Here is a 72,089-nt window from a genome sequence, read left to right as displayed (position 1 = left end):
AACTTCTCTTCACAAAACAACATGCACACAGATGTTATGACAGTTTTATTCAGAATTGCCAAAACTTGGAAGTAACCAAAATGTCCTTCAGTAGGTGAATGAGTAAATAAATTTTGGTACATCCAGGTGATGAAATATCATTCAGAACTAAAAATAAATGAGGTATCAAGCCATGAAAAGACATGGAGGAAACTTAAAGACATACAACTAAGTAAAATAATGCAATATGAAAATGATATATACTGTATGATTTCAACTATATGACATTTTGAGAAAGGCAAAACTGTGGACCCAGTAAAAAGATCAGTGGTTGCCAGAGGTTGGGGGACAGGGGAGAGATAAATAAGCAAAACACAGAAGTTTTTAGGGCAGTAAAAATATTCTGTGTGATGCTATAATGATCAGTACATGTCATTATACATTTTTCCATATCCACTTAATTGATGTACAGCACCAAGAGTGAATTCTAATGTAAAATATGGGTTTTGGATGATGTGTCATAGTAGGTTCATCAATTAGGAAATCTCTGTACTTTACTCTTAAATTTGCTGTGAACTTAAAATTGCTCTAAAAATTAAAGTCTTAAGAAAGAAGGGATTAAAATATTATTTACTATTATAAAGTAAAATATCATCATACAAACATGAACACTTCACAGTCTAAATACTTTAGAAATGTAAGCCATTATTTTTATTGCTATTAATTGTTAAAACTCTCTTACTTATACTTATATACTTATTACTTACATACATATATATATATATATACATATATATATAAAATCATCACATTGTATACCTTAAAGCTACATATGCTTTATGTCAATAATATCTTAATAAATCTGGGGAGAAATGATAGGACTTAATAACCAATTGTATATGCTGATCATGGGACAATGAGGTATCTTATAATCACTTTCATTAAGTTTTGATGTACTGAGAGTTTTATCATGAATGGGAGACGCATTTGCTTTTCCATCCATTGAGAGAATTGTATTTTTCTCTTTAATTCTGTCACTGTGGTAGATGATGTTATTGATTTATAATTGATTAATTAATAGTTGATTGATTTAATAATAGTTTACTATTAAACCTCCTTTTCTGCTCTGTGCCTCTTCACTTGGCTGGGCCACCTAATCTGTGTACTTCATAATAAAATGGTAATTTTAAGTATAGCACTTTCTTAGGTTCTTTGAGGCATTCTAGCAAATTATCAACCCTGACAGGGGTTTTGGAAACCTCCAAATTTATAGCCAGTCGGTCAGAAGTGTGGGTTTGTGAGATCCGGGACCCTGTATGTATTGCTGGTGTCTGGAGTAAGGGCAGTATTGTTGGGGACCATGGTCTTTACACCCTTGTAGTCTGTGTTAGCTTTAAGTAGTTAGTGAACTGTAGTACATCCCTGTACATCATCCAGAAGATGATGCAGTATTATTTTTTCAGATATTTCTGAATTTAGTTTGCAGATAAATATTTGGTTTAAGAATTTTGCATTTGTATGCATGAACGAAAGTAGCATTATCTTACTTTTCCTGAAATATCTTTGTCAAGTTTTTATTGGCTTGTTACAATGAGTTCTGCCATGTTATCTATTTTTCTATTTTCTGAAAGAGTTTGAGAAGATAGAATTATTTCTTTTTTGAATGTTGGTAGAATCCATTAATGAAGACATCTGGAACTGGTTTCATTGTGGAAACATTTTTGATTAATGATTTAATTTTTTAATGTCTATCTATATACTATTTACCTTCTCTCTCCTTTCTGGAATCACTGTTGAATGATTATATTTTTCCAAAACTTTATCTACATTATCTAAAAGTGTAAACATTATCATAAAGTTATTCATATGAATCTTAATATCTCTTTAATATCTATAGGATCTGGAGAAATGTTCTCAGTATTATTTTATATTATTCTCTCTATATATAGAGAGAGAGATTGACTAAGAGAGAGTAACTTTACTGGGTCTTCTCTCTTTTGTCATAATTAGTCTAATCTGAGGGGTAATCAATTTAAGTAGGAGTTTTAAAAAACAATTTTGACTTTTTTGATCCTTTTTCTTGTATGTTTTCTATGGTATTAATTAGCCTGTTTCTCCCTCTCCCACTCTCCCTGCTTGTGTTCCCTCTCTTGCTATGTTTCTGTCAAATAAATAAATAAAATCTTTTTTTTAAGTATAATTCTTAATTTTCAAATAAAAGGACAATTTTCCAGTTATCTTTTCTCTATTTAATTCTAGCTTAATTACCGTTATTTCAGTTCTTAGTAATTACATGAAATTTGCCCAGAAAAAGGTTAGTTTTCATAACGGTTCCAACAATGCTAAAAGAAGACTGTATATTTTCCAGTTATTAGAAATGGCATTTTAATATGAATATATAATATATATATATTATATGTATCTATATATGTGCATTATTTGTGTGTGTGCATATATATATGTATATATATATATATATATATATAGAAAGAGAGAGAGAGAGAGAGAGAGAGATACAGATATCCAGTCTATGTTTTTGTTATTCAAGATTTCTATATCTTTAATGATCCATCTATTTTTTCCTATTTATTGAAAAACATATTTAAAATCTCCCAAAGATTAATGATTTGTCTGTTTCTCTTTGTTCCTGTCATGTTTGACATCACATATTTTCACAATTAATATTGATTATAGATGGGTCAATCAAAAAATGTTTGTCTTCAGGTGTATTTAGTTCTGATATTTATATAACCATATCAGTTTTCTTTGATTAGTATTTTCACAGCATATGTTCTTTTTCCTTTTTCTCTCACTCTTCCTATATCTATGTTTTACATGCGACTCTAGTTGATATCATACAATTTTTTAAATTCAGTCATGCAATCTTCATTTTTTTAAGTAGACACTGAATTTCTTTAAATGTGCTATAAATGCTGATCTACAATTCTATTTTATCCTTTTTCTGTTCTACACCTGGTATGTTTGTTTCTCTTCTATTTCAGTTGATCAATATTATTATTTCATACTTTTTCTTTTTTTAAAAAACATGTTGATAATATAATTCTCCTGTGTTTGGGCTTCCATTGTCTCTCAAGAAGTCAGTTAACAGACTTCAGAAGGTAACTGTTCTTTTTCTCTAGCTGTTTTTAATTTTGTTTTATTTTTCTTGATGTTTTCTAGTTTCACAACAATATGTGTCAGTATCCTATTGCTGATGTGTTGGTCCTTTTTAAATCTGGATTGGTTTATGTCAGAGATTAATCCCAGAAATTCTAATCTGTTATCACTGCCAGTGTTGCCTCACCTCATTCCTTATCTTGTCTCCTTGTGGAGTTTCATTATAGACAATGTTAAGCATTCTCATTCTGGCTACCATGTTTCCTATTTTATCAAGATGTTCCCCCCCGCCTCCCTCCCTTTTTTTTTGGTGTGGGGGGCATGGATATCTCTATCCTGCATCCTGGATACCATTTCCCATCTTCCCAGTCACTAATTATCTCTCTAGCTGTGCTTCATCTGGTACAGCTGCTCTTGTTGAGTTTTTAATTTTAATTGGTTTTCTTTTCATATCTGGTATTATATTTGACTCTTTTTCAATTCTGTTAATTTTTGTTCCTTTACCCTAAAGATAAAATAAAGATATTTTAAAGGTTATCTTTTTCTTCTTCAAAACATTAAATATAATTTTTAATGCTTGTTTACATTTGATATTTCCTACACCTGGGATCTTTTCAAGTCCATTTCTCTTGTTTCTCCTTTGGATGATTTGTTTCCTTGGTGCCTAGTTAGTTTTTACTTTTCATCATTACTCCACTGGTGAAATTATTTGGAGACCTAAAATACAGATAAGAGCCTTACTGTGGTGAATTTGCATTTGCTTCTGCTGGGCACCAGGGGGCACTTCCAACCTAGGAGCATCACAAACAAAGATGAAGCTTAGAGTTTTCTGGCCCTCTAGCTGATGTGAGCAAGGCTCAAATCTGTGTGAAGTCCAGCACAAAGTTATAACTTCTCCAGGACATTTAAAAAAAATATGTTTTTCTCATACCCTATTCAGTGCCAAGGTAACTTTTTTTTGCAGTCATCTTAAAAGGGGCGAGGAGCAGATCGGTTGTTTTGTTTTTCTTGTTTTTCCACAGTTATCAGAACAAAGTCCTCCAAGTTCCCTGCTTTGTGTGGTAAACTGTTATATTCATGACTGTCTACCTTACAAAAGTATGGAGCTTGATTTGTTCACCACCAAACCTGAGTAGTAGATAAAACCAAAACCCAAGTAGATCTAGATCAGCATATGCTCCAGGATCCTTTTTTATTTTTTTTCCAGTAAAAATCTTGTGTTCTTTGCCTGACCTATTATGGTTATGTAAATTTCTTTTCTCTGCACTATAAGGTGCTTTAGCAGCTTGAAAGAACTTGGTGCTTTTTAAAGAAAATCTATTTTAATATCTCAGCAGCTGCCAACTTCACATAGATTATTACTATAACATTTTGGTTTACAACATAGCTTTGCAAAGTTGCAGACACACAGATATGTTTACTAGTATTTGGTGATCAAAGCCAAACACGAGAGCTACAAGGCATTTTACCATGTTAGAAGAGCAAAGAATTTTAATTGCATATCAAAGATACATTTTTTAAAATGACAAAAAATTTTCTCAAATTTAGTACATTAACATTTTAAAGAAAGAGGTTAAAATTTGTATGTAAGTTATGATCCATTAAAAAGTTATCAGTTCTTTTTTTTTTTTTAAAGATTTTATTTATTTACTTGACAAAGATCACAAATAGGCAGAGAGGCAGAGAGAGAGGGAAGCAGGCTCGCCGCTGAGCAGAGAGCCTGATGTGGGGCTCAGTCCCAGGGCCCTGAGATCGTGACCTGAGCCGAAGGCAGAGGCTTAACCCACTGACCGACCCAGGTGCCCCAAAAGTTATCAGTTCTTAAGTGAGTATAATAATAACTGGACGGGGGGTGCCTGGGTGGCTCAGTGGGTTAAGCCGCTGCCTTCGGCTCAGGTCATGATCTCAGGGTTCTGGGATCAGGTCCCGTATCAGGCTCTCTGCTCAGCGGCGAGCCTGCTTCCCTCTCTCTCTCTCTCTCTACCTGCCTCTCTGCCTACTTGTGATCTCTCTCTGTCAAATAAATAAATAAAATCTTAAGAAAAATAAAAATAAAAAAACATAATAATACCTGGAGGGTTATAGCTAAGCCATAAGGAACACTGGATGATATTAATGCTAGTAAATTAAAAAAGAGTAACTCCTCTGAAACTCATCCTACACCCTTAATTCCCTTGATAAATTTGGAATCTTCAGTTATTTAGATCTGTGGTGTCTACTTGGGCTTTGTGAGGCATGTTAAATGATTCCATAATATAATATTTGAACATATTTAATTATTTCTACCCCTCCACTTTACCAACCTGATATGAGGATTTAGTCAAATTATATACCATCTCTATTTCCTCACTTAAAAATGAGTAGGATATAGTAATACAAGGAGATGTTCTAGAGGGATTCATTATTTAATGTTTCTAAAGTCCTACACAAATGCCAAACTCATTACAGTGTGCATGCTGGCAAGGGGCTAGGGTTTAGGAGATAATGCAAGAGCACACATAAATCAAAATTTCAACATGAACGACCTTCTTTTTGTACCAGAGAATGATTAATCACATCACTGACATCGTGTATGCAGGTTCTTGTTCAATAAGTAATAGTTGACATCCTTAAGTTATACCTTTGGCCCCATCCCCTTCCTTTTCACACAGCAGTGGTGGGGGTTTGGGAGAAGGACTACCAATTCTGTGTAGATGCCAAATGCCTTTCAAAGGATAGTCTAGAAAATGCCAGACTGTCTAACTTTAACCTACCAGGAAAAAAAGATGGAATTGTATGCCACAGTAAATTATTCCCAGACTTCAGCTGAATTACTTCTGAAGATGATACTTAGAGTACTTTCTATGGACATCAGTGTCAGTATATAAATTCAGAATGGGATGATTTTACCACCGACACCATTACTATCCTACTCCCAGCCACCCTTTTATCTTGCAAATATTATTCCCAATAGCATCATGTTCAGTCAGGATGATCTAGAAAAACAGAACTAATAGAACATATATGTGAATGCATATATAAACATACATATATGTGTATATCATATGTAAATTTATATATTCTATTGACTGTTTCTGTCCTTTCTCTCTCCCATCTATCTGTATCTAGATCCATAACCATATATATCTATAAGTTATTTTAAGGAACTGGCTCACACAGTTGTAGGGCTGGCAAATTCAAAAAGCTGTAGGACAGACTAGTGAGTTATAAACTCAGGCAGGAGTTGATGCTGCAGTGTCAAGGTAGAATTTCTTCTACTCTGGAAAATCTGAATCTTTGCTCTTAAGGCCATCAGCTGAATAGATGAGGCCCACCCATATTACTGAGGATCATCTCTTTTACTGAAAGTCAGTGAATTGTAGGTGCTAACCACATCTACAGAATACCTTCACAGTAACATCTAGGCTTGTATTTGGATAAATAACCGAGTACCATAGCCTCTTCAAGTTTACACATAACACTAACCACCACACTCCTGACTGGTTTTCTTGCTTCTTCCTGTGTTGTACTCCCACAATCTATTTTTAACACAGCAGCCAAAGTAATTCCTTAAGGCATAAGCGATGTTCTGTATTCTCCTTCTAACCTCCCACTAGCTCTTTAAATGACTCTCAGTTAAGTCCAAGGTTCTTACAAAGAGATCCAAGAACGTGAATGATTTGGACCTCTACAACATGTCTCCACCCCCTACTGTTCTCACTCTGGTTATACGTCCTCTCTTCTGCTCCCCAATTTAACCATCCTAGGGTCTTTGAACTGTTTATTCTAATAGTTTGAAATATTCTTCTCCCAAGGTATAAACATAACTAATTTCTTCCTCCTTCAATTATTTGTTTGTTGTTTGTTTTTGAAGTATAGTTGGCACATGAGGTTACATTAGTTTTAGGTACACAGCATAGTTTTTCAATAAGTTTATACATTATACTTGCTCACAAGTGTAGCTGCTGTTGGTCACCATGCAGCACTATCATAATACCATTGACTATATTTCCTATGCTGTTCCTTTTATTCCTATGACTTATTCTTTCCACCATTGGAATTCCCTCCTTCAAATATTTGCTCCAATGTCACCCTCTCAATGTAGTTTATCCTTACCAACTATTTAAAATTCTGCCTCATAACATCCCTTCTCTGGCATTCCATATCATTGTATTATGCTCTGTCTCTCTCTTTTTTTCCCCCCACAGCATGTATTACTCTGTAACATAATACATAATTTACTTTCTAAAATAATAGATATTATTTATTGGTTCTCCCTGCACACTAGAATGTAACCTCCACAAAGACAGTAATCTTTGTTTATGGGTCTCTGATGAACTCATGTGCCTAGATCAGTATCTGGCAAATAGTAGTTATTCAATAAACATTTGTGGAATAAATGAATGCATTGCTCTACTAATTACTGCTTGATTATTAATTGTAGTACATATAAAAATGCTTCATTTTACATTATCTTCTTTTTGTCCTTCACTCTATTCTATAATACCCTATTTTTAAGACGATAATTACTATTTTTTCTTTTGCTTTTTTAATCTTTCTACTTTTTAGGGGAAATGATGTAAAAACCTAACATTCATGTAACATGTTTACTAACTAGGTTATTAGGGAGTGAAATTAAAATATATGCAATTAATTGATGCGTATATGAATTACAGAATTAGGTTCCTTGGGTAATAGAGTTTGAGAGGAAAGCAGTATGGACTTCCAAGGTAACCATGCCTGAGAGACCTATGTTTAAAAAGCCATATTTTAGAGAATTTCAGTTTGTTTGAAGAATGATATTTAGCATAACTTCTACCACATAATAAATTTATCAGATTGACTTAAATAGTGATAACTTTATTTTCACTGATAATTTATTTTGACTAATGAGCATTATAATAGCTAAAGGTGAAATATATAGAAAGGTTTAGATTTCAAAGTTGAAGAAGACCTGACATTTTTTCTTCGTTTTTCTTTTTTTTTTCTTTTATTATTCATTTTTCCTATGTATTTTTCAGTCACAGGGAAGTTAAAAGGAAAAACAGAAGTAATAAACACACATGATCCATTTCATATCACATTTTTGTCTCAAAATTTTCTTTGTTCTTTAAGAAACACATTTGTCCTTTAAGAGACACACTTCCAGCTTCATGTTTTAAAACGGTAGCCCTTCCTCAATTCTACAAAGTTTCTAGAGTCACTTTAACCACCAGGAGAGTCTGCAGTATCCTTGGTCTTGCAAAATATTCTCTCTCTCTCTCTGATCAGGGTTATGTATAAATGTGTCTACTATGGAGAAAAGAAATAACATCTAGGAAATAATATTTCCTTTGTTCATTGGTATGAACTCCCTAATTTTGCCTCTCTCTCTCTTTCAAAGTATATGGGTTTTTTAAAAATATTACAATGTACATAAAATAAGTTGCTTATAGAACAAGCATAAAAATAAGAATTAGATTCCCAAAACCCATAGCTTTCTGTATCTTTTTTGCTTCCTTTTGACCCACTGTCCCAGATTCACTATACTAGGGCTATTGTTTCAGATGCTTAAATGTGCCAAGCTTTCTCCTAGCTCAGGGTCTCTGCACACAATATTTCTTCTGTCTGAGACAGTCTTCCTTATCTAGCTAAGATAATCTGACATCAACATATGTTTCAGTTTCTCAGGGAAGCCTTTTTAGACCTTTTCACCTAAGTGAAATTTCTTGTTTTTTTTTCTGATGATATTTTCCTCCTTCTAATGGTTATGCAACTACACAGTATAGTTATTTGGGTAACAAATCTGAGCTTGCTATTGGACATTAATCAAAATTGTTCCTATGACATAAAATAATCTTAAAAACTGAAATAGCCATAAAGTCTTAGGTACTTTTGGAGAAAGGCTTTCATGGAGAGAGCAGTACCTAGAATTTCATAATAAAATAGAAATGGTTTGGGCAGAAACAATCTGCCAAGGGAGTGCAAGTAGGTACTCATCATATTCTGAGATAGGTAGTCTCTTTTTCCCTCAGACTGACTTTGGAGCCACCTGAGCAGCTGCCGGATCCTATAATCATGTGGGTAATACCCTATGAACAAGTCTCCACTGACCAACAACAAGCTACTTGTTGTATAAGTGGCAGTTTCAAGGTGGAGAAACAGCATCCTATTTGGAATACTGTAGCACTAAGGCCAGTAGGTGCAAAGACTGATTAAAGAAGGTAAGATAAAATCAGTTCAGAGGGATGATTTACATCCTGTTTTCCTTGTAAGTGATGGGAGAATTGAATTATGATAAAAGCCCACTATGTTTAGGTTTTTACTGATTCACAAGTGGTGGCCAATGGTTTGACCATATGATCAGGCAGATGGGCAATGGAAAATTGCATTAATAAAATGATGCTTGTATGGGGTATAGCCCTATGAAAATTATTATAGGAATTTAAGGAGCACATTAAAGTAGGAGGTACTGGAGAAAGTACTGGAAAAGTGATACATGGGAAAACAGTGAAAAGAATGTTAAGGGCAAAGGGAGCAGCAAGCTCAAAATCCCTAAGACAGAGCATGGTCAAGGAAGGCCGGTTGGGCTATAACTGGTACATGATCAAGGAAAGCAATTGGCTCTGAGATCAAACAGTTTGAAAGAGGTCATATTAAACATGTCCTTTGTAATCCATATTAACACATTATGATTCATCTTATATAAACTAGAAGTCATTGGAGAGTTTTGAGCAGATAAGCAAAATGATTTACATTTTTAAAGGATGCAGCTACTGTGTGGAAAGACTGTTGGGGGTAGTGGCAGGCAGAGTAATGTTCATAAATATTTAATGTACCTTCTACATTTCTTAACCCTTGAAAAGTTGAGGAGTTTCCAAAACCATCCTCATTTGTGACATGATATGAAAGTTTGGAAGTTACCGAGAGCACCTCCAGGTTCAATAATTTGAGATTTGGGAAACAGAAGTTAACCCATAACATAAGAGCTTGTGCACTGCTTATTTCAATGACTAGAACAATTGCTGACAAATAGTAACTCCTCAATTAATATTTGTTGAATGAGTGAATGAATGAATGATCAATTCCACAAATCAAGCATAACAAAAGGTGCTGGAGATAGATTTAAGCCACATTCACCATGACCAGCAAGCTCATTTCCCAGTAAAAGAAAAGCAAATTAGCATTTTGTGATGAATGCTAAGCCAACGTATACACTGGATGCTCTGTAAAAACCAAACCTAGAGCATGAAGATCAGGGAACGCTTCATAGAGGAGATGATGCCTGTGTTGGGTAGTAGAGTGTTGGACTTGATCATGGAGGACAAAAAAACATTCCATGCATAAGAAATAGTACATACAAAAGCAAAGAAGCAAAGAAAATATGGCACATTTAAGAAACTGCAAGTAGTTTGGTATAGAACCAAGAAGAATAGAGAAAAGGTAATTCTGGGAGGGAGCCAGAAGGCAGCTCATGAAGAGCCTGGCATAAGCTAGAATTCTGGTTTTATCTTTAACATAATGGAAAACCATTGATACCTTTTAACGTAAAGAAGTGACATATTCAGTTTGACATTTTAGAAAGGTCATTGACAATAGGGTAAAGAATGAATTAGAAGGAAATGAACAAGACTAAGAAAGGTAAACTTTTGATGTATAGTCAAATGGAATAATCAAGGATCAAAGGGAAAAGTACTGAGAGCCTAAAACATAAAGGGGGACATAATGATGAAGGATAATGGATGGGATAGAGAGCTGTGTTAGATGGGAAATTAATAGGTCAGGGTGTCTGATTTGATGTAGAGTACAAAGAAGGAATACAGGATGATATCCAAGTGGCTGATGTTGACAATAGATAAATGGTGGTACCATTCACTGAAATAATGTCTTTATTGTCAGAGTTCACGTGAGAGTACAGCAGAGGTTTTAGTGGATAAAAGAGTCAAGGAAGAGTCACTATTGGGTATTCTAATTCTAAACTAGATCATCTAAGAGTACTGCCCCATGAGAAATCAATGCAACATTTGGGAATTCAGGAGAAATATGGTTGAAAATAATGAGAATACTCTTTGAGTATCTATAATGTGCCAAGTATTGTTACACCATGAAAAACTAAAACTACACCTTTCAGAGGTTACATTTTAGAAAGGTAGCTTAAGTGTGATCATTGTTCAAGCACTGTTTTTTATTCCTTTTTGGGGGGGGCAGCTAATTTAGTGTATTCATCATATTTTTCTTTCGCTTCTTTACATGTGTTGCCCATTATTCTTATTAATGTGAATGTCCATGGCATCATGATTTCAGAATTGTAAATTCCCTCACTTAAAAATCCTAGCCTTGAAATATTTCCTGTCCTTTGGGGTGGATGTGTGTGAGTTGTCAAATCTCTCTCTCTCTCTCTCTCACACACACACACACACACACACACACACTAAACTAACTTCAAAAGACCTGGTCGTTAACTGAGGCCACCTTAGCAGGGTAAACTGCTGCATGATAGATTTGGTAATGACAATCAGTGTCATGCCAACAGCTGAAACGAACGGGTTAACTGGCAAGGAATCCCACTTATCACCATGGTTTGACAGTTTGGCAAAATTTTAATTATGCCATTGTAGAAAGCTCCATATACTTTTTTTTTTTTAACCAAGAAAAGAAAAATTGAGGTTTCCACTCCTTTAGCAAGTTCTCCGTGATATCACTAAAGGCAGTGAGACGTTCTAAAGGAGAACATTCCTAAAATATTAGGATTCATTGGCACAAATGCTTTTGGCAGTATCAATCTCAAACTCTGCTTTTTTATCTGAAATTTCCATTGTACATTTCAAATTACTGCACAGTGCTTCATTGGCAAATAGAAGGCCATGATTCTCAAAAATAATAATAATAATATTGCAAATAATGAAATGGAAGGGCTACAAGGTCAAAAGATACTTTTCTGGAGATTCTTGCAATATACCAAGTGATGCCTTGGGAAAAACAAAACAAAACAAAACAAACAACAACAACAACAAAAACCCAAAGCTGTTTAAAAAGACAGCAGCTGCTATAATGTTGCTTCATTACAGACCCAGTGGAGCAGAAGCAATGCATCCATTTTGCCTTTTTCTTCATTGATGATATCAGTGGAGCATTAATGGAATTCTTATAGTCTACTGGTACAGTATAAATTTAGTCTGAGTAAATCTTATATTGACTATATCATAATACTCTTTTTAAAACTAGAGAAGAACCTCACTGCTTTATGTATTTAAAAAAAAGTTATATAGAGGATATAACTTCAGATCCACAATAAATAAGTAGTCAATATAGTTTTTTATGCCTTTTATCATTACGAGAATAGGTAGAATCTTAGTCTAAAGTAAAACTCTCATTAGAAAGCTTATTTCACTGAAATGACACACAGTTTTCTCCAGTTAACAAAGTCAAGGTGCTTTTATTGTTTTTCTTTATTGATTTCTTTTATTTAATTCTTCTTTAACAGAAAAAGCTTCATTTCTGTATGTCCTTTTATTTTGTTAACATTACAGGGTATGCTTTCAAAATGAAAATTATGCAAATTACTTAGCATTTATCTTGATTTTTAAAATCATGTCCAAACTATGATCCTAGGGTCGTCCACTTATATAAAAATTTGGGGGCCAGATAGGGACCCAGATGTTTCAAGTGGATTTGCAAATGGCAAAATGCTGCTTGTTGGATCTGCCTGCAAATCTATTTGCAAATGCAAATCCTCTTTCCAAACAGATCAGAGTTTTTTTTAGGTCCAACAAAAATCCTTGAGCAAAGCAAAATGCTGATGGAATGTACACGTGGCCCATCTATGGATTTCTGTCCACATGCTCTTGCATCTTCGTTGTGTACTTTCAGAGCATGGCAAGAGAAGACAGAACACAATGACACTTACTTTCAGGGGGTTCTGAAAGCATCCTGATGCAATTTAGGGTAAAGGCAAAAGCAGTGACTTATCCAAACATCTTTTTTTATCTCAACATGAAATGACTCAAAGCACTCCCTACTTATGCTGTGTTCCCTTAAAGTACTAGTTTTATCCTGCAAGACAGTTTCTATTTGTCCACAGATACTATGACTACTTCTCTGACATCCCTTCCCTTTCAGCACATGTCCTTCTACAAGATCCATGTCCCCAGGATCCAGACCATGAGTGCAGCTCTCCACTGACACTTGTCTGTTGAGGTCAGTAACTCATTCAGATTTTTACTCTTCCTTGCCCTGTGATAATAATAATAATGGTAGCAAACAATTTAGGGCACTGTCCATGTTGTATTAACCCATTTAATCTTCACCACTAGTCCATCACACGCACAGTGTTTAACTTCTCCATGTCCTGTGCTCCTCTAATCTAACAAATCAATTTACACTAAAATGTTAATGGTGGAAAGAAAACATGGCTGGCTTTTCACCTCTCAAATTTGTCATTCTCTCTCTTTACATTTTACCATTGCCATTATTCAAGGCTGGAGTGTCGCCATAGCCTCATAACCAATACCTCCCACACTCTAGACTAACCCTCCTGAAATTCATTTCTCTGCATTTTTGCTGAAATGACTGATCTGAACTACAAATCTAACCTTGTCATTATACTGCTTTAATGTTGCTCTGTCATCTACAGGATAAAGGCCATAATCCCTAGCATGAAATAGAAAGCCTGCTATACCCTCACCCATTCAGCTTCGTTTCTTTTCCTACTACTCTCTTCTTAGAATTCTATGACTTTTTCATTCACTCCCTGAGATACAATATTACTTCATGCCTTTTGAAAGCATATTAATATGAGTTACTGGAATTTGGCTGGAACACTTTTCATCCCTCTCTCATCCATCTGTCCCGGCTTCTCTGCTCACAGTGCACTCTCACACATACATACATACCTTGACACCAGGCAAGCTTTTGCTTATCTTTAAGAGCCTAGATATCATGGGTCACATCTTCCAGTCTTCCCCAATCTAGCCCTCAGGCACAGGTTGTAATAAGCGAGTCTCCTCTGTGTTCCTACAGTAATGTGTAAATGTTTATGTTATCCACTTAAAGTTTTTCTTCCTCATTATATTGTGAGGTCTTTGAGAGTGGAACACTGTTATTCTTTGTTTCCCCAGTGCTCTGTTTGCTTAAAAAAAAGAAAGTCTCTCAACACATTTATTATATTACATATATGTACTTGATAATAAATAGTCCTCACAGAACCTAGCTGTGACCTATAAAAAGGAATCTGTGAATGGAAAACTAAGGATCATAGCTAGTGGGAAGCAAAATATTTTGGGTCAACAAGGTCTTTCCCCACTGCCTTCAAAATATCTTAGATCATTTAATTAGCTTGCGAATAAGGCTGACCTGGAGTAAAGGTTGAAACTATACCTAGCCAGGCAAAATCACAGTGAAAAAAATCTGAAATCTGCCAATTAGAAAACTAGTATTGAGGTGGAGTTTAAAGGTACATATTTATATATAAGTGAGGAACTCTGAGGCTGTATTGAATATGAGGCCAAAATAACGGGTTTATTCAGTTGAAATAATATTCTAATTTATCTATAAAAGATCACTCAGCTAATATTTTATCATAAAGAAAAAGACCCAACTAATTGACTGAATTATTCATTTTTGAATTCCCTTGAAGAGTCACCAAGAAATCAATGCCTGAGTTTACTTATTTAGGGAGGCAGGTACTTTTATTCTCTTGTGATGCAGAGACCAGCACCAAAAAAAACAAAACAAAACAAAAAGATGTTGTCTAGGAACAATGAAGAACATGATAATTGTCAAGATGGCATTTGAACATTATTTTTTTTTAAATTTTATTGAGCCATAATTTGGAGAAAATTTACCAAGTGATTCAGCCCAGTACAGACTTTTCCATCTTCCTTATAAACTGAATTGCAAATATTACCATCTTTAGGGCCCCCTAAAGTAAGTGACAGTGTCCAAAGATTTTTAATGTTTTAATCTCATGTGTTTCATTAAACAGAGGATGTTTACTGAAAAAAAAAAAAACAAACCTGTATTATTTTCTAAAATGACCCACATATTGGATAAAACTTCCATATATGTCTTACTATCTTTAAGCCTATTTTACTTTATTTATTTTTTAAAGATTTTATTTACTTATTTATTTGAGAGTGTGAGCAAGAGAGAGTAAAGGAGGAGGGCAGAGGAAGAGAGAGAGAAAGAACCTCAAGCAGACTCTCCACTGAGCAGGCAGCCCCACTAGGACTCAGTCTCACAACTCTGAGATCATGACCTGAGCCGAAATGAGAGTGGACCCTTAACTGACTGAACCACCCAGGTGCCCCAAGCCTGTTTAAAAGGAGACACTTAAATTTGGAAATACAAAAACTTAAGAAGTTGTATGTTCTTAATTCAGATTTGGCCTTCTGCAGATACTTATTTCAACTTATATCAAACATATTAAATTCTAATTGAACTTTGATGAAAGTAATAATTATGATTTGTTGGAAAGTCACAATTATGGTCAAATATTATTATCCAAATAATTACTTTTATTCTTATAATCATTATGCCAGAGTTTGAAATCCATATAAATTTCAAGTTTTTTAGAGATTGAAACATTATCAAGACACAAGAATATGCTCCTTGTTCCATAAAACCTAATAAAATATCTTATTCCCTTAAAGATTCAAGAAATTAAGCAGACAGCATTTTGTCACATGACTTATTCTAACTATAATCATGTGGGAGTTTTTTAAGATTTTATTTACTTATTTAACAGAAGGAAAGAAAATGCACAAGCAGAGGGAGTGGCAGACAGAGGGAGAGGGAGAAGCAAGCACCCCGCTGAGCAGAGATGTGGGGCTAGATCCCAGGTCCCTGAGATCATGACCTGAGCCGAAGGCAGATGCTTGATAGACTGAGCCACCCAGGCACCCCATCATGTCTTTTATTATTTTTTTTAAAAGAGAATTCTAAGAATTGTTTGAGTCTGGGAACATTTGCTGTACTTATCTTCTTTGAAGTAATTACCAGAGACTAATTTTGAATGTCAAAGTTGGTGCATCATGTGGTTTTGAGTATTGGAACTAGTGTGGTGTGCCTGCCACAGTGTGTCCAGTCAGTTAAGCATCTGACTCTTGATTTTGGTTCAGGTCATGATTTCAGGGTTGTGAGATCAAGGCCTTTGTGGGGCTTACATACTGGGTGTGGAGTCTGCTTAAGATTCTGTCTCTCCCTCTCCATTTGCCCCTCCACCCACTTAAAAAATTAAAACTAGTGTAAGTAAAGATTCTGTCATAATATAATGCTTTTTTTTTTAAAGACATTGACCAAAAGTCTTAAGTTTCCTTCCTAAGTTAGTAACTCCTCCACATAAAATAGTAGTCAGTTAAATAGTAGGAGTATTACTGTTGTGATGTAGGATCATAAACAGCAGAATAACTTCAACTAACTTATTGACAGAGATATACTTTGGTTTTAATGTTTTTTTTTTAATTCATCCCCTTTGCTATTCAGTAGCACCTGCCCACAGAGTAAGTATTACTGAATATTTCTATATTTGTAAATGATTTCTGTTCCCCAGAAAACACCAGATCATCTCACAAATATATGAAAAAGCAAAGGACAACCACTTTGTGGTGCATAAATAGTTCTCAAATGCCTGTTTTAGTGCCTTCTCAATAGTTAGAAATTTGAACAGCTGGCAGAAATAATACTGAGCAAGTATGATCATACATCTATTGCACACATACAAAAATGCTTTGAAAATACATGGCACAGTAGAAGAGAACAAACTGGTGGTTGCCAGAGGGGAGGTGGATGGTGGAGGATGGGGGATGGAGAAAAAAAGATAAGGGGATAAGAAAATACATGGCATAACTGAAAAATTGATTTTTTTTTACAGAGCAATGCTGTACAACCAAATTCGTATGGTTAGTTTCAGAAACTCTTAACAAAATTAAGATACCTGATATTTTTATCTTGGCAAGAATAATGTAATATTTTCCAAAGACGCAACCATTAAATGAAAAATGAATAAAAAGCATGCAGCTTGCTAAACTGTAAACCTACTCGAGTGCAAAGAAGAAACTCTGTCAAAGGCCGCTTGAGCAATATTGCAGCTATTATAAGAAAATTTTAGGGCAAACATAATATTTTTAAATACAAGACCTAAAAATAATGACTATTTCCCAGTACAAAGAAGAAATATACATTTCCCATACCCCAAACCCCAGGGTACTATGTGTTCAAAAACAAAAGGTCAGGAACTAAGTACTTCAGTGACGCCTTTACCTTAAGGATCAGAATTGGAGTTATACTTGAGGTCTTAGGTGAAATGAGTTTGACGGATTAGGTTCGGTTACTAGCTGTCAGTGCACTACATAAAAAACACTGCACATACAGAGCTTAGTGAAACTAGCTGTTTTCTGCACAGGAAAATTCCTTGATGGAGTTAGCATGAAGACAAATGAACTGTTATCCCCCAAGAAAGGTGTCCCTTTAGGTTAGGCTTGAGGTTAGCAATACCAAACAGTAAGAGCACTTGACTTCCTATGGCTGACAGACTCATTACCTTTGTAAATATTGAGACTTAGCTTTGAATCCTGGGATTCTTTTTTGAGTTTCTAGAGAATGCTGGTAACTAATAAATTACCAAAATAATAAAGAAATTAAAATGGGAGAAGACTAAAGTATTATAAGCAAATTTTCTTCATTTCCTACCATCTAACAAAATTGTTTACACTTCCTCCATTATTACTAAATCCTTAACCCTTCCATTAATTCAAAACCTTCTAAATATATCTTTGTTATTCATCATAATAAGAATCCTGTAAAAATAAGATGTGCTTTTTTTATTAAGAGGTAAGAAAATGGGAACTCAAGCAGGATTAATTGTAATATGTCAGTGGCAGAATTCAAAACCATATTTGTTAGTGTCCCAAACTGCTGCTGCTTCCACAAGCTTTATTCATACAGAATTATTTCTCTGAAATCTATTTATTGCTTATGATCACTATTCACTCAGTCTCATATAACTTGTATATTTTCCTTATATCTCTTCTATTATTTTATTTCTGGTCATATTATTCAATACTTCATCTAAATGGTCAGACACTGATAGTGAAATAAGTGAGGCAGAGAGAGTCAAGTATCATATGGTTTCACTCATTTGTGGAGTGTAACAAATAACATGGAGGACATAGGGAGATGGAGAGGAGAAGGAAGTTGAGGGAAATTGGAAGGGGAGGTGAACTATGAGAGACTATGGACTCTGAAAAACAATCTGAGGGTTTTGAAGGGGCAGGGGTGGGAGGTTGGGGGAGCCAGGTGGTGGGTATTAAGGAGGGCATGTATTACATGGAGCTCTGGGTGTGGTGCAAAAACAATGAATTCTGTTATGCTGAAAAGAAATTTAAAAAAATAAATAAAAGGAAGCTTTGTCATTTAGAAAGCCCTTCCCCCCCCAAATTTAAGAAATCCCTATTTAAAATCCTTAAATATCTACTATATTCTCTATTATTTTCTTTCTATGTTGTTTATGTATTTCCATTTAATATATACTTTCACAAAATATATCATAGGAAAGAAGTTGTTTTATATAATGAAGTAAACTTTTTCAATTTGCATTTTAATAGCTACCAAGAAGTCCATCATATGTCCATATAATAATTTCTTCAGTCTAAAAATACTTTTTTCTAATTTTGCAAGCACCCACCAAAAATGTCAAAATTATCCACAATACCACTATGAAAAGTCATGCAAAGCAGCATTAGTCCCCTCTTCTGCTCAAGCCAAACTCTTCCCTGAAGTTAATTTTTTGTATGGATTTTTCCTCGTGATTTTCTAAGTTTATAATTATATGTCAATATATCTCACACAAATTTCACTCACCAGCTCTTAATTTCCTCAGTGCTACCCATCTCATGCATGCTTGACCCCATACTCTGTGGTAGTTATCAACCATACCCTATGGCCAATAGCCCTTACTTCTCTTTCATCTTTAAAATAAAACATCTAATTTTTACATCAGAAATTCCAATCTAAGAAAACAGATATGTCTACATATATGATTCAAAAATTAAACAGACACATATTTTTTAAAAAATCAATTCTGAGTCATCCATGGTTCCAATAAGAAATAACAAGGGAAATTAGAAAGTATCTTGAATTGGTTGAAAATCAAAACACAACAAATCAGAATTTATGGAAAGAAGCTAAAGCAATGCTTAGAGGGAAATTTATGGCTTTAAATGGTTTACTAGAAAAGAGGAAGATCTCAAAGTAATGATCTAACCTTTCAATCTAAGAACTTAGGAAAAAAGCAAAGGAAATAGAAAATAAATAATAGCAATCAGAACAACAATTAATGAAATGGGAAATATAATGACAAGAAAACAATGAAATTAAAGTTACATCTTTGAAATGAACAACAAACTTTTGCAAAACTTTAACTAGAATCATCAAGATAAAAAAGAAAAGAGACAGATTACCAATATCAGGAACAAAAGGTATGACTTTACAACAGATTCAACAAAAATTAAAAAGGACTTTAAGATAATATTATAAACAAGTCTATACCAACAACTTTAACAATATAGATGAAATAAAGTCCAAAAAAGCATAAATGATCAGTTGACACCAAAAAAATAGAAAATCTTAGTAGAGTTATATAAAATAAAAATAGTAATTATATATATTCCCAAGAAGAAGAGTCTCGGCCTGGATGTCTTAACTATTGAATGCCATCAAACATTTAAGAAATAAATTATACCAACCATACATCAACTTTTCAAAAAATAAAGAAGAAGGGAAAATGTGCCAAAACATTCTAGGGGGCTAATATTACCTTGATACTAAAGCAGGACAAAAACATTAGAAGCAATGAAAATGCCCAACAGCATCTCTTATAAACATAGATGCAAAAATATTTAACAAAATAATAACAAATTAAATTCAACAATATGCCATGACTCTCTGGAATTTATGCCAGTAATGCAAAGTTGGTTTATTATGGGAAACCCAATTAACGTAATATTATCATATAATTAAAATAAAGTAGAAAATCTATAAAATCATATCAAAAGATTCATGAAGAGATTTTAACAAAATCCAACACCAATTCCTAATAAAAATTTACAACAGACATAGGCAGAAATAAAATATGTTGCAAGACTAGCACAGGGAAAGGACAGGGGAAAGTAATTTTAATTATACTGCTTTAAATTTCTTACTTTCAATATAGAGTGTTAAAATGCTAATTCAGGCAAACTGTGATAAAGATACATATTGTAATTTCTTGACTAACAAAATATTAAAACAGAAGTATAGGTAAAAAAACAGTAGAGGAAATAAACTACTAAAAATAATCACACCAAAGAAAGAATGAAAAAAGAACTTAGGAGGCAAATAGAAAACAGTAAGATAAAGTCAATCATCTCAGTAATTGCCCTGTGTATACAAGGACTGAGTATCACAATTAGAAAGTGGAGATTGTCAGATTAGATTAAAAGTAATAAACAAACAAGACCCAACTACATACTGTTTATAAAAAAATATACTGTAGTTGTAAACACAGGTCAGTAACATGAAAGGTTGTATAAAAATACAATACAGAAATACTAGTAAGAGAGTTGCTATACTCATGTTAATATTAGATAAAGTTGTCCTCAAAGCAGGAGTACTAGCAGATAAAGGGGTTATAGAATAATCAAAAGAGGGTTGATCCAAAAAATTATAAATCCTAAAAGCCTAACATTGAAACTTCAAAATATGTAAAATAGACATCAACAGATTAAAGATGACAACAGTCAAACTTACAGTTACAGGTGAAGATTTTAACCCACATAATTATAGAATAAGTAGATACCCAAAAAAAGCAGTTAAATATGTAGAAGATTTGAACATAACATGCACTAATTTGACATTTATATAACACTATATTCAACACTTGAAGAGTATCTTTGCCAAGTGTCCATGGACACTTGAATCAAGATAGATCATATGTTAGACCATAAAATAATTCTCAATAAATACATAAGGATTGAAAACAAACAGTTTGTACTCTGACCAAAAAGGAGTAAATTAAAAATCAGTAACAAAAATGTATTTTAAAAAGCTTAATACTTAGCAAATCAACAAAAAAATTTTAATAGCCATGGGTTAAAAAAAATCAAGTAAAATTATATAGTATTGTGATAAAATATACATAATATAAAATTTACAATTTCAACCATTTTTAAGTCTACATGTCAGTAACATTAGTTATATATACAATTTCCTTTATGCCATAAGTTTTAAGTTTTGAAAAAATTTAGTTTATGTGTTTTATCTTTTGCCACCTGTGGTTTTGACGGCATATTTTAGAAGCCATTGATAAATCCAAGGTCATAAAGTTTATCCCCCATGTTTTCTTTTAGGAGTTTTATAGTTTTAGTCCTTAAAACTTAACTCTTAAATCCGTTTTGAATTAATATTTTTATGTGGTATAAGGCAAGTGTCTAATTCTTTTGTGTCTTTAATTCTTTTGCATGTGCATATCTAGCTTTCCTAGCATCATTAGTTAAAGAGACTCTTCTTTCCCCATTGAATCATCTTGGCATCCTTGTTGAAAAGTAATTGACCATGCAGCTAAGGCCTTATTTCTGGGCTTCCAATTTTATTCTTTGTCAGTATGTCTCTCCTTATGCCACTACCACACTGTTTTGATTACTGTAGCTTTGTAGCAGGTAAAAATTGGTAAGGGTAAGATTCCAGTTTTGTTCTTGTTCAAGATTGTTTTGATTATCTCAGTTCCCTTGAATTTTTGTATGCAATTTAGAATGGGTATTTCTTTCTTTTTTTTTTTTTTTTTTTATAATTTTATTTTTTATAAACATATATATATATATATATATTTTTCCCCCAGGGGTACAGGTCTGTGAATCTCCACGTTTACAAACTTCACAGCACTCACCATAGCACATACCCTACCCAATGTCCATAACCCCCCCCAACCCCCCTCTGCCCAGCAACCCTCAGTTTGTTTTGTGAGATTAAGAGTCACTTATGGTTTGTCTCCCTCCCAATCCCAACTTGTTTCATTTACTCTTCTCCTACCACATTAACCCCCCATGTTGCATCTCCTCTCCCTCATATCAGGGAGATCATATGATAGTTGTCTTTCTCCGATTGACTTATTTCGCTAAGCATGATACCCTCTAGTTCCATCCATGTTGTCGCAAATGGCAAGATTTCATTTCTTTTGATGGCTGCATAGTATTCCATTGTATATATATACCACATCTTCTTTATCCATTCGTCTGTTGATAGACATCTAGGTTCTTTCCATAGTTTGGCTATTGTAGACATTGCTGCTATAAACATTCGGGTGCACGTGCCCCTTCGGATCACTACGTTTGTATCTTTAGGGTAAATACCCAGCAGTGCAATTGCTGGGTCATAGGGTAGTTCTATTTTCAACATTTTGAGGAACCTCCATGCTGTTTTCCAGAGTGGTTGCACCAGCTTGCATTCCCACCAACAGTGTAGGAGGGTTCCCCTTTCTCCGAATCCTTGCCAGCATCTGTCGTTTCCTGACTTGTTAATTTTAGCCATTCTGACTGGTGTGAGGTGATATCTCATTGTGGTTTTGATTTGTATTTCCCTGATGCCGAGTGATGTGAAGCACTTTTTCATGTGTCTGTTGGCCATCTGGATGTCTTCTTTGCAGAAATGTCTGTTCACGTCTTCGGCCCATTTCTTGATTGGATTATTTGTTCTTTGGGTGTTGAGTTTGCTAAATTCTTTATAGGTTTTGGACACTAGCCCTTAATCTGATATGTCGTTTGCAAATATCTTCTCCCATTCTGTCAGTTGTCTTTTGGTTTTGTTAACTGTTTCCTTTGCTGTGCAAAAGCTTTTGATCTTGATGAAATCCCAATAGTTCATTTTTGCCCTTACTTCCCTAGCCTTTGGCAATGTTCCTAGGAAGATGTTGCTGCGGCTGAGGTCAAAGAGGTTGCTGCCTGTGTTCTCCTCAAGGATTTTGATGGATTCCTTTCTCACATTGAGGTCCTTCATCCATTTTGAGTCTATTTTCATGTGTGGTGTAAGAAAATGGTCCAATTTCATTTTTCTGCATGTGGCTGTCCAATTTTCCCAACACCATTTATTGAAGAGGCTGTCTTTTTTCCATTGGACATTCTTTCCTGCTTTGTCAAAGATTAGTTGACCATAGAGTTGAGGGTCTATTTCTGGGCTCTCCATTCTGTTCCATTGATCTATGTGTCCGTTTTTGTGCCAGTACCATGCTGTCCTGATGATGACAGCTTTGTAATAGAGCTTAAAGTCTGGAATTGTGATGCCACCAACTTTGGCTTTCTTTTTCAATATTCCTTTGGCTATTCGAGGTCTTTTCTGGTTCCATATAAATTTTAGGATTATTTGTTCCATTTCTTTGAAAAAAAATGGATGGTACTTTGATAGGAATTGCATTAAATGTGTAGATTGCTTTAGGTAGCATAGACATTTTCACAATATTTGTTCTTCCAATCCAGAAGTATGGAACATTTTTCCATTTCTTTGTGTCTTCCTCAATTTCTTTCATGAGTACTTTACAGTTTTCTGTGTATAGATTCTTAGTCTCTTTGGTTAGGTTTATTCTGAGTTATCTTATAGTTTTGGGTGCAATTGTAAATGGGATTGACTCCTTAATTTCTCTTTCTTCTGTCTTGTTGTTGGTGTAGAGAAATGCAACTGATTTCTGTGCATTGATTTTATATCCTGACACTTTACTGAATTCCTGTACAAGTTCTAGCAGTTTTGGAGTGAAGTCTTTTGGGTTTTCCTTGTATAGTATCATATCATCTGCGAAGAGTGATAGTTTGACTTCTTCTTTGCTGGTTTGGATGCCTTTAATTTCCTTTTGTTGTCTGATTCCTGAGGCTAAGACTTCTAGTACTATGTTGAATAGCAGTGGTGATAATGGACATCCCTGCCATGTTCCTGACCTTAGTGGGAAAGCTTTCAGATTTTCTCCATTGAGAATGATATTTGTGGTGGGTTTTTCATAGATGGCTTTGATAATATTGAGGTATGTGCCCTCTATCCCTACACTTTGAAGAGTTTTGATCAGGAAGGGATGCTGTACTTTGTCAAATGCTTTTTCAGCATCTATTGAGAGTCTCATATGGTTCTTGTTCTTTCTTTTATTAATGTGTTGTATCACATTGATTGATTTGCAGATGTTGAACCAAACTTGCAGCCCTGGAATAAATCCCACTTGGTCGTGGTGAATAATCCTTTTAATGTACTGTTGAATCCTATTGGCTAGTATTTTGGTGAGAATTTTTGCAACTGTGTTCATCAAGGATATTGGTCTGTAGTTCTCTTTTTTGATGGGATCCTTGTCTGGTTTTGGGATCAAGGTGATGCTGGCCTTATAAAATGAGTTTGGAAGTTTTCCTTCCATTTCTATTTTTTGGAACAGTTTCAGGAGAATAGGAATTAGTTCTTCTTTAAATGTTTGGTAGAATTCCCCTGGGAAGCCGTCTGGCCCTGGGCTTTTGTTTGTTTGGAGATTTTTGATGACTGTTTCAATCTCCTTACTGGCTATGGGTCTGTTCAGGTTTTCTATTTCTTTCTGCTTCAGTTGTGGTAGTTTATATGTCTCTAGGAATGCAACCATTTCTTCCAGATTGTCAAATTTATTTGCATAGAGTTGCTCATAGTATGTTCTTATAATTGTTTTTATTTCTTTGGTGTTAGTTGTGATCTCTCCTCTTTCATTCATGATTTTATTTATTTGGGTCCTTTCTCTTTTCTTTTTGATAAGTCTGGCCAGGGGTTTATCAATCTTATTAATTCTTTCAAAGAACCAGCTCCTAGTTTTGTTGATTTGCTCTATTGTTTTTTTGGTTTCTATTTCATTGATTTCTGCTCTGATCTTTATGATTTCTCTTCTCCCTCTGGGTTTAGGGTTTCTTTCTTGTTCTTTCTCCAGATCTTTTAGGTGCCATCTAAATATCTTAATCTAAAAATGCTGGCAGCATCCTGGAAATGTTATCCTTTTGTTCCCTCTGTTTCCAAGTGGTGATGGAATCCTATCAATGTGTTTTTTTTTTTCTTTTCCACACATCTCTCTCATTTTATCCATCTCCATAAGTCCTCATGACTTTTTACCTGGTGTGTCCTTATAGCTTTGTAATTGACATACTTTCATTAATCTCTTATAGTTAATTAAGTCTCCAAATGGATTCCAAAGTTATCTTCCTTTAAAAAGAATATGATCTTGTTACTCAAGTAGAAATTCAAAAATCTACTAATTCTGCATCAATAAGTTTAAGTTCAAGGTCAATCAAAAGACCTTCCTCCATCTAGCCATAGCTTCTCCTTCAGCTTCTCTTCTGGGTAATCTCCATGTTGCTTTCACACTGAACTTTTTACCATTTCCTCAATTCTCAACATAATGTCTTTTTCCCCAGGACATTTACAAATTTATATATACTATTTCCCCTTTGTGTATCCTACCCTACATTTCTGCTTCATGAATTTGCCCTTATATTTTAAGATAAGATCATCTCCTTTGAGAAGTTTCTGTTGGCATTTCCTGGGAGACTTTGCCATTTCCATTCCTATATTTCTCAGCACTTTCTTTATCTCTTATCACAGTATTTACGGCACATTACAATAATTTATGTGTTAGTTTCCTCTGCATTATAACTCTCTGCCTTGGGGATATTTTGTATTGCAATACAACTGGTAATAAAATAGGCACCCAGTAAATGTTGTTTGATTAAAACAATGGATACATTGATGGTTTTACCTCAGAAACTGGTACCCAAGGAGTAGGAGTGTTATCTAATATTAGTATCTGCATATTTTCAGATGGTATTGGATTTTTTCTTGGTGTTAAAATTGCAAGATGACAATACCATCAGAGATTTGGATTTAAAGCTCTAATTAACCAAAAGTAGGCATAGTAAAACAAAATAAAAAGTAAAAAAGAAAAAATAAAAGGAAGAAAGTATACAAGATTCTCTCAGCATGCAAGAGTAATGAAAAAGAAGGGTACTGAGGCAAGCAACAATTGAGCAATATTTTTTAAATCATGGAAGATAAGAATGTAGTTACCATGGACTTGGTCATAAAACTCTGAAATATTTAACAGTTTGAGACTTGGGTAAGTAACTTTTAGAATTATTTCACCTAGCAGTTAAACTAAGGAACCATCTAACCATCAGCCTTGTATCAGACTAAAAAATCATTTCAATATAGTTTGAGTAACGTCACATATTACTAAATCAGCACAGAGATGTTGGCAACTCATTTTTATATTTAAGAGATGCCACCTATTACTAATCTACACACACCAGAACCAAAGCAGAATTTCCTGATTTTATGTGAGAAAAGAATACTGCTTTGCACAGTACAGCATTTCTTATTGATCATACTGCCTCTAATGTCTTCTTTCACTAACTGTTCTATACACAATTCATTTCCACAAAAAGAAAACTCTTGTTTTGTCAATATTCTATCTCAAAACCTTTAAGTGCTTCCCCAAAACCTATTAAATTAGGCTTAAAGATATCTTTTTTTCAAAGCTTCTCAATGTCATCTTCTACCTCTTCCTTGCTTCACTCCAACCAAGAAAAAACATTTTATGGTCCATGAGTACTCCTTATGCTTTGATATCTCAAACTCCCTGATTTTCTCCTTCTCTCCGTAACTTGGTTCAGATTTCCCCCTTTCATCACCACTATCATATCAAATATAAAGCTTCTTTATTTCATTATTATCTTTCAAAATACTGAGTTTTTGTTCTGATTTCAGACAGATGTAGGTTTATATCCTCACTCTGCCACTGGAAAGTGGGTGAAGTCACAAATTCTCCAGATTTTAGACTACTTTTTTTTTTTTTAAATAAAATGGTAAATAACTATGCTTAATTATACCCTTCGACAACCTTACCTTAATAGGTCATGGATACTTTTACCCATGTGCCAAATGGCAATACTTCTTCTATGAACATGTGGAATTGGTAATCTGTGCCTGAGATTTTTTTAAAATATTTTACTTATTTATTTGACAGAGAGATATCACAAGTAGGTGGGGATGCAGGCAGTGGGGTGGGGGGAGCAGGCTCTCCACAGAGCAGAGAACCTGATGTGGGGCTCAATCCCAGGGCCCTGAGATCATGACCTGAGCCAAAGACAGAGACTTAACTCACAGAGCCACCCAGGCACCCTCCCTGTGATTGTTTTATACCATCCCATTTCCATGAGTAAATTTTAATTTATACAAAAGAAAAAAAAAAAAAACACTTGCAATGATTTTAATGTTATACATTACACAAAATTATGAAAAATTTTATAGACTTGAGACTTAGAGGTAGTGGTTAGTAAATACCTGACACATAATAATAGAATAATAGATGGTGGTTATTATTAGTTAGTTCTATTATTAACACAGCTACTGCTATTATTATTATTATTGTTATTATTATTTGATGTACTTATTTTGAGTTCTTACAGAATTTTCTACCTATAATTATGTATACTTTTTCAATTATTTGTATACATGAGTCAAACTTTCTGTTCATTTTGTAACTTTCTTGACATTAGGACTGTGTTTTAATCTGTCTTTTAAATAATCCTCCCCACTTCCTCACACACAAGAAATCCAAGAAATGTCTGTTGAATAGAACAATATAAATATCTAGTATATAATTAAAGTAGGGTATAAGGAAAACTGTGACTTCCTTTGTAATCAACATCATAGTTAGAAACATAAATAACTACAGAAGCTCATGGTTTACCTGATGTGTCTTGTTATGCAGGATACCGTGCAATAAAACATCATTTTTTACTCGGTCTATCAGAGTGGACTCAAGTTGATCAAATTATTCCAGATTAAAATAGCAAAACCTAAACCTCATTTATTTTCCTGATACATTTTTCTGGCTTCTCCCTCACCTCTTCATAATCAGAGGTGTATGCTCAGGTTACTTCCTCTGAAAGGTCTTCTGGGATCATCTGTGGACTATAGCATTTTCATATCATTTCACCACCTCTGACATACGGTTTATCTGTTTATTTTTTATTTCTTACCTAGAATGTAACTCCATGAGAGTAGATTTGGTTTTGTTTGTCTCTGTATCCCTTACATTTAGAAGAATGCCTGGATTGTGATAAACATTCAGAAAGTATCATTTGAAAAATTATGAATTAATGAATCAGTGAAAATAATGATTACATATAAGCTCTTTTGATAGGATACTAAAGAACTATTAGAGTGATTCAAGAAACTATAATTTTAATTACAAAAATAAGAAAAAGAATTCAAGATGGCAATTGCTAAGACATCTGTATAATTTTTCTAGCTAGTAATGCCAGCCAGTTCTTTGTGTGAATTCAATTTTTAACTTGTTTAAATTAATTATTTATTTAAATATTTATATGTATTTAAATATAAATATTTAAATATTTATTTAATATGAAATATAAAATTATATATAATTATATATAAATATAAAATTATATTTATTTAAATATGTTTAAATTTAAATATAAAATATAAAATTATAATTTTCTAAAAAGGTATAGTTATATTAAAAATAAAATTATATTTTAAAAATTATATTAAATAATTATATAATATATTATATATTATTTTTAATATAATTAATTTAATAAAGCCTGTGGGCATTTTTTTTCAGTTTATCAGGAACAAAATGAAATGATGTCATGACCTAAATTATTGCTAGTTACTTGCTCAAAATATTTGAATTTAGCATTATAGTATAAAGGCAGATAAGAAGAGAGAAGGGGAGTAAGTCAATAATTAGAAAGCTGACACTTTGGGGGCACCTGGGTGGCTCTGTGGGTTAAAGCCTCTGCCTTCAGCTCAGCTCATGATCCTATGAACACCGCATCATCATCATCATCATCATCATCATCATCATTGGGCTCTCTGCTCAGCAGGGAGCCTGCTTCCCCCTCTCTCTGCCTATTGTGATCTCTGTCTGTCAAATAAATAAATAAAATTTAAAAAAAAAAAAAAAGAAAGACAGAAAGCTGACACTTTGTTTGGCTCTCAAGACATTAGAGAAATACAATTAAAGACACAAAAAGATCCAATGGCCTATTCGTGTTTTTTTTGTGCTTAAATTCTACATGTTAGATTCCTACAAGATACCTATAAGTATACTTCCTGTTTACCTAGAAGATATCATGTACATTTGAACAATGCATCCAACAACCAAGCCTCATTATTTCTTAACTACCTCAAATTCAATTAACTCGTTTAACAAGTTAACTCAAGTTAATAAGTATGTACTGACTCCTGTGTTCAAAGCACATGTCAGACACTGAGAATATGCCAATAAACAAGAAGCTGTCTCTTTATCAAGTAAAATGCTGACTAATGGGAAGATATGCACAGTAACAGGAAAATACAATGCAACGCAAGTGTTGTGATAGAGCTAAGCAAAAAATAATACAGAAGCACATAGGAAACCACTTACCAATTCTTAATGAAACTTCATGGAAGGTTATGAGAAGGAGTAATGTTTAGGCAATTAATACAAGGAAAATACATAGTATATATGCCACCATTCTTTCAATATGATGGACATTGCTTATCCAATGAACCCTAGACTTGTCCTTACATACTTTATGCTCCTTAACCTAGTCTTCCAGGAATCCATAGTTAGTCTATCAGAATTATTGGTTATCAAATCAGTAGCTTAAATGAATATGTAGGACAAGAATAAGTAGTGATGGAGAACAGTGAGAGTAGGAGAAATAAAAGGGATGGAGAACTGTCCAAAGTCAGGACAGCGGTCACTATGAAAGAAAATGAATGGTCATAGGGGAAGCTGCAGGTAGCTTAAAGTTTAAGGTTTAAAGTTGCAGATAGCTCAGCATGAAGTTTAAGGAAAGAATGGTGAGAGACGAAGCTAGAGAACTAAAACGAGTTGATGAAAGGCATTGTAAGTGATAGTCGGGAGTTTGGATTTGATTATGAGGGCAATGAGGAGGGAACCAAACTTTGTGATCTTTCATTTCTCACTCATTCTAACCACACAAAAAAAAAATTTTTTTTTTTTTTTTTGCCTCATACATACACTTACCTTCCCTTTTCTCCCAGTTCATAACAACAATCATGACTGGGTCTTTATTTTGAAGTCATGAATCACTTCTTTTCCTAAAAACTGCATCTTAATAGTCTCATCTTTGAATAGATGAGAAACAATTTTGTTTTTCAATCCTATTTTTGATCTTTCTTTATATGCCTTGTACATATAGGGCATATAACTAATTATTTGTCTTCTGTCTTCTGGACTCATACATTTCTCAGTGACTTATCATAGATCAGAGTCATGCTTTCAACATTTAGCTTCAAGAAATATCCCCCACCTCTACTTGTACATCACCTCCATTTTCTATATTCTAGATTATTATAGGCCACAGAATTCCAAATATTACAACACATTTTCCTAACTTCTACAACAGTTTTCTCACCATTTCCAGCACCCCGTAACAGCTTCCACACTGCTTGCCACTTGACCCAAAACACTGCCACACAGTTCAAGTGTTTTTTTCCATGCTCCCTGATCCTTTTGCACCCTTAGGCTGTATTATATATACACATAATACACATATTATATGTATATATTATGCTAATACCCAACTTCTGCTAATATGCATTGGCTAGTTTCTATTGCTGCTTTGGAATTCCTTTCCCCTTAATAAGCACACCATTTTCTCAGCTGAATTATATTGGACCATAACCCTAGTTATTGGTTTTGTAACCAGAAGAGAAGCAGGTAAGGCTAAATTTGGAAGGGGTAGTCTTTTTTTCCTTGCAAAACAGAGTCCTCTGCACCTCCGTCAAGCAAGGGACATAGAGAAGAAAGCAGTGGCCTTTAGCATGAAGTACTGGGCTACTTCTAAAGCACAAAGTTCAGAGGATCTGGAGAGTCAAGTTTTGTGTTTCATTGACCTAGATATGCCCAGTTCCAATTTGCAGGTTCTCACTTTTTTCTCCACAAGAGTTAGCAGTCTATCCAGGGCTGAGAATTCAACCTTCTCAGAAGCTTTGTTAGTGTTAACAGTTAATTCTGGGTTTGTTCCTATCATTTTCTGTACTCCAGCTGCAGAAGATGAGTCCCTTTATATGCTACTAAAGAGGCCCTCTGACTATGATACTACTTTCTTGATGAATAATTACTCTCACCCTTCCCTGTTTTTTTTTTTTTCTTTTGAATGCCTGCCTTACTAGCCTTCCAAGAGGGCCTCTGATTCCATTGTCCTGATAGTTAGTGCTCCTCAATTTCTCAAAATCTTGAAATACTTCACCCACCACTGAATCCCTCTACACTTATCTCACTGCTGAAATTTTCAGCAATTGCACTGCTACAGCACGTGCTTTACCTATCTCCAGTGTTTCAGCTCCAAATCTCATTTTACAGTTGCCTTGTCTGAACCACTCTAGGCACCAATCATTTTTGATTGACTTCCTAGAAAGACAAACTCTGTGTTGGGGATTTGCATTCAGAGAATTTACTGAAGATGCAGAGAATTTATTGCAGGATGAACACTTCTGGAGCAGTAGCAGAATTTGGATCTTCCTTTAGAAGTATATTCTGTATTTGTTGTAAAAACTGCAAAATCCATGGCAAAGGACAAGCCTATAGAAAAGATAGGGGATTGGGAAGACTAATGCAATTTATCATAACCCAGTATCCAATGTTGATAAATATAGTTCTTAAAAGAACAAGGGTTTCAGTTGGGCTTGGTTATGGAAGAGAAGAGTATGGTATTTTGCTGGTTATGAACAATACATATCACACATTTGTGTGTTTCTCTACCCCATTTACTGAAAAGCTATATGGTTTCTACTTTTAAATGGAATCCAGAGCAGAAGACTCTCCAGCAGGTCCAAATTGCCTTGCTGCCTAAGACTTCTGATGTAGCAGATACCAATGATACTCAAAGTGTTACCAGTAAATAAAAATTTATAGGGAGCGTCTAGAAAGCCCCAAAAGGAGAATAATAATGCTAAGATTCTAGAGTAAATTCATGGTTTCCTTTGGTTACAAATGCCCTCCTTTTAGAAAGGTTTCTGGCCGCTAGTGTACCTTTTTGAAGATTAACCATGAAACACCGAGTGACTTGAACTGTCCTTAGGAATGAGATTAGAAGAACAAAAAAGTATGTAGTGGGGTCTCTTATTTTTAGGAGAGACTGACAGCATGTCTCTACTTGTGATAGAAAGTTGATTCATTTTTTAAAATGATTCACTTATGCTAAGGTGTGAAGTTGTATGAGATGTAAATGCAGGTGGAAAGGTGGGAGTAGATGCTGAGTAGCAGGAGGATCCCGGGCTGGCTAGTGCTGATCCTAGGCCTCTTTCCAGTAAGATTTGGGTCTCACTCTCCCCTCACCAGGAAAGCTGACATCCATGGGTTTCATTTCTCAAGATCCTATGTTAGCTGGCTTCTCCAATGAGCATCCTTGGCAAAATATTGGCTGGTGAAAGGAAAAGAAAAGCCAGGGTATTTCTCCTCCCTGTCTGCCTGAAGTGTTGTCTCTATCAACACTATCCCTCCTCAGCAGCTTCTGCTCCTACTAAGCAGTCCCACTGATGAGGTATTTAAAGGTGAAACTAGCGCTTGGGCTCCCTTTGACCTTGTAGTAGTGGCTTCCTTCTGTTTCTGATCTGTGGATTGTCTTACCATGTCACATTTGGCATCTCAGCTCAGTCCTCACCTGTGTAATCACTTCACTCCATTACATTTTTTGTGATGTAATAATTGAAGTGGTTTCTGCTTTCCTGGAGAGACTTGTCATGGATAAATAGCCATTGATAAAAGAGTTTGATACCTAGCAAGGACGTTCACAATGTAATAAGGAAGAATTCTTGAACTGAGGGTAAATGGAAGAAAAACTGATAAAACATTACATCTTACGATTTCATTTTCTTGAAATAAAATTATTCCTAACGTATTAGGTATGGCACAAGATTTAGGAAGGTATCATTAAATAGTTATAGCTACAATGATTAAAGCAGAAATGTAAGATGAACCTTACAAAGAGATGACACAAAGTAGCTTCCACCCAAGGCCATCATAATCCTGGTTATGGTTATAGATGATAGAATGGTGTTGAATTATTTTTGGCCAATCAAAACCATTACTAACACTTCATGTTATACCTGAATTAACATGACAAGTGGAATAAAACAATCTACATTTAAGTTAATAAAAAAGGCAGCTTACGGAACATTGGGACTTGTTTTCTTGGTCACGCCTGAAAAGTCTCAGGTTATGGTAGCAAAGTATATTCTAGTCCCTTCTTATAGTATTTCTAATTATTCTTGCTTGTCTCACAGTCATTTAATGTTTATTGTCCAGTGTCTCAAAGTCTTCAGCACAACCATTGTCCTGGCAGATGTTTCAATAAGTGATTCAATGAAAAAAAAAAAAGAAAAAAAGAAATTTTGTCAGTTGACACAAACTGAAAATCAGGTCTTCAGAAATGAAATCCCATCTTCAAGAACAATCAACAACAGAGGTGAAAGTCTGGACAATTCTTAATGATATCTTGCTGCTTTGACTGAATGAAGAAAAAAATAATGATTAGGAGTTTTAAAAGTTTCCACACTCCTAGGAAAAGACTGATATTCTTTAACCATGGTAATAAGAAGCTATCAGAACTATGTTTAACTTCAATCAATAAATAACTTACTTTATTAAACACACTTTAAAAGCTAGCCTACCAACAGTGTCTTTATTTTTGAAGTAGCCAATTAGGAATAAATTTTCCCCAATTAATATACCTCTGAGGACCAACCAAACAACAGTAGACACACCCAAGTAACCATACATTTACAGATGACAACCCATTCATGCTTTCGAACATCTGCCAATCCCTGAATTCCCTAAAACCCTATATAAAATTAGTAGTTTGCTGAACTAGAAAGATTTTGCATAATTCCAGCATAATATTCCCTTACAATAATGAGGAAAAAATTCAACTTTGCCTTTTTATATTGGATACTGTATGATGGTCTCATCATCCTTTGACATCCTTTAAATGTCCCTTTAATAAATGCAAGAATCTTTGGAGACTTTTTTCTTCAATACATTTCCCTAGACGACACAAAAAAATAACAATTTAAATTAGCTTTGCTATGTAGAACTAACACAGACATTTAGCTTTCAAATAAAGTAGTATGGTGCTAAATATTTTTTAAAGTTCACTAAAATTTTTAAATTATAAAATCATGTCAGTGTTTTGGGGGTAAGTATTCTGGAGTCACAATCAAGCAAGATTTGATTCTGGCAAATTTTTTAATAGTTTTTATGTTTTCAGCTGAGTGCTTTCACATAGCTATAAGATTTTAAAATTCAGCATATTTAAGTAAAACCAAACTAAACTAAAACAGTTCACCCATTTCTTCCATCCCTTATGTTCTCTATATTATGACTTTATTTTTTTTGTTTTGTTTATTGTTTTTAATTTTTGTGTTTTTGCTTTTATTTAGGTTTTGCATCTATGTGAAATTATGCAGTATTTGTCTTTCTCTAAGTAATTTCACTTAGAATGATACCCTCAAGTTCCATCCATGTTGTCACAAATAGCAAGATTTCATTCTTTTTTAGCCAAGTAATATTCCATTATGCATAAATGCCACAATTTCTTTATCCATACATTTATGAATGAAAAAAGATTTTATATGAATCTTAGCTGTTGCAAATAATGCTGCAATGAACATGGGGATACATGTAGCTTTTTGAGTTAGTATTTTTCTTTTTTTTTTTAAGATTTTATTTGTTTATTTGAGAGAGAGAGCACAAGCAGAGGGGAGGGAGAGGGAGAAACACACTCCCTTCTGAGCAGAGAGCCTAACATGGGGCTCATTCCAGGTCCCTGGGATCAGGACCTGAGCTGAAGGTAGAAGCTTAACCAACAAGCCACCCAGGCACCTCAGTATTTTTATTTTCTTCAAACACATACTCAGAAGTGGAATTCCTGGATCATAAGGTAGTTCTACTTTTAATTTTTTGAGAAGCCTCTGTGATAATTTCTATTGTGGTTGTACCAATATACTTTCCCATCAATAGGATACCAGTGTTTCCTTTTTTCTACATTTTTGGCAACATGTGTTATTTCTAGTCTTTTTGGTAAGAGCCATTCTCATAGGTGTAAGATGATATCTTATTGTGGTTTTGATTTGCATTTTCCCAATGATTAAAAATGTAAAGCATTCTGGGGTGCCTGGGTGGCACAGTCTGTTGGACGACTGACTCTGGGTTCCTGCTCTGGTCATGATCTTATGCTTGTGGAATCGAGCCCTGTGTCTGAGTTCTGCTGAGCACAGAACCTGCTTAAGACTTTCTCTTCCTCTGCCCCTCTCCCCAATAAAATAAATAAATAAATCTTTAAAAAAATTATATAGAGCATGTATCTGTTGGTCATCTGTATGTCTTCTTTGGAAAAAATGTCAATTCAGATTTTCTGCCCATTTTTTAGTGGTTTTTTTGTTTTGCTTTTGCTTTTGAGTTGTAGGTTTCCTTTTATAATTGTAGTCAATTGGATGAAAGCATTACATTCTTCATTTTTTGACATAACGTAGGCCAAATAACTTGTTGACTAATATTTAGAATGTTATTCTAATCTCTATTGGTATTATGTAAATAAAAAATAATAAAGTCCTATGAAACAGCAAGGTATATCATTACTATAATGAAGTACACCATAAAGGTAGCACATTTTCTTGATTTTAGATAAAGCTATATGTATGTAATATGTATATAATTTCATATTTTGTTTCTTTCTAGATCAGATACAAAGGAATTAAAGAGATAATAACTTTTTTGGCCAAAGATCTTCCATTAACTGGAAGAACATTTGTACTATCCCAAACTTCTACTGGTTTCAAGATTAGCAAAGCCTTTATGCCTCCCTGTTATTTTCTTCTTAAATTTGACTGGATTTTTTTTTCCATTTTTTTCAGTGTATGTGTAAAAAATGCCTAATTCTTTTATTTTTCATGAGAGTCATATGATAAAGTATACTTACCTCCCCACTGATTTCACAAAATGTCCAGATGGCTGAAATAGGGAGCAATAGCCAGAGACAGAGAGAAGCAAAGGCTGGGCCTGAGGAAGAGGAGGAAGCTGCTGAGGTCACAACTTACTACAGCTATTTCATTCCTAATGTAAGCAGAGAGATTTAGAGAAGTGAAAGGAGATAATAGAAGATGAGACCCTTAACAAATAGCAATTAGCAATAGCAATATTCCTAAGTATCAGTAGAATTAATTATATCCCATTTGTGTGCAATTATATCATAATAATATAAATAAAATAATTTTATTTTTGCTTTATTTTTATTTTTTTAATTTTTAAATTTTGTTTTATGTTTACGCTAAATTCATCTTATATACTTGTCTCTTAACATTGCACACAATTTCAGAATTTTACTTATTTATTATTTTTATTGATTTGTTTGAATTACCTCCTACTTCTGAAGATGGAATACCTTCAATTTACCAAATGTATGGAAAAAGATAAAAGACAGTTCATAAAACATAAAGGGTAAAGGTCAGAGAAATACCCCACCCATTTCAAAATATCCTGATTAAAGAGAAATATAGAAACTAAGTTCTATAATATTTAAATGTTCTTTTTCCAGAACAACAAAAAAAAAAAAAACAAAAACAAAAACAAGGGAAATTTTAGTACCAGTACAAAGTTTTTTTGGTCCCTGAGTGGAAATAAATAAATAAAAATCTAAAAATGAGGAGACAACATTCAATATAATAAATAGTGCCATGATAACACTTTTTATGACAATGCAGAGACATTCCACAGAGGGCTGTTGTCTTTTATCAGCCGTGTGTGAAAACTTAAATAGTAATGTTAAGGCATAGTTCTGTTAGAAAGGCAATTCTAATAGAACAGAGATTGTGATGATGTGGTCCAGACATACAGATTTGTGATGTTAAAATTGAGAGAATGCAAGTAATAGTTTAGAAATCTCTTAGGCTTTCCTTTTCATAACTCCTTTGTGTTGGTCATGCCTTAAACAATATTGATTTTTCTAATTACAAAATTAATACAGGGACTTCCAATTCAATATTGTTGATTAAATGCTATTTCTTAAACTTTATTATTTTCCAAAAGTGAAAGGCAATAAAAATCTTTACAGCCTCAAGGAGGAGACCCAGGGAAAAGACAACAGCAGATAAGAGAGGTCAACAAATTTTTAAAAATGAAAATAAATGGAGGAGAGCTAACTGGCCAAAAAGACCAGAGGAAGCTAAGACTATTGTGCCTATTGAAAGGAGAGTGAGGAGTTCTTTATAGATCTTGGATATCAGCCCTTTGTCTGTAGTGTCATTTGAGAATATCTTCTCCCATTCTGTGAGTTGCCTCTTTGTTTTGGGTCAACATGGACAGGACTGGAGGAGATTATGCTGAGTGAAATAAGTCACTCAGAGAGAGCCAATTATCATATGGTTTCACTTACTTGTGGAGCATAAGGAATGACAGGGAGGACATTGGGAGAAGGAGAGGAGAAGTGAGTTGGGGGAAATTGGAGGGGGAGACAAACCATGAGAGACTGTGGACTCTGAGAAACAAACTGAGGGTTTGGGGAGGAGTGGGAGTGGGAGGTTGGGTGAGCCTGGTGGTGAGTATTATGGAAGGCACGTTTTGCATGGAGCACTGGGTGTGGTGCATAAACAATGACTCTTGGAACACTGAGAAAAATAAAATTACAGTATTAAAAAAAGAAGAAGAAGAAGAAAGGAGAGTGAGGAGAAAGAAGCCAGTTTTCCCTGGAGGACACTGCAAAGCACCTATTGTAACAAAAGGCAGGAGCCACAGGGCCTGTAACCAGAGATGGCTAAGAGTTTCTGTAATAAGCCCTTGGGCATTTAGGTAAATCCTGACCACTCTCAGCAATCCAGACTTCTCAAACTTTAGCCTTCAACCCAGCCAGCCAGCCCACTGTCACAGAAGACTCCGAGCCAGAAAATTTCAGAGCCACACAAAGAAGTCTCAGAGGGTGAAGGTCTGATTTATAAACAAAGTGAGCAACTGATGGTTTAATCAGCCTTTAAGGTTCTCCATGCAAAATTCAGGCTCTTGCTATGACTATGGCAGAGCAGGGATTCTTTGAATAGTGGGTTGCAAATTTATAGGTTGTTGTAGTGATTGGGAGAGCACTATTGGGATTTAATGGGTAAGAGTCAGATTCCAGACATCTTCTCATGTATGAAACTCCCTCACAGTGGAGAATTAACCCACATCCCCAAAGACTTTCTGATATGGTAGTAGACAATCAAATAGGAAAAAGAAAATGTTTTTAAAGCTGTGTGTAACTAGGGCCTAACTACGTTTTTTACAAAACAACACTTTTTTTACATATAAACACAATGTATTTTGACATAACCTTAACAAAGACAGTATTTCGGGGATGCAATTATAAATTGAAGCTAGATGGAATATTGTTTGGTTTGGAGTTCAGTCAAGAATTTTTCATCATTTCATAAGATCACATCACCAAGACCAGTGCCACTCATGATATTGATGATATCAGTGCTACTCAGCAGCACAACTGTATCAGTTTGCATTCACAGCTGTCCCCTTTAGAGATTCTCCAAATAAGTGCAAGCATATAATTACCTCATTATGTCCACAGTAAGTGTAGAGTAGCCATGTCTGATGGTTTACACATTGAAATGCATATAATTTTATTATTAAATATTTTCTATTTCCTTTTTACTTTGTAGTTATGACATTATATTACTTTTGGTGAAGTTATATGCATTGATAGGGTAGGTCGTACTACTATGCTTCTCATTTCAGAATAGTAATTGGAGCTTTATAAATTATTTGCTTTAAAAAATAGTGGTCATTACTTCTAATAGGATTGAAAGCCACTTCCCTAGGATGAACTCATTAGTTGAAAATTCTTTCCCCAACCATAGTGTCCAATCAGGATTTCAGTATATTATACTTAACTGTGGACTGTCAGTCAAATGTTATCAGATATTTGAGAAAGCCTCTAGCATAGAAAAGAAAGACCAAAACAAATGAAACAAATAAGAGGAGAAAAAAAAAATTCTGGAGAAAAAATATAAAACAAGACAAAAAAAACAACAACAACAAGATAATACTAGAAAAGGTTTTGTGTGTATGCACATGTATATGTTGGTTTGTACATACAGCAGCAGTTAAACTGTGGTCTGGAGGTCTTAGGGAGTCCCACAGCCTTTTTAGGAGTTTTTCATTTTCATAATTATAGTAAAACATTATTTTCCTTATTCACTCTGATACTCTTTTTCAGTGGTTACATAATATATGATATCCTAACATGTTGAATATAGAATATAGAATATGGATATAGAATATGAATATAGAAGCAGTTATGAGTCCCAAGTACAATAAATGAAAAAAAGATTACTAATATGTTTCATCATGCAATTACATAACACTAAGGGTAAAAAGAAGATCCTAAACTTGGCAAGAAAAATATATAAGTATATATGTATATATATATAATATATACATAGAATAGAAAAATCAGAAGTAAAAATGGCAAAACTGAAACTAAAGGAAAATGTAGAAATTCTGTAACATTTTGAGTGAAGAATACTTCCTGCAGGAATTTTGTATTTAAACTATCAACTAAGTTTTTAAATAAAATAATGACAGTTTGAGGGCACCTGGGTGGCTCAGTCAGTTAAGCGTCTAGCTCTTTGTTTCAGCTCAGGTCGATCTCAGGGTGGTGAGATTAAGCCCCAAACTGGGCTCTGCACTTGTCATGGAGTCCGCTTGGGATTCTCTCTCTCCCTCCCCCTCTATCCCTCTTCCCTCCCACTCTGTCCCTCTCCCTGCTCCCAACTCACTCTCTCTCTCTAAAATGAATACATACATACATACATACATACATTCTGCAGGCAATATTACCAAATTTTCACCTCCCATACACATTTCCAAGAAAGATTCTAGAGGAGCAGGCAGAAAACCAAGAGGTTTAAAATAATACATTCAGAAAATAAGGGAAGCACCAGAGGAGTGTCACACTGAATTCTTAAGATCTGCAGCAGGCATGGATAGGGAGCACCTAGATAGAAAGAAGCTAGAGCATGGAGCACCAGAAAGTGTCTCAGAAAGAAATAATTGAACCTGTAGACTTCCACTCATTGGGCACAAAATTGTACTTGAGAGGATATTTAATAATGTGAGGAGAAAATTGCCATATATAGAAAACTAATCACATTTAACAATGAGGGAAGCATTCACCAAAAAAATGAAAGGTTGAAAAGAAAGAAAAAATAATCATAATACAGTAATCTCAACTTATTTGGGCAATAAATCAACAACAAAAAAAAAGGAGTTGTGCTCTTTCACATCTATTTCTGTCAAAGTCTTGTGAACTTTCTGAATAATAGAAATGCAGATGAGGCCTAAAGATAGTTGTAAGAACAGTTAACTGCCTAGAGACTTAGATTCAAACATGCACCAATCTATGTGTATGAATTTCAGACCATTTTAAGTGAAAGTAGAAAGGTGTAATTTCATATTTATGAAATTAAAATAAAATTTCACATGCTCTATTATAGTATAATGATGATACTTCATACTTTTAATCAGACAATCTGAAGCACTCTATAAACATTAGCAAATTAAGTCTCACAATACCCCATGCAGTAGTTAAGAATAATCATTCATTATATACTCAATAGTTAAATTGAGACATCAAGAGATGAAGTGATTTATCTCAAGATCAAACATTCCTTGAGTTCTAGAGAAAAGAGTCGCCTACAATTTCAATTTTCAATTTCATTTCATCTACAATCTTTTGCTATAACTCTCAGTCTTGCCAATTGTTTCACTGTAGAAAATATACTGTGTTCTCTATTTACTGTCATTATCTAAATTTCAGGATTACTTGGCCACCTTGTTGGCTCATAAAGTCTCCATATTTCCCCTTTGGAGGATGTAAGATAAACTCTCTCGTTATCAAATCTCCCTTTTGGGTAATTCCCAATGCATTTCTCATCAGAAGTTTTCCAATATAAGCATATTACCAGAATAACACTTTTGTTTAATAATTCCATGCTTTCAAAAATCCATTCAGTATTAATTAACCAAATATTTATTAAGTGGTTTTATATGACAAGCACTACAGATTTTATTCCTGCCATCACAGATTGTAGTGTCTACCAGGAAAGACAGAAAATTTTTAAAAAGCAATTATGGTTAAGTCAGCCAAAGACTACTAAGAGAAGAGGTGGGTAGAAACTAGGCTGTGGAAGTAGAGCTAACATCATGTTATGCCACGTCAAGGAATTTAGATTTTTCTAAAAAAAAAAAAAAAAAAGGGAATCTCTGCAAGAAATCATGTTTTGATGTGAAATCCCACTCTGGCTGCAGTGTGGGTAGAGTGGGGAGAAAAGAGCAAGACTGGATGCAGGAAGACCAAGTAGGAAACTCAGCTGTGGTCCAGAGTAAAATAATGGTAGACTTCCCTGGTTTGGAGGAAAAAGCAGTGACAGTGGGGAAAAAGACATGTATTTAACAGAAATGAAGAAATGAAATCAGAGTAATTTTGACTTAACGTGAGAATAAATGAAAAAGAGAGAGACACAGAGAGAAAGCACAGAAGATTCCTAGCTGTCACAGAGTAAGAGACTATAGAAGAAAACAGAAGCTTCTACATTTGACTGTAAAACAGAAGTTAGTTTTGTGGAGTTCAGAAAATAAGATGAAACTGAAGTGCCAGACAAAAAACATAGAAGATGGAAGGGAGGAATATTGGAGTTAAAACATTTGAGTATTTTACATTATTGGGGAATAGAGTATTGAGAAAGTTAAGTAACTGTAGACTTCAAACATCAAAAAATTTTGAAAAGAATCATTAAAATAATATAAATATAATGATTAGGTTTCAAGCCACAATTTATATGTAATCAAAATTGTTAGGTTTTTTTTACACTGTCATCAAGGAAAAAAGGCTATATATTCTTTGCAGGCATACATAGAACATTCACAAAAATTGACCATCTGCTATGTAAACTCAACAAAATACTCAATGCAATAAATTCAAAGAGATAGCATAGTAAACCCAAAGTTGAAGAAAGAAAATCATAAGGACTCAGATCAAAAATTCATAAAATGAAAAGTAAACATCTAAGTAAACAAAAACCAATGGAGTTGATCATCAAAAACTAAAAGGTATTTCTCTGAAGATACTAGTACAATACTGAAAAACCTCTAAGACTGACTTAGAAAACCAGAGTAATGTTAACAACAATTACACATCTCTATATTTTGTTTATTTTATTTTATTTTATTTTATTTTATTTTATTTTATTGAGAGAGTGAGAGTGTACAAGCAGGGGGAGCTGGAGAGAGAGAGGGAGAAGCAATTTACCCACTGAGCAGGGACTCAATCCCAGGACCCCAGGATCAGGATCTGAGCCCCAGGCAGACACTTAACCGACTGAGCCACCAAGGTGCCCCTCTTAATTTATTTTAGAAAAGATGATGGTCATTGTAATTTTCTGTGATATGACTTTGAAGTTTTTCTGCATTGTATCGGGCTGGTCTCGGGCCAGCTTAAGGAAAGAGTCTCTCTAGTGTTTATATTCTTGTCATAGGAAACAATATTAGCTCATCTTGATCCAGAATCCAGGGTCCAATGGATACAGAAAAAAATTAAATCTATCAGTTAGAAATACAGAAGTATATTCTATGACTCACTGAGTCACCACGGAAAAGTAAAAAAAACCCAAATTCTGTCTCTCTGACACAAAGGGTTAACAAACGTTAGCGGTATTCTTCATCATAAAGACATGCCAGAACATACCAGAGTGTTGCGATTACACTACTCTTTCTTGAGAAAGTTCAATTCCTTCTCTTCTCACAAAACAAAAAGCATAAAGGCAAGAGTATGATTGTTTATTTGTTCATATATACTTTGCTTTAGATTCCCTCCCCTTTTCCAGGGCTATAGGCAAAAACATTTAGTACTTCTATACTACATCTTTATCTCTTTTTTTTTTTTTAATCTTTCCAATTCCTATTCCTCCATTTCTAAGCATTTATAACATAGAGGTGAGGAGGAATAATGAAACCCAAAGGGCATGAGCAAGGTGATATTAGGGCAGGGGTCAGCAAGTTTTCCTGAAAAAGACAGTTTGTAAATATTTTAGATTTTGTGTGCTGTACAGTCTTCATTGGGACTACTCAACTCTGTCATTGTTGTACAAAAGCACACTCGGACAATAGGTAAACAAATGGGTGTGACTGTAATAAAAAAATTATTTACAGAACACATTATTTTCTGTAAATAAACAGATTATTTAGCCCATAACCCCTACTTTACAGGTCTGTTTTAGAGGAGGCAGAAAGTGCTGTGGTTTTCAGAAACAACAACAAAATATCTTCTTACTCTAAATATCTGAGACTGAATTTTTTTTTTTTTTCAAAACAAAGACAAAGGCTTTATTCGAAATTGGGGAGAATATTTAGATTGCTAATATCCCAGTAAGGTACTGTGACTAATAATCAAGCCTTTTCTGCAAGAAGACTTCATGTTTGAAAAGAGGGTGAATCTCAGAGAAATGCATCCCCAAAAGTTGGGGAAGAGACTCATAAATGATGGAATAGCATTCAAACATGGGAGACTCAGGAGAAAAGAGGCCAACTTAGTGCATTGTTTGGTCAAAACTCAGGACGCTGCTAAGTGATACAAGGTTGGACCAGGTCCCTAATCCAAATAAAATCTAAGGGCCAATTTATAATTGCAGACTCCTCCTTTTCAGCTTGCTTTGACTACTTTGACAAGTATCCCCTTCTTCAGATCTTTAACCCAACTGAGACATCCAGTGCATTGGACTTGAGTTTTCCCTGTGCTACCCTCTTCTTGTCCTCACTCCCCGACTCCCCTACTCTGCCTGTTTGAGTAACTTGCCCTAACATAAAGATCATTCTTCTACATATAATTTTCTTTCCCTTGCCCCTTTCTTCTTCCACGTATTTAACTGGCCAATCCACTATCTGAGTTAAATCTAACACCTAAACCAGTCTTTGCCTTTATCCAAGGTTCTAATTCTGACAAGTCCTACTTTAAATTTATTACTGCCTTAAATGAGTTCTCCATTCTCTCATAACCTTTCTATATTCTGTAGTCAGTTCACTCTTCGTTCTCTGAGATGCCCTTTTCTTTGCCTCCCAACGTCTGAGAGCGTATGGACCACGGACTTAGTGACTTAAAGCAACATTAAGTTATAATATCACTGTTTTGTAATTAAAAGTTCAGATGGGTTTGGCTGGATGCCCCGCTCAGAGTCTTGCCAGACTGATAACAGGATATTAGGCCAGGCTGCAACTCTCTCCCAAGGGCATCTTCCAAACTTGCTGGATGTTAACAGAATTCACTTCTGCAATTGTAGCATGGAGGTCCCCATTTTAGTGCCAGTTGTTGGCCAGGGACCACTCTCAGCTCCTAGAAGCCACCCACAGTTCCTTGCCAAGTGCCCCATAGGGCAGTTAACAAAATGGTTGTTTGCTTTCTTTGAGGCCAGCCAGGTATAAAACTCTGATTTTCTGTTCTGAGACTTTTTTTTTTTTTTTTTTTAACAGAGCTAACTTCATTAGGTCAGGTCCACTCAGGATAATCTCTCTCTTTTCATATAACAATAAACAATATAATCACAGGAGTGGTGTTTCTTCATAAGTCCCACCCATACTCAGAGGGGAGCATATGATATGAGTAACAGTCATAAGGAATCATCTTAGAATTCTGTCTACCACACTCCTCTTTCTCCCTCCAGGTCATAGTTTTAATTCTTCATTCATTAATTTAAAAAAATAAAATAAACCCTCAGAAGAAAACTTCATCCTTACATCTGGCAAGCTGACCAGCCTCTCTTTATCTAAGTCCTCTCTATATTTTTGCCTTCATGCCTATAGCTATGGAAGAATTGCCCGTTTTCCTATCTAAGGGACACTCCACCTTTTGTACACCAGACCTTATCCCAACCTACCTACTAAAAGTCTTCACTACTCTGATTATTTCTCTTTTCTCCTGTGTCATCTGTTTTATCTCCCCAATGAACTAAATCTTCCTATCCATGTACAAGTGATCTGTAATATAGCCCATCTATAAATAAAACCTCTCTTCTAAGTCACGTTCCCTTCCAACCATAACCCCATTTCTCCATTACCCTTTAAAACAGACTCTCTAATTTAAATTTATCTCAACTTGCTCATCTACCATTCTCCCTAGAACTTTCTTAAATTGGACTTTTCTTCCTACCACTCTCATCAAAGACATTCATAAAATCATTTTGCCAAATGTGCTGATCAGTTTTTAGTTTCCATTTTACATGAACTCTCACTGCATTTGTCATAGTTGATTACTTCTCCTTATTGAAACATTTCCATCTCTTGGGTTTCTGGATACCATTTATCCTATTTTTTCCATTGATGGTTTCTTCACTATCCTTTGTGACTCTTACCTTCTTATCCAAACCTCTAAATATTGTATTGGTTATATATTGTTATGATAATGCTCATAAAATACAACCCTAAAATTCAATGTCAGTCAACAATAAACACTTAGACACTTCATTTGTCTGTGAGCTTCATCTGATCTATAATGCGCTTAGCTAGGCTTACTCATGCACCTTGGGTTGACCCTGTATCTCCCATACTCCTGCTGGGACAAAAGGTATCTGGGCATATATTCTCATGGTAAGGGTAGAATGTAATAGCAGAGCGGAAATGTACAAGTACTTTCTCAAGCTTCTGCTTCTATCACAACCGTCATCATCCCATGGGCCAAAGAGAGTTTTACGCCCAGAGTAAGGATGTGATAGCCCAATTACATGGCAAAGAGAATGGGTAAAGGGAAGGAAATAGATATACGGCCTTTAATGCAATCAGTCAGCCACATCAGCTCTCATCTTCATACCTTTTTTCTTCTTTGTCTATGCTAAGCACTTAGATGATAATATCATATTCCATTACTTTAAATATCACCCCTCTTGTTGACTTCCAAATGCAGATTCTTATCTCCATCCCCGAGCTCTACCTTGAACTCCAGACTAATTTACCTAGTATTTACTTGGCATGTCAACTCCACTTGGATATCTAACAAATATCTCATACATAACATGCCCCAAACCAAACATTTGATTTTTTTACTTAAGCCTTCCCCTACTTCATAATTTTCTATCTCTATGCATGACATCATCTTTAACTTATATGCTCAAGCCAAAAACATTGAAGTCATTATTGGCTTCTCCCTTTTACACATTTACAAGCAATCTATCAACAAATCCTTCTGACTCCATTTTAAAATCTATTCTCCAGCTAATCATTTCTTACCAGCTTCCTTGTTGCCACCTAAACTGAGACACCTTCCTCTCTCATCTAAATGACCATCACTCCCACCCAGAGGTTTTCCTTCTGTTTTTCCCCTGCTACAGGCTTTTTCATTTATTATCCAGTATGATGTTTTTAAACATCATAAATAATGTGTATCATTTAACTAACTCTGCTGCATAAAAATATCAAATAGTTCCCTTTCATTCAGATCTAGACTATAGGACTACAGACTATAGGACATCAATGACACCTGGACGAAATGATATAAATCCCTATGTGAGCTTGCCTTGGTCTAACTCTCCAACATTATCTGAGCTTTCTTTGGTTTACCAATTCCATTTCACCTACAGTGACATCTTTACTGCTTTTCTAAACCAATAAAAATAATACCACCTTACAGTCTTTGTGGTTCTGCCAAGAATATTCTTCCCTGAGATACATGCAAGACCTCTTTCTTACCTTCAGTGAGGTAGAGAGACATCCTTTGGCCATACCATCTAAACTAGAAGCCACATTGTTTTTTATGCTTTTACTTGGCTCTGTATTTACCTGTACTACTACCACTACTTAATATCATACTATTTATTTGTGTTCAGTGTCTATATTCCACAACAAAATAAGGCCTCATGATAGCAGCCACTTCCTCAATTTTATTCAGTGCTACATCCCCTATGAATGGAAAAGTGCATGATACATGGGAGTACTCAGAAATATTTATTGAATGTTGAATGCAAATAATTTAGATAACATCGAACAAATAACCTTTTCATCTGCAGGGCATCTCTACAACCCCTCTTTACCCTCTTATTCATGCTGTTGATCCTGTTGGTTTCAACAGTAGTATGTAAGGAGTGAAGATTAATTATAATTAATAATCTAATTAAGAAAACTCATAACCATTTTACTAAAAATATGTTTTATACATTTCTTAACATATATGTATAAAAGTGTTTTCTCAGAAGAGAAATTGCTAGGTTTTAGAATATGTACATTCTCAGCTTTAGAAGAATGCCAGATTGCTTTCCAAGTGATCAACAAAGGAACAGATAAATAAAGTTTATTCATACACAGGAATATTATATAGGAGAAAGTAAATGCATTAAATTGCTATGCAGCTATGTAGATGAGTCTTAGGGAAGTTATGTTAGATGATAAAAGCAAGCCCCCAATGACTGTTGACTTAATTATGTTCTGTTTATATAATTAAGCAAAACTAAGTAATATATTTTAATGGTACATATATGTGCTAAAAGAATGATAAATGCAAAACTCAGGGTAGTGTTTAACTAGCTGGGGTAGAGCAGGGGAATGCATTCCAAATGGAACATAGATAACTTCAAAGATATCTGTCATGTTTTAGCTCTTAAGCTGTAGGATAGATTTATGAATACTCATTTTATTTTATATTTCATTATATATATATAGCTACACATTATTTTATATAAATATAGTATACTATTTTAATTATATAATTTTTAGTTGGACACAAATTGTTAATATACAAAAGGAAAAAAAAGTGAAACCACAAAAGGCAGGAACAAAAAGACCCCGCTCACTTAAGTATCCCTCACTTTTTAAGCCAAACTACCCCCCAAATTTTGATAATAGTAGATACAAAGCTGTCATTTGGGCAGAAAACAGTCACAAAAAATTTATTTATAATATTGAAAACATGGCCTACATATTGAATAATAAAAGCCCAGCAAAAATCATTAACAACAGTGATCACCTTATTTGCCCATTTGCTTTTCATTGAGAAAGCTATCAGAGCGATGCTATATTTTTAAAATATCATTTTGAAATACTTTCCACACGTGGCCAGTAACTGATATATATCCCCTGAAGACATCAGAATGCATGACACATTTTTATTCAATTCATTTATACTTAAGGGAAGAAACTCTATGGTTTCTTTAGCTCTTTTGCAGTTAAAAAATTCCATGATTCTAAAAAAAAAAAAAAATTCCATGATTCTAATAGTTCTAGGAACAGGGCAACCCAGGTTTTGGATTTGTGGGTGCTGACCAGCACCAAAAGTGCTGAAATGATAGGGAAAGCCTGATTGGGCTGTATTTCCTCTGCAGAGTGGGAAGAAAGATCCTTGAGACCCCGTGAATAAGACTGTTGTTGTTGTTGTTATTTCTCAGAATCAAGTAATTAGCTTAAGAAAGTTCTCAGACCAAGTGGAGAGGCACCTGTTTTTCATCTCAGATTCAGTCACTGCTACCACCAGCACTCACTAGCTTTCAGCACTCGGGCGTAGAAGCGACTCTGCTATCTAAGCCGTTTTTACATGTCCCTTGGCAGTGATTAGGGAACCACACATACAGTACAGTATAAATTAAACTAAGTGAAAAATTAACTTCCTGAAGAAAAACCACATGCTGTCCTCCTCCAAAATATGTGTTCGCCCTGACCTTTTGGAGGCATCAAGACGTCCCAGCCCTTTAACTTCATGAAAATCTTTTTAGATAGCTTACTCTGAGGGCAGATTTATGTCTGGAAAATTTGGAGTTGCTTACCAAAAGGATGAGAGTCATTTATTTTCCTGTTACTGGTCTGCCACATGAATGAGATAACATCAGCTAAAATATTCAGCAGAAGCTATTCCTGGTTTTTTCCCTTTCCCTCTTTGAGACCGGTTACCTATTTAACTCCATCCTGTCAATTAAACCAGAGAAAAAACGCAAAGAACTAATTAGGCAACTGTGTAATTTTAATTAGCTGTTTTGATAATTAAACTAATTAGTTCCCTTGTGTTTCCACAATATGTGGTGGACTGGTTTTGATATCACAGCTTCAGAGTTCCATTCCATTAGTTAATTAGTCACTTTTGCATTAGAAAGCTTTATTAATGGCCTTAATTTGCAGTTGAAATGAGAAATCTGCTGTCAATAATTTGGATAATTGCCTACTGTTTGATTATAAAGTACAAAAGTAGCAGCACACCATTACATATGCAAATCCCAAGGGTTATTTCCTGGATGCTTGGCTTTCTTGATCTACATTTCATCCTCTCTTCGCTTTCTGTTTTTTCTTGACCCTGTTAGGGGGAAGAGAATCCAGCTTATTAAGAAAATGAAGGCCTGTTTTTTTTTTTTTTCCCTTGTCCTGTACTGCATGTATGCTTGTGCCTGCAATTGTTAAAGTTATTGCTTGCTTTGTACCTAATTAGTGTCCTTGGAATTAAATGAACAGCTCTGTATACACCTCTAGCTCCTGCAGCCATGTTTGTGCATTGAATAATTGATTCTACTCTGCTAATCAGATAGGGACATAATGAGCCAGTTTAATTAAATGGGGATCTAACCTGGTGAACACTGGGAAAATATTTGCTCATTTACTTAGTAAAAGGCCACAGTTGCTTTTCATTGGATAGAAGGGAAGGTTATGGAAAGTAAAGTAGGCTCTCGAAGCAGAAACAGTTCAGTGGTTGTCTACCACTAGCAAAGGGGTTTAGTTAGTTTGGGCGTGGGGGTGAGTGTGGGAAGACTTTAATCAAAAGGCCAGAAGACGCTGAAATTGCTGACGGGTTTCCCCATCCTCTCCCAAAGGTGTCAGCATCACTGCTCTGCTATGCTCTAAGAGGCAGGTTTCCTGGTCGTACAAGGTCTTTAGTGATTTGCAGAAAGAATATCAACTCACTTCACTGCCCGTTGGTGCCTGTGTAACTCCAGAAAGGTAAGAGACAGTTGTAGTTTTCCTGCTCGGCAAGTGATGAGACTTACTTGTTTGTTCTCTAGTGATCAGGTGGACTTATGTGGAGTTCATAACCAAATGACTTGTGTAACCTTATTACTCTGCTGTGAAGAGACGGGGAAAGAGTTCACCGAGGCATGGGAGGAGTTATACAAACTTAAAGTGCTCTGTGTGAATTTTAACAAGGTAACTTAGGACTTCAGGGATGACAGCTGATCATTTTCAAACTTCACACTGGAGAAATACTTGTGCTTAAACACAGGTAAAATCTTTGGAAAGGCAAGATGGTTCTGGTCTTTAAATGTAAAAGATTACCCACATTTTCAGTGACAGCTTAAATGAAACGCACCACATTCAATATAATCTACAAAACCTAGCTCCCATTAACTATGGATGCATGTATCTCCTGTATTTCTAATTGCACATCAGACTAACTTTTCCTGCAGGAATCAAGTATTGCAAGGCCAATACAGAAACAACATGGTGCTCATCTGCTCGGGTGTACTAGGATGAAATAGCATATTGACCCTGAATCTATACTCTGAGTAAAAGCAATTGTCATTCTGCCACTGTAACACCTTGTTGCCAGTGGCGATGTAATTAAAGCTGTGAGGACTCATTTTCCATTCTTATCTCTTAAGTTCCTCTGAATCAGAGACTGTTTGTCTGTGGTAACTGAGAAAACCTACTACAAGGCTACATGTTTATGTATGAATTTCAGTCGCTTTTCCTTTTGAGGGGGCTGAAGTTATGTACATAATTACAATATTCACCCAAATAACGTGCATAGACAAATGTTGGTATGCACGTGCATGCACACATAGGCATGTAGATACTGTGTGTCCATTTATATACATGCACCCAGCCTCACACACACACACACACACACACACACGCATGCACACACACACACACACACAGAGTCTAAATTTTACTCACCCCCTTTTCTCCTCTATTAAAATTCCAAATGGCTAAGAGGATTTTCTCAATTTAGTCATACTTTTAATCTTCACTGAAATGAGTGATGACTTCTTATAATAAAAAGTTGACAGGCTTACATTGCGCACCAGTGGATTAGTTTCCCTTGGTGATGAGGTTTTCTTTTGTGCGCCGTGTGTCTGTTTGATGGAGGTTTAACAGAAAGCATTTTGGCAGAAATTGGATGCAGCAGGGATCATCTGGAGATGGCTGCTGTTCGATATTAACTGCACACAGTAACTTTTTTTTCCCTCTTCCTTTCCTTTTTTTATTTATTTTTTTTTTTATTCTTCAGCCAGGTGACAGAGAGAGCCAAAACATTTTTTCCTCTAGAAAATAAATACTTTTTTTTTCCTTTTTGGGAATATAGTGCGTACCCATTCTGCAAACGCCTCAAAATATTTAATATGGTTAGGCCATTGTTTTATGTAAGCATGAGAAAAGCTTTCTCTGCAAGGAGGTATCAACACACAAATATCTGAAAGGTGTATTTCTAATATCCAAATGCCTTTGATCTTCCAGAAATCAGCATATAAACAGGAGTTGGTTAAAGATCAGGATTTGATGTTTTACAGCAGATACACACTTGAAACTTACCTAAATTCAAAGAAAGAGTCTCCTGGGCCGTCATTTGCATTATTTCCTCCCCATTCTCACCCCCTTCTTGTAATTCCATTTTATTACGCATTGGAAGCATCAGAAGTCTCCTAATGGAGACCTGCCAGATGTCGAATGTAGTGGAACATGCTCCAAGCATATGTATATATTTATATTTGTGACTATATGCACACGGAGAAAATAAATAACTGAAAGGATCCATCTCATTCCACAGGAAAGCTCTGACCAGGTGGGTGGGAGCTACTAACATTCACTAGCCCCTAAGCACTATAGCCAGTGATTCGATGCACATCATTCTGTTTTTGCTGTGAATACACAAAACCTGAGAGCCCCCAGTGTGTGGTACAAATAACTATTTCTCTTTAATAAAGGAATGCATCTGTGTGTGTGGGTGGGTGGGTGGGTGTGTGTGCGCGCGCAAACATTTAATACAGTAATGCTGCCATTCCGTCCAAGAAAAAATATTTATTACAAACGAACAATCTTTATTTGAAAATTTTGAGACCTTAGTTATTGCTCAAATTTTCCAGTAATAAAGAAAACCTGCAAGTCTGTTCACAGTGTGAAGTTTTTAGATCCCAGCAAAATGCTTATGATAGAGATAGGACAAGCCTAATCTGTACTTACCTCTGCTTCAGACAGCAGCGGTGACAATCCTGCCTGCCTTGTCAAGTTTCAAGAACTTGCAATCCTTAATTTAAACACTTGAGAGATCTATGGAGCCTGTCAGTCTGGTTAATTAAGCTCTGTCTTCTTTTACCCCTCCTCCCCACCAAAACAAAATCGGGCTTTTTTTTTTAAAGGCCACTTAAGACTTTATCTTCTGATTAAGCAAACAGGTTCTAGCCTAAGTAGAATGATCTTAGAAGGCTTAAACAAAATAGTTTTTGCTATTAAAGGGAACATACTTTAAAAGCTTCACTTGGATGTGTCATATATGGGTCAGCTTTGGCATGCTCAGCTTTCCTCTTTCTGAACTAATTGAAGAAAACATTGGATAATCCAGAGTAAGATAGAAAACAAGAATTGTATGTTTGTGTGTGTTTCTGTATATGAATATGTCAGCACTTAATTTTAGCATGAATATCTGACGTAGGAATATATGATGCTTCTAAGTTGGTAGTATCAATTCTTTCTCAACCACAGAATTGGAGAATTTGGAATGAAGGCCTATATACCCTTGGGAAAAACTGAGTTAGAAGGTGAAAGATCTCAGGTATCCTAATGGAAGTCTGTAAATGTTTAAAATATACATGAAGGTTTATATTTACTAACATACCACAGAAAAGAAAACACACCAAGCAAAGGGCCTACCAATCGCCAAATCCCATTTATGTTTCTTAAATTAATGTTAATGAGTACTGTTTAATCAATTTCAATTTACTTTCCTTTGATGACCACACTCATTTTAAGTTCTATTCTATCTCTATTTCAACAATATACTCAAAGTTTTAATTTTGTTGTGGATAACATAACAGCAGACGTTTTCAGCATTTTTGTACTCACCAATATTTAAAGTTTCTAATTTTAGAATTGGAAGACACTGCTTTCTGTATCTTAGTATAGTCCTAGAGATAGAGTGACTTAACTCCCTATGTCAGATTTCTCTTCTCTCTCCCTCCTCTAGAACAGAAAGTGATTGTCCTGGTTGAGTTATTTCAGGCCTAAACACAGTCCATCAACTGTCTTAGACATCTCAGTTTCCCCACCTAAATCATATGGGACTATATGCGTGTCCTCTCCCATGGTTTCCTTTATCCCAAGTCTCTACTTTCTAAAAGTCTTATCTCTTTGGCTCTTTGCTTTATTGGTTTTATATTGATTCCAGTCTTTCCTCATTTTCTATTCACCATCACCATTTTTTTAAAAGATTTTATTTATTGATTTGACTGAGAGAGAGAGAGAGATCACAAGTAGGCAGAGAGGCAGGCAGAGGGAGAGGGGGAAGGAGGCTCCCTGCTGAGCAGAGAGCCCAATGCAGGACTCGATCCCAGGACCCTGGGATCATGACCTGAGCCAAAGGCAGAGGCTTTAACCCACTGAACCACCCAGGTTCCCCGGAATTGAAGTTCTTAAGGATGAAGAATTATAAAGAAAAGTAAGTCTTATATGCTAAACTTTCTAGCAAGGTAAACACATGTGCTTTGAGAGGGAACGCTGAGCATATGACTCCAGTGATTAAAAAATAACTAAGAAGAATACATTTCCTAATTTAAAATCTGAATTGTAACAACAGATTTCAAGAGAAGCAAAAATAAAGTTTATTGACTAGGATTTTTACAACAGATATCCACCTGAAGATGTTCTAATGTTTCCTTTCCACCCCCTCAGCCACTTCAAGATGGCTGAGAAGACTACTAGGATTTACTGAATAACAATAAAATGGTTAGAATTTTCACACAGGTATATTTATAATCGTTTGAAACATGCCCATGGGTAGTTGATGCAACTCAGGTCCTGTTACTACTCTTATACCTCCTTTGATGTGTGCAAACTTATTCTCATACTCACCTCACTTTTTAACCTGCTTTCACTGACAGCAAACATTTATAGCTACCTTTTCTTTAGTTGACAGACATTAATGTGAGGTATCAGTCAATCTTCAACTAGAAGGGATTCTACCAAATGCTACAAGAGCATAATTTGGTAATTTTTGAGGCTGAATACCCCACACCTGAGATTGGTCCAGACAAATCGGAGTCAAGATACAACCACAGTGAGTGACCTCCTTTCTGTGCATTTAAAAAATAAATAGACTTCATTATTCCTCATTTTAAGTTCAGAGAGTGAGCGAGAGACAAAGACAGAGACAGAGTAAGAAGTATATTAGTAGTACTTAAATTTGCAAGTTTACATTATGATCAGTTCAAGGGTATTTATCCTACGATCCAAGACAGCAACTAGAATTCCAGTTATCCCAATAACGAGTTTCATGAAGTGGGATAAAAGAGTAAATATTGCATGTTCATTGTCTTTTATTATTTAAATAGTGAAGTAAATCATTTTGCAAATACCCTATCTGCCATGTTTTGCTATAGTTAACATTCAGATTGCCTTGAATTTGTGAATCAGCCTTAACTTTAACAAATTTCCAGAAGCAATATTTTCACTACTTTTTCAAGCCAATTGTAAAACTTACTCATGAATTGAATTGCATTTGATAAGTAACCATCATTGATGTTAAATCTCTGGTCACACACCCAAGATTTTTTTTCATTTCACTAGTCATTTTTTTAATCCATTTTCTTTCACTATTCACTATTTGTTCTTGAGAGTTATAAATATTAAGTTATTTATTCTATAACCTTATACAACATTCATTATCTTCTCACCAATTTTTTAAATTATTCTTTTTTCTTCTAATAATGTGCCTTTCCAACTAACACTTTAAATAACTCATTCCTTTTTCACATATCAAATATAATACACCTCAAAGCTAAGCATAGGTAAAACAAACAAATGCCTGACTAATAAATCATTCTACAACCTATGGTAAAATAACCATGCATGAATACTCACCATATTTACTGTTGAATAGTTATGTTTTCTCTAAGTCATAGCTTCGTTCAAGTGAAAGAAAATTTGTAAGTTGAAATTTCTTAAGTAGAGAATTTTTTTTTTTTACTTAAAAAATTTAAAATGGTGGTATTGATAAGTATTTTTGCCTGCAATATTGGAAAAACCAAATAAGAAAGGCTTTAGTGACAATGATATTTATCTCACATTGCAAGAAATATAGAAGAATATGTTGAGGTTGGGGTGTGTGGATGTCTCAGTTAGTCAAACATCTGCCTTAGGCTCAGGTCCTCATCCAGGGAACCTGGGATGGAGCCCCACATTGGCCACCTGCTCAACAGGAAGTGGGCTCCCTGCTCGAGGAGAGCCTGCTTCTTCCTCTGCCTATAGCTCCCCATGCTTGTACTCGCTCTATCAAATAAATAAATAAAATCTTTAAAAAAAAAAAAAAAGGATAAGTTGAAGTGCAACTGCTCAATGATGCCATCAGTTACCCAGGATCTCCATGTCTTTGTGTTCTACTATCCTTAGCATTTTGATCTTTTATTCACATCTTACTGCCTAGCCTCATATTGAAAAGATGGTTGCTTCAGCTCCATTCAACAGGTCCAGATCAAGGCGGGAAGAAAGAAAGAGAGTATGAGACAATAAGATCTGTCCCTTCTATTAGGAAACAAACAAACAAACAAACATATCTCTGTTTATGCCTCATTGTCTTAAAATGTGTAGCATGGTTACCACTACTTGTAAGGTAGGCTGAGAAAAAATAGACTGACTGTCCTTACCTCTATATAGACAAAATAGATGGAAAGGGAAGTTGCCTTAGCTAATCAAAAGATCCTTCCACGATAGTATTTAAAGAAATGTTATAATTAAACTCTCAGACAGAAATACTGCAAAATTTAAGTGACTTCATAGACTTTATTATAGAATTTAGCCAATGTATCACATCTTTACTTATCACTCTGTAACTGATGATTTTGCAGTGACAAAGGAATGTTACATTGAACTTTTTCTGGTCTATATATACTACATTAAAGTACTTAGTTCAAAATTTTAAGTGTGCAGATACATGAGGCCAAAATGGGGAGGTAATGGGAAAAGGGGAATAGGAGGGAATACCATGGAAGAGCTACAAAAGTAACAGACAATACTAAAATTACCTGAGTTTTAAATGTATGCAAAGATAGAAGAACTTTTAATCTAAGGACTTCATAAAAATTAGTTAAAGGGCTCCTGGGTGGCTCAGTTGGTTGAGCATTGGATTCTTGATTTCGGCTCAAGTCATGATCTCAGGGTTGTGAGATCCAGCCCCTTTCGGGCTCCTCCATGCTCAGTGGGGAGCCTGCTTCTCTCCCTCTCTGTCTCCCTCTGCCCCTCCCCACCAATCCCCTCTGTCACATGCATGCACTGTCTCTTTCTAATAAATAAATAAATCTAAAAAAATTAGTTAACATAGTAGCTTTTAAAAAATAGATTGGTAATCAGTGATGCAACCCAACTTCATATAGGCTACATTTAAGGGTAAATGTTTTGAAGGTAGTAATTGCAACCTAAATTTTGATGAGGATAAACTCAAAACCTGTGCCTCACTAGACTTTTAGCATCATATCTGTTAAGATGATAGCCCAATAATCTCCATCATTCAAACTAGTTTATTAAGGGCAACTTTGTTATTGAATAATCTAGTAAATCACTTTATTTGTATTTAGTGCCTTTTAGGTCATTGTTACATAATTTTTCTTGATATTGAGATTTTTTTTTTCACTTGCACTTACTTGACATAAATCCAGAACCCAGGAGAACCAGTGAAATGAGCATTGGTATGAAAATAAAATTATGCAGACACAAAAGCAGCTCAGAAGAAACTTCTATGAATGGAATTTGGGAATTGTTGTTACTTGCAGGATCTAATCAATTCCAAAATCAGAATTTTGGATTCTGATTCTAGATTGCTTGGCTTAACTCTGGCATGATACCTAGACCATGATGAAAATTTCTGGATAATAGATAGGAAGAAATTACTATAGGCATGTGCAGTGAATGCTTATGTTCTCACTTAGTCATTATTTTTAGATAAATTCATTAGTGATGCTTACTAAATTTTACTCAATTTTATTACTTGAGCTTTCAAATAACCAATTACCAATCATATGCCCACTTCTAAAATGCTAAAAGATCTGTAGATGCAACCTCCTACGTTATTATATCAAACTAAATGTGAACCTAGTTGCATTGGATGACTTCTCATCAAACTGACACGTTTCATCAACAGGGTGCAGGTAAAGTAGAAAATTCACTGGAGTTTTCAGTATTTGTTAGGGTACCATATACCACATTAAACTCCAATGAAATAAAATTCTTTTTACATTTCTAACACATTTTGCCTCCTTTGCTGCATTTAACCAATCAGTAAAAGCAAAATATTCTTTAATATTTTTCCTGGGCAGATGACTTATGATAGTTATATATAAAAGTGCTCAGGTTTCCCTACATAAAAATTACATTTTGATTTTTATTGTTAACCATCCTCCTGCTCCACTCAAATTGGGAGACACTCTTTGCATACATCTTCAAAGAACTCCAAGAGGAGAAAAAAAAAAAAAAAGGCGTGAGTTTGGAAGAACCTATAAGGACAATGGATTTCAAAGTACACTACCAAAAATTTGGTATACTCAGAAGATAAACAAAAGATGTACTTTTGAAATAGGAAGAAAGAGAACAGAAATGAGGTGAATAGTTCCCAAGGTGAGAGCACCAAATGATTGGAAGCCACCTGGACAGTAATGAAAGTCATAGCAGATGCTACTATAGAACACCAGAAAAAGGTGCCAAAATTTCTTGAAGGGAAGAGGTAATACTAATAATGGACTAGTAATAACTCTTCCATTTAGAAGACCTATTAGAAGTAAGTGAACAGTGAGAACAGTAACGAGATACAGATTTATATATTTGGAAAGCCCTATATGTTAAACTTCTCTGTGGATATAATAATGCTGTATGTGCAATCCTATATTTTTCCTCCACTTTCACACATAAATATTTTCTGTTTCCTTGTGAATTAAAAAAAAAAAATCCAAACCCTGTTTCATTGACCTGACATTTAGACCAAGAAAAGTAATGTGAATAAAGAATCTTAAATTTTAGGTATATTGTTGGCTGTATACTATATAGAAAATTGGGAAATGTAACTATACAGAGAGTTACAGTAAAGGAAAAAAAGAAAAGGAGAAGAAAATTGGATATAAGTGTGAAAATAAAATGTTTTTCCCAATACCTGGTACATTAATAATGTAAACACTAAGATAAAGAGTACAGTGAGAATTGCTGGTGATTCCCTATATAAACTCTCCTTGGATTCCTCTGATGAGCTTGGAAAGGCAAGGTCTCTTAAGGAAGAGCTCCACAAATAAGTGTACAAAATTGTGACTTTCTAATTATCTAAAAAACACAATAAAAGAGTGAGCAATAAATCAAACTGATCTCAATAATAATTTTTAACAAGTCAACTAAGATGTAATTGACATACAATAAACTATCTAGTTAAAGTGTTTAATTTTGTAAGTTTTGACACTTGTGCATACCTGGAAAACCATCATCAGAATAAAAAAAAAATCTATCATTCCTCATGCCCCTTTATAACTACTCCCTCCCAATCTTTCTCATCCCCAGGCAACCATGTGTATGTTTTCTGCCATGATAGGATAGTTTTGATCTTGATTTTTTATAAATGAAATCATACAACAGATAACAGTTTTTGTTTGGCTTCTTTCACTCAATGTAACTGTTTTCAGATTTATCTAGATTGCATATGTTCATTTCTTTTTATTGCTGAATAAATTTCATTGAATGACTATATCACAAGTTGTTTGCCCATCTACCTCTTGATGGTACATTTCACTTGTTTCCCAGTTTGGTTCTGTATAGACAAAGGTACAAGTATTTCATTGGACATAGGTTTTGTATCTCTTGGGCAAATACCTAAGAGTGGATTTGACTGGATCATATGGGTGATATATTAAACTTTTAGCAAAGTGTCAAACTGATTTCCACAGTTGTTGTACCAATTTATATTCCTACCAGTACTGTACGGTTGCTTCATAACCTCAACAAAACTTAGTATGGTAAATCTTTTTAATGTTAGCCATTTTAATGTCTATAAATAATGATATCTCATAATGGTTTTAATTTCTTTTAAAAATTATTTATTTATGTATTTATTTATTTGACAGACAGAGATCACAAGTAGGCTGAGAGGCAGGCAGAGAGAGAGGGAGAAACAGGCTCCCTGCTGAGCAGAGAGCCCGATGCAGGGCTCGATCCCAGGACCCTGAGATCATGACCTGAACTGAAGGCAGAGGCTTAACACACTGAGCCACCCAGGCGCCTCTCCATTTTTCTAATAAGTAATGATATTGAGCATCATTTCTTATGCTTGTTTATCATCCATATATCTCCTTTGGTAAGGTTACCATCCTATCTTTTGTCTAAATTTTGGGGTTGTTCATATTCTTACTCTTGGCTTGTAAGAGTTCTGTCTATAGTCTAGCCACAAATTCTTTATCAGATAGACATTTTCCAAATACTTTCTGCTAGTCCTATCTTAACCTTATTCTTTTTCATTCTCTTAACAATGTCTTTCAAAGAGCAGATTTTTTTTTGTGATAAAGTCCAATTTATCATTATTTTTCCTCAGTGAGTTGTTTTTGTTGTCATACTTAAGAGATATTTGCCTAATCCAAAATCAAAAATTTTTCTCCTATTTGCCTCTAGAATTTTTACCATTTTAGGTCTACAATTAGTTTTGAGTTAGTTTTTGTATCTGGTACTAGGTATGGATTGCAGTTCATGTTTTTGCATATGAATACCCCTGTTTTAACACAATTTGTTTGTAAAGGTTATACTTTTTCTGTTAAATTCCCTTTCTATCTTTGTGAAAATGAGTTCTTATGTGTGTGTCTCCTAATAAATTCCCTATTCTGTTTCACTGATCTATTTGCCTATACTATATCACTATAACACTCTCTCCATTATGGTAACTTTATAAAAAAGCCTTGAAATCAAGTAGTATTAGTCTTCCAAATTTCATTTTCTTTTTCAAAATTGTTTTGGCTATTTTAAAACCTTTGCATTTCCATTTAAACTTTAAAATTGGCTTGTCAACTTCCATAAAAACATTTGGTGGGATTTTGATTTGGTGTTGAATCGACAGGTAAGTTCAGACCAAACTGACATAATAGCAATAATGTGTCTCCTGACCCATGACAGTAATAAATAATAATGACTGTTCTAGTTATTTAGGAGTTCGTTAATTTCTTCCAGCACTGTTTTATAGTTTTCAGTTTTTAGGTCTTGCACACGTTTTGTCAACTTTATTCCTAAGTATTTCATTTTTTATCCTATTAAAAATGATAATTTTGGGGGGACGCCTGGGTGGCTCTTCAGCTCAGGTCAGATCCTGTGGTCCTGGGATAGAGTCCCACATTAGGCTCCTTCCTCAGCTGGGAGCCTGTTTCTCCCTCTGCCTGCTGCTCCCTCCTGGTTGTGTCCTCTCTCTCTCTCTCTCTCTCTCTCTCACTCTCACTCTCTCTCTGGCAAATAAATAAGTAAAATCTTTAAAAGAAATGGTAATTCTAAATTTCATTTTTGATTGTTGCTGGTATGTATAAAATACTATTGACTTCTGTATGTCAATCTCGGTTCCTACAGCCTTGCTAAACTACCTTAATAGCTCTATTAAGATTTTGATAGATTTCATCAGATTTTTGTTTTTTATTTTTACTTTCTTAAAGATTTTATTTATTTGACAGAGCAAGAGACAGTGAGAGAAGGAATACAAGCAGGGAAAGCGGGAGAGGGAGAAGCAGGCTTCTCACTGAGCAGGGAGTATGAAGTGGGGCTCAATCCCAGGATGCTGGGATCATGACCTGAGTCAAAGGCAGATGTTTAACAATTGAGCCACCCAGGTTCTCCTTCATCAGATTTTTAAATGGAAGATATGTTGTCTATGAATAAAGAGTGTTATATATTACTTTCTAATCTGGATTCTTCATATTTTTGTGGGTTGACCTAAAATATAGGCTAAAACTTCCCTTGCGAAGTTGAAGAACAGTAGTAGGAGTGAACATCTAGTCATGTTGCTGTTCTTAGAGAAAATGTGTTCAGTCTTTCACCATTAAGTGGGATGTTAGCTGTGATTTTTTTTGTAATGGCCTTTATTGGGTTAAGGAAGTTCCTTCTATTCCCAATTTGTTGAGAGTTTTAATCAAAAATGAATGTTGCAGTTTGTCAAATGCTTTTTCTGTATTTATTGAGATGCAATCTGTTTTATTTTTTCAGTCTATTAACATGCTGAATGGGATTGATTCATATTGATTTTTTTTTCCCCAAATGCTAAATAGTTCTTAAAATAAAACCTATTTGGTCATGAGGTATTTATCTTCTTAAATAATGTTGAATTTGGTTTGCTAAAATTTTGTTTAACATATTCACATCTATACCCAAGAAGGATGTTGTTTTGTACATTTTTTTTTTTTTATTTTTTGGTCTGGTATGTTATTAGGATAATGTTGACTTCATAGGGATGAGTTCCCTCCTCTTCAATATTCTGGAAGATTTTCTGTAAAATTGATGTTTTGGGTAGAATTTACCAATGAAGACATCTGGAATTTTCTTTGTAGTAAAATTTTAAGATATAATTTCAAATATCTAATAGATGTATGGCTATTTTATTTATTTTCTTCTAGAGTGAGATTCAAAAGTATTGTTCAAGGAATTGTCCATTTTATCTGTGTTGTCCAATTTTCTGGTCAGAAAGATGTTTGGGACACCTGGGTGGCTCAGTGGGTTGGGCCTCTGCCTTCGGCTCAGGTCGTGGTCTCAGAGTCCTGGAATCAAGCCCCGCCATCAGGCTCTCTGCTCTTCAGGGAGCCTGCTTCCCCCACTCTCTGCCTGCCTCTCTGCCTACTTGTGATCTCTTTCTTTCTCTGTCAGATAGATAAATAAAATCTTAAAAAAAAAAAGAAAAGATGTTCAAAATATTATTATCCTTCCAATTTATGTATAATCTGCATTGATATCATCTCTCTCATCCCCAATATTAGTTTCTTTTTATTCATGATTAGTCTGGTTATAGGTTTATTAATTTAATTGAATTTTCTCAAAACACCAGCTTTGGTTTAATTTATTTTTTTCTCCTGTTTTTCTGTTTTCTATCTCATTGTCTTCCACATTTCCTTTGCTTACTTTGGGTTTCATTTGTTCTTTTTTCTAGTTCCTTATGACAGAAGTGAGATCTTTGAATTGAGATTTCTGCAATGTAGGCATTCCCTGCTGTGAATTTTCCTCTACTACTACCTTAAAGGAATCGTATAAATTTTGATTAAGTGGTGTTTTCATTCCATTTCAACTAAAATACTTTCTAATTTTCTCTTGATGTCTTTTCAGCGATTTTTTTAAAAGTAAGTTGTATATGGCTTTTTAGAAAATTCTCTTTTTAAGAGCTTTAAGTAGTCAGAAGGAACTTTTATATATTTATCCATGTAGTTACTATTTGGGTTCTCTTCCTTCATTTGTGTAGATCCATATCTCTATTATGCTTTATCTTCTTTCTCTTGAAACGACTTTGAAAATTCTCTTTCTGCTATTCTTATATCTACAAAATTCTTTATTTTGTCTTTATTTTTAAAATATGTGTTGTTGGGTCTAGAATTCTAGGTTGACAGGGTTTGGACCCTTGTTCGTTTGTTTTTGGTTTTGTTTTTCATACTTTAAAGGTGAACTTGACTATTTCAAACATGGTTTTCCACTCTTCTTTGCATTGTTTTTGGTGAGTAACTTCTGTCTTGAACTTTGCTTTTCATATATAAGATAGTCTTTTCCTCTGTATTCTTTTAAGATGTACTCTCTATTACTAGTTTTGAGGTATTTGATTTTGATTTTTTTGTGCTTACTTTGTAGTTTTTGTTCACTGAGGTTCTTGTATCTTTGACTTTACCATTTTACTCAAATTTGGAAAATTATTATTAATTATTCAGGTCTTTTTCTCTTTTCTTCTTAGACCTCAATTACATGCACAATAGGCTATTTGAAGTTGTCACTAAGCTCATTTATGATATATTTTAAATTATAGTTTCTCTTTTGTTTTATTATAGAAAGTTTCTATTGCTATGTCTTCTAGCTCTCTGGTTATTTTTTTTTTTCCCCTGCAATTTTCAATCTGCTGTTAACTCCATTTTGTTTATCATCTTAAGCAGGAGTTACTATTCCTTCAAATCCTTTCAGGAGTTTCTTTCCTTGGCCACCTCCATGTTGTTTCAAAATGAAATTTTTTTTTTTTTTTAATAGAGGGAGCACGCACAAGTGAGGAGAGGGGCAGTGGGAGAGGAAGAGAGAGAATCTCAAGCAGATTCTATGTTGAGTGTGTAGACTGACAAGAGGCTGGATCCCATGACCCTCAGATCATGACTTAAGCCAAAATTATGAGTCTTTTTTTTTTTTAAAGATTTTATTTATTGAATCGACAGAGAGAGATCACAAGTAGACAGAGAGGCAGGCAGAGAGAGAGAAAGAGAGAGAGAGAGTGGGAAGCAGGCCCCCTGCCAAGCAGAGAGCCTGATGCGGGACTCGATCCCAGGACCCTGAGATCATGACCTGAGCCGAAGGCAGCGGCTTAGCCCACTGAGCCACCCAGGCGCCCCAAAATTATGAGTCTTATGCTTAACGGGCTGAGCCACACAGGTGCCCCTTAAAATGAAATTTTAGAGTGCATCTATCATGTCCAAAATTATTCAGAGGGAATTTTCTATGTTAACAAGTGAGAAAAAGAGTTTCTAGAGTTTCTAACCTATTTACCAGCCTGTCCCCTAACATCTGTGAAACCCACATACTGTTTATCTAAAGAATAAAAGTTTTATATAAAGCTAGCAAACTCCTCTCTCTCAAATAAATAAATAAAATATTTTTTTCAAATAAATAAATAAAATTGGGGGGAGGGGAGGCTTAGTCGGTTAAACATCTACCTCAGGGTCCTGGGATCCAGTCCTGTGTCCAGCTCCTTGCTCCACAGGAAGTCTGCTTCTCCCTCTGCCCCTCCCCCATTCGTTCTCTCAATCTCTTCTCTCTCTTTCAAATAGGTAGAAAAAAATCTTCTAAAAAATAAATAAAAATAAACCTAGCAAACTCCTAAATACACATAAATACCCTGTGTTGTATCCATCTACTTTGACAAATATACCCACATGAAAATCTGAAAGCCCAAGTTTCAAATGTAGAGTTTTCAGGGTTCTCAGAATTCATTACAGACACAGGATGGCTGAGTGAGGATTAATTTCATTCTCAAACACAAGCTTTCAATATTATTTTTGCTTTAAAACATCTGAGAAATTTCATTCTTCCTCTCCTGTCTCTGGGGCCATGTGTATTTCCTCACTTTTAGGAGGTACTTAGGTTGAAACAACAATCATATAGAAAAATGAATTAATTCCTACAATTTTGGACACCCATGTGGAGATTCAATTATGTCAAAACTTTTCCCATCTGTACCTTAGCTGATAGGTACTAGGCACTGAGGGAAATTCTGCTTCTAGCCAGTGTCTTGATTCTTCATAGGTATTGTGGGAGCGCTTCCCTTCCAGCTCTAAAATTCTAAGAATCTGTGACATAGTGCCAATGGGTCAAACGTTTTCCAATAGAGGTTTTACTGTCTATAGATACAATCTTAGCTTCCATGGTAAAAATTGGTCATTTTTCTAAATTGTTTATCAATTCAACTGTCATACTTAGATGGCACTTAAGACTAAGTCTTAAATATAAATAATTTGTGTTTTAGAGAGTAGTAAATTTTGGGAATTTTTACCTCTAATGAGTATAATTTAATGAGTATAATTTAAAAGTTTTATCTAGTTGACACATGGTCCTTTAGAGGTCCCCAACTGCCACCGAATGCACTGAATGCAAGAGTGACAGTGACGCTCCATAAAGAAAGCAAAATGGAAACTTCCAGGTTGAAGGGAGGCAAATTATATTATTTGTTCTGTTTTATTCCAAACCTAACTTCTCACCGTAACAGGTTTTAGAGATTTGTCTTGGTGACTTATATTAAGAACAGTTACCTTGTCATTGTTGTTGTTTTCCCTGAATGTCAAAGCATCATTTTCCTGTTCCTTAAACAAGTGTGCATTAGTCACATTAGATTACCTGCTCAGGGTAGCAAGTACAATCTGTTTTTCTCCTTTTCCTTAATTAGTGAGAAGTCTTGCTTCATAAACATTAGGTTCCCTCTCCCTCTAGTCCTCAAAATGTTGTCTAATGGTAAAGCATTTTAATCTTTTCTATTTAAGTAATTTGTGGATTTTAAGTTTAGCTTTCTGGCCTTTTTATTTACATTGCTGAACTCAGTTCGTATTGCTAGGCAGATTTTCTAATGTTTCATTTTTCCATCTTTCTTAAAAATAACAACAGTGCTCTATAAAACAGCTAATGTTCTCACTGGGCAAATGGAAAGAATCCCACATCACCCCAAAACACATTCTTCCCAGTAGAAAGTATATAAATAAACTCTAAGCAATGTTACACCTTTTCCCTATGAGTGATTTCCTTTAAATGTATTCTACCTCTTTCATATAGCCACCTGCCATTTTTGCTTTATTGCAGCCAGAATGTTTAAAGGCATTGCTTTTAAATACCTTGAAAGTTTTCCATTGATAAGAAAATGTAGTAAAAGCACTTTTAAGTGAACAGTAACACACACATCACAAATCAGGCATTTTGATACCATCTAGGTTCACACCATGTGGTATAAGGAACTCCAGTGATTGTGGTTTAGCTGGGATTCTAGGCTGTGTAGAAGGGATAGGGAAGATTCAAGTTTGTCATAGTTATTGACTAGGTTATGGGTTGTGTTGAATATGTATGTGTGTATGTGGAATGTGTGAGTGTTTCTGGGTGTGTTTGTGTGTGTGTGTGTGTGTGTGTAGTGAGGAGTGAGGATGATTTAAATACAAACTAAATATAGCTCTGTCACAGCAAAAGACTGAAGAAGTAAACTGAGAAAAAATTGTAAATGTTTGTTAATTAAAAAATATTTCTCCTTTTATAGGGATGACATTTATTAGCTACTTATTTACAGTATTTTATGAAATGAATTATTTTATCTTTCAAAGAGAGAATATTTTATGGTCTCCATTCTGTTTTACCTGATCTAAAAGGCTGCAGAAATAGACACCAGCAAGATCCGAATGTAGGCACAGACAAGCAGCAAAGATTACTGTCTGAAGATCGAACAGGAGAGAACTGGATTTGAAATCAAAGACTTGCCATTGATCAAGTCTTTATTAGTCTAGGACAGGGTTTACACACATCTTCTCATTTTTCCTGTGGGTCTGAGTATAGCATGAGCTAAAATGAAATGATGCCAGATTTGGAGGGCAGAGGAGGGGACAAGCCATATCTCTGCAGAGAGTTAACTCTGCTTCTGGCCTCTTCTGCTCTGCTCTTTTCTCCAAATGGAAGAAAGGAGACTCTAGCCATTCTTGCCATGAGTTTGAAGACTTTGGGGTAAAGTTTCATTTTATTTTGAAAGCCCCAAACAGTACAGATGTACTTTATAGAAATACCTTCCAACAGAAAAAGAGGTCAGGAAATACTTGTGGATTTAGTGGCATTGATTGCGTTGACTTCCAACATAAAGGCAAGTTGTTTTTTTGTTTTGTTTTGATTTTCCTCTCCTTTTTTTCTGTTCTTTTTTTCTTCACAGTAGAATCTTAGTAGATAGAGGTTTGGGTACATGTGGAGAAGAAAATAAAAATTCATTAAAAATTATGCAATATCTGGTAAAGGACAGTAGGACAAAATGTGTATTATACAAGGAGTTAAATAAGCACAACTTGGAATGATATGTCATGGCTCCCAAATTATAAACATATTCCTTCTGATTTTCCTAAAATGTTTTCTGGATGATTATTCAATTTCTGACAATTATACATCTCTATAATCAAGATTATGTTGATCAAGAGGATGATGCAAAGGAGGTGGGTTATTTATTAAAGAATGTAATTTGGAGGAAATTCAAAATCCCCAAAACTAAACAGGTGATATACACATCAAGTGCTTTGCTCTTGCTTATACACAGTGGGCTAACAGGAAAAATAATGTCATAAGTAGTCAGAGCACACTAATATGGAAAGATTGAGATATATTTTATCTATGGAGAAAGGACATTAATCTTTATCTAAAAAATGTTGTGTTGGCAAGTTTATATTTTTCCCTAGAATATTTAGAGGAAAAGAGAAGTATCAACCACATTCTTTAAACACAGCCATAGGCCAGCTCTGCAAATGAGCAGCTCCAATGTGAAAACACTTTCAAAGTTCTAAATGAGTTGTCCCTGCGGTAATAAAGAGGGGACATTTTACAGTATGACAGTATGTAAGACAGCATTGTCAGCTGTAGTTTATTTAAAGCACAAGGCCTGTAACAGGAAAATAATGACTTTAATAAAATTTACTATTGACTTTGTAGGCTAAAATCTTTCTGTCATCAGGAATACAGAAAAACAACCTGTCTGAAAACCCTTCAGTTAAATATATTCCTTTAATATTTCAAAGCAACTTGATTTTTTTTTAATATATATGCTACTTCAAAAGACACTGTACTAGGGTGGAAATTAGTATTTTTAATAGAAAGTTGGTATTGCTTACATAAGGAAAAAATCAGTAATGACCTATGACACCGTCAACTGAAAGCAACATTTGAGGAAACTGCAAAAGCAGTTAATACAATTCCTTGAAATGCTATATAAAGCTGTGTCACAAATGAATGATTTATAAATTACCCAATGTCCTTCTCATCTGAAGGATATCTTTTAATCATGCGGCATACTCTATCAGTAAGAACGCCAAAGAACTTGCTGGGTGTACATGAAAATCTACAGCATGTTAACGAGGTTGGGGTCATTTCTGAGAATTGGGGAAAGTGGGAAAAACATATGGCCTGATTTTACTCTCCAGCCAATTTGATTAAATGCAGTATAGATTGCTTGTAGTGTGTAAGAGGGGTCATGCCCATTATATGAAAAGCTGAAGAAATTCCATTCCTTTAATGTTTTACATAGTTAAAATAAACTGTGGTAAAAAGTTTCCCAACAGTGTATGACAGCTCAATTTAGAGGTGAAGCCTTTTAATAAAACCTCATGAAATGAATACTTTGGTTTATGCACTCTGTTTGTGTTTCCCACTGGAGTGCTTAGCATTATGAAGCTGTGGTTACTTGCTTTACTACTGCAGAATAACATCATGAAAGGAGAGACCAAAGCTTTGTATCAGAAAATATCCAGAGTGAGTAGAAATGCTGATGGAGAAACCTTAATTTAGAGCTAAACTGCTTTCCTATTTGCCTTTAACATGCTATTGTGAAGTATATTGGCTTGAATTACAGGATATTATTTAAACAAAGGAAAAAAATCCACAGGGGTTTTTACACATTAACCTATAGCTTATTTAAAGGGAAATTATGAACCTCGGAATTATATACTAGTAATTTTTTTCTGAGCTTTAATAAGAACTTTAAACCAAAACATGCTTTTCTGAATTAAGTATATATGTCGGTGTTATTTGGAAGAGGGAAAAGGCAATGGGAAGAATAAAAGGCAGTTCATTTGTATAAAGATGCTGGCACCAACACTCCATGTGGAGACCGAATTCGACTTCAATACCATCTAGGATCTCAAAAATAATTCTTAGGGGACCTAGTCTGGTGCCTTAAGCCAATTAAATGTTCGCCATATTTGCTTTAGCAGACATAACTCTTTTCAAGAATAGTTTTATTTCTTTCATCATCTTTCTTTCTAGCCTGGCTCTCTGATTCACTCTAGAACTGTCCCTAATGTGAAGGAGGAGGTCAGGAAGCTGGTCTGTTGTTTCCCTGACCATTCCGACCCTTACCTCTTCCAGAATTCCTGAACATTTGGCCTGACTGCAGCTACTATAAGATTTCATTAGATATTTTGTGACATATGTGAATGTAAGAGACATTTTGAACATGGCATACATACAAATACATACAAATATATGTAAAGTATGTGGATGCTTATGCAATTTTGAATTCTCAGTCCTCCCGGGGAAATACAGTCACCTAACAGAATGCATCAGTTGATTCTGATAATATACATTGCAACTGGTAAGGTACCATGTTCTGAGATACATGACTTCTGTTCTCTGCTTGCTTAGTAACTTCCCAATTATACCATGTGGGAGGTGGTATTCATGATTTGCTTTTCTGACGGTCTTTAATGACTTGAGAATATAAGTTGGTAATCACATTACTAAATGAGGAAAACAGCAATGTTTTCCTTAGCTGCTCTGGAAATGGCACATAGACTGATTCTTCACTATGCCAACTTACCCACGGTAATTGGCATACTTCAGTGGCATATGAGGTGGGTGTTTGGGTCCTAAATAGAATTGACACTATGATTTAAGAAAGCTGTCTGATGGAAATACAAGTGTGAATGTGTTGCTTTTCAAGGGTTTTTAGGTCTTAGATCTCTAGAATGCAAAAAGAGTATATTGAAAGCTTATAAGAAATGTCCTCTGTTAGTCTCATAAGATTTATTTCTTGGTTCCCAGATTTCCACTTAGAGTTAAATAACATAATGATTCTGCTCCCCAATTAATCTCTAATTTGATCTACTCTTCTCTATTTAAGTATAATTCTAGACTGGACCACTTGAGGCAACAACAAAAGAATTTCATAAATCAATTACATTAATAAAGTCCAAGAGAAGGCTTTGATTTGTTCGTTCTTCCAACAGATATTTATTGTATTCTATTTCCCAGGCATAGGTTGGAGCGGTGACCAAAATAAGGCCTTGGCCCCAGAGGAGCTTATTTTCTATTGAAGAGACAGGCAATAAACAGATAAATAAGTTAATACATGTTTCCAGGTGGTAAAAATGCTATGAAAAGAAAGTAAAGCAGGATAAGGAAAATGGGGCCTCAAGGATTAGGGGAAGGAGAGTAAAGGTTGAAATAAAAAAAAGCTGAGAAAGTTAGGGACTGGTGCTTATACCCTTTACATGGGTCAATAGGATGGGAGGGAAGGGGGTGGGCACAAAGCTGCCCTCTGATCCCATAGATACTTCACTGGGTCAAAAACAGGCTAAGAGGTCCATCTGCAGATCATTTCAATAACCCCATCTTGTAATAAAATCCCAAGCCAACCACAAAATTTGTCTATGTAAAAACAGGTTTCTTTTAAAATTAACTTTCAGGCCAAACCAGTTCATTTGTTCCCAGGGTAATCATTAATCATATGAAGTGCTGGGGTTATGAAGGGCATTGGCATAGCAAAAGAATGAAGTTTTTAAATATATATTATAGTTGTAGAGATAAACAGCCCTGGCACAATGCTCAAATGTTATTGTAATAGATTTTGTTAAAAAGAATACATTGCTAACCATATTACCATTCTGTAAGATTTACATATACAAGCAACTTGAAACCCAGCTGCTTTGTAGTGAATTAAAGGCAGGAGAGAGGACTGGCAGAAGGAAGACCCATGTTTAAGTCACAGCTCTGATTGGGGAAATGTATTTTGTTTCCTCATTTCCACCCTCCAAATGACTACCTTGTGGAAGAAGTCTTTAGAGACTCTGGGCCAAAGGGAAAACAAGCATAGATTTGCACTTTATATGTGTGTCACATGTTTACTCTGAGAATATTTAGAATTTGAGGTGATGAATATGGTTTAGGAGCTTGAACTGTTTGGAGGGGGGAAATGTGTTCAATATAGCTCAAAAAGTATTTTTAAAAAATACTAGATAGGCTCTGGATAGACTAAGGAATTTGCTATTCTCAGAAAACATTTGAGCAATGACTATGAATCAATCACTACTCGGTGTTGAGACAAAAGCAAAGCTTGGCTGTGGCACCTCCCAGCCAGTATTGGGATAGCAAAATCATGAAGGAAAAGAATTTACTGGATAACATTTGTAATTATCAGAAAAAAAAACGGTTATTTCTACAATAGAAACATAGGTTATTTCTATCTCACACATTTTCTTATCACTTATTATAATGCAGATTTACCTGTTCTGGACTATCTACTTTGACAGAGCTCATATTTTTAATGCAGCTTAATATGCTCTGATATTTGTTTCATAAATAAACAAAGTAAACAGTCAAGAAATATATAGCTCAAACCTAAACTGCTTTTATAACAACATTAACAATAGCTGATATCTATTGGTAATTGTTAAGTAGATTTTTAAAAATGTGCATTGCCTGTTAAAAATATAGCAACATAAAGTGCCATTATCTGCATTTTCCAAATGAAGTGATGAGAGAATCAAAAGGTTAAGTATTTTGTACTAGTTCACACAACTAGTAAAAAAAAAAAAGTCACTGAATTTTGAACTTGAACTATGAGTTCTTTAACTTGAAATCATATTGTTTAAATCAATGACTGTGCTATGGCTGGTCATATAAATTGTTAAGTTAGTATTAACATTTCCAACTTGGAATTTCTTACATTCATTGGTAGCGAAGTTGGATTTTTTAAATGAACAAATACTCCGTTAATCCATTTTTTTTTAAATTTTCATTTCACATCTTTATTGAGTCATAATTTTATTAGTATAGCAATTTAGGGGTCAGTTAATCCGTTTAAAAATGGTAATCATATTTTAGTCTAAATGTAAATACCCCAACTAGAAGGTATACCTACATGATTTATTACAAAGCTATTTTTCTTTAAAAAAAAAAACACAAAAAAAACAGATGGTGGTGCAGTACCTGTCACTAGGGGACATTTTGGAAATTCTCAAGGGTGATCTTGTCACTAGGATATTATGGAGGGATAGTA

At 34.8% G+C, this 72,089-nt stretch overlaps 1 long non-coding RNA gene across 2 annotated transcripts; it reads right to left on the bottom strand.

Moving 5' to 3' along the window:
- Positions 1-34,044: 34,044 nt before the first annotated feature.
- On the bottom strand, positions 34,045-64,812 carry LOC116866434. Of its 2 annotated transcripts, none has more exons than XR_004382386.1 (6): positions 64,772-64,812; positions 50,063-50,220; positions 49,367-49,460; positions 48,940-49,078; positions 36,087-36,220; positions 34,045-34,153 (listed from the first exon to the last, which is right to left on the bottom strand). It is a non-coding gene; the product is annotated as an uncharacterized LOC116866434 (long non-coding RNA). The 2 variants fall into 2 exon arrangements; XR_004382387.1 differs by having other exon boundaries at positions 50,146-50,220.
- Between the last annotated feature and the right edge of the window lie 7,277 nt (positions 64,813-72,089).

This window comes from Lontra canadensis, unplaced genomic scaffold, assembly GCF_010015895.1.
Source record: "Lontra canadensis isolate GAN:19392208 unplaced genomic scaffold, GSC_riverotter_1.0 scaffold9, whole genome shotgun sequence".
Lineage (NCBI taxonomy): Eukaryota > Metazoa > Chordata > Mammalia > Carnivora > Mustelidae > Lontra > Lontra canadensis.
This window is presented reverse-complemented; position numbering and strand designations above follow the sequence as displayed.